Source organism: Ziziphus jujuba, chromosome 2, assembly GCF_031755915.1.
Source record: "Ziziphus jujuba cultivar Dongzao chromosome 2, ASM3175591v1".
NCBI lineage: Eukaryota > Viridiplantae > Streptophyta > Magnoliopsida > Rosales > Rhamnaceae > Ziziphus > Ziziphus jujuba.
In genome coordinates, this window is record NC_083380.1 from 24,783,163 (window position 1) to 24,849,318 (window position 66,156).

Here is a 66,156-nt window from a genome sequence, read left to right on the forward strand (position 1 = left end):
AAGCTGTGAAATAAGCAGCTCCAACATCTGAAACAAGCAAGCTGCGAAGCTGTCCGAGACAAGCAAGCTGTGAAATAACCTTTCTGCCCTTTATGAACTGATGTGGCAGCAAAGTATTGTCGTTTTGGAACCTGGAAATCTCCTCTTCTTTCTTGTCTGACCAGCAGCTTGTAAACACATAGCTGACTAGATTTGAGGATTATTTTACTCATAGATCCATTCTCACATTCCTTTCGCTGAATTTTTGTATATCTTCTTTGCTGGCAGTCTCTGCAATGTGATTGGTAAAATAGAATAAACAGCTAGATGTTAGATAATGCGATTCGTAAAATAGAAAAGGAAAAAGCAAAAAATATTCAGAAAGTAACATGTGTGTGTATATATATATATATGTACCTCCATGGCCTTTGGCCTCTACCAAATCTTCGGTGGCATCATTTGCTCTCTAACTGCATCACAGCTAATCAAGTTGTACCATATTTAGTAAATCCTTAATATGTGTATATATCCTTGACTAGTATAGTATATATGCTATGATAAGTTGGAAGAAAAACTAAAAGATATCTCTAACTGGTAACTAATTTGCATAGTTGTGCTAATTATATACATCTATATAAAACATCCATTGACTCAGATTATTATGGTTATCAAGGGTGAGCTAAGTGATATAAGCACTTTAATAAATGACAAGAATAAGCAGCTGCATGATACATAATGTGATTACCTCTGCCAAATCTTTAGAAAATATACTCGTATATATACCTATGGCCTCTGCCAAAATCTCCTCTGCCAAAATCTTCAGTAGCTTCTTCTCTCTTTCAGTAACTGCATAAAACAAGTTCTACTATTTTATGTCCGTTATATATATAAAATAGTAGTTTACGCAAAACTATTAGCTTTAATAATTAAGCAAAAAGGGAAACAAAATTCAACAGAATGATACCAGACAGCATCAATTCAAACATGCAGGATTTAATCAAGTTGTATTATATAGCAATGAATATTACAGCAAATCATGTTGTCCCATATTTTTCATAAATCAACTTTATATGTATGGCCAAAGGCATATCACTATAAAGTCGAATTTTCTTGGAAAACTGATGAGTAGCCAGGAATATAAAGAAGAATAGTAACTTCTAAATATATACATCTACAATTCATATCTATTCACTATCCAGTACCATATAAAAGAGGTTCAATTTGATGAGACTCAGTCATAGATAGCATATCAACCAATTAACCAAACCAGATCCTAATGAATGAGAACTCAAAATTCAAGATGAAATATATACTTTAGGAGAAAATCATAAAAAACGAAAACTAAACCGGATATATGGAATATTCATTGAAAATGATTAACCTTGAAAGGGCCCTACATGACCATTTACAAACAAATCATGCAATAATTGAAAACAATCTTAGAGATATAATAAACTGTAACAGATTGGTAAAATAAAACAGTAGTGAGGGAAAAGCAACTCTTCATCTTCATAAATGATTCAGACCCAGTGATTAGTTTTCTAAACATAACCAAAATAAATGAGAAAAAACTACAAAAATTATAAACAGGGGACTGAACAAACAAATTGAAAAGCTATGCACCAATGTGTTTTATTTGCAGAGAAAAGTAGGAAATGTACAGACATATTTATAATCTTTCTATTTGGAAAACCAAGGTCCTCAATTTCAACTTGATATCTTCAACTAAGAAACATCGTATTGCCATGAATTAAGAACCCCCAAAACTGCCACCTTAGAGTAACTATGCAAAATATCACAAGGTTTCACGAAGTGCTGTGCCATCAGCTCTGCTTTCGAATTCTGAATCATCATTCCAGTCCCCACCTACTTCTCCTTTCTCATTCAACTCCCTCCTCTCTCTCCCACCCATGCTAACATCAATATTAGCCTCCTGGAATTCAAAGATATAAAGAACCATCACCTACACTATCCATAAGATATAAAGAACAAGCATCACATGGTAACAAACAAGGCCTCTTTAATGGTTGAAAATTTTTATACAATTGAAAAGCCCACAAGTTTTTGAAGAGCTGGATTCCCTTTCTGCAATTTAAAAGCAACGTAGAAGCTTAGGTCAACAAAATTATAAACAAAACAAGATTTTGTATTCCGCAATATACAAAAAAGGTTGAATATATAACAATATAATTAATTGTTGAAGGTTAATTAGTTTTTCCTTTTTGTCATGAATTAATTTAATTATATCAAATGAGCATGGGCAAAATATCTGAATTAATGTGAACAAAACACAAGAGTTATAACATAATCTTTCATGATCAGATCATTTAGCTTTCTTGGTTAATATCAAGAAACTAAATACTACCACTAAATTCTAGTGAAAAGAGGGATTGCAGGGAAGATTTCTTATCTGGGACAGGTTATGCGAGAGAGAGAAAGATAGAGAGAGAGAGAGCTTAAGAACCAGAATATACAGCAACATTTCTTCAGAATATCAATAAAAATGGCCAGGATTATGAATTAGTGCATGTATGAGAGCTTTCCAATTTTTTTGTTGCAAAACAAGGTATGTGGGACAATTTTGCTGAACATGATTATGAATGTCAACAATATCTGGTACGATCTTTTTGTTGATCGTAAAAAGGAAATTCCATGGAATTATAAACAACTAATTATATTTATATATAAATAATTATATATAATTATAAACAACTAATTATATATACTAAATTTTAGGTGTACCTGTGTTACCATGAAGACTAGGAGATGTAGTGGGTGAAACAGATAGAGCGGATGGAGCAGGAAAAGCTAATGGAAGGGATGGAATCGATATGCTTGGATCTGGTATGCTCAGTGTCGAAATGATCGGAGTTGAAAGAACTGCACTGATATCTACTAAATCGCCACAACCACGGCCACAGCCACGACCACCGCCATGCTCATGGGCACCAACTCGAGGACGAACACACCATGACTTAGACATCTATATGTATAAGTACGTTAACATATTAATATAATAATAAATAAATAGTTCATTCAATATTTTCAGGAATGCATTTTAATATATCAATATACAACATAAATATATTCTATCACAAAAACAATAGAACACAAATATATATAACAAATAAAAATTTTATTCAATATTTCCAAGGAATGCATTTTAGAGTTATTTTATTAATCAATCACTATTGTCTGCATCTGTGTTAGTACATGATCTTCACTGTCAGATGCACAATTATCACCACTCATCTCATTTTTACTTCCATCATCTATAAAGTCATCATCATCTAATGTTATAAAATTAGGTTCAACATATTCAACAATGTCTGGTTCAACATCAACTTGTTGAAGATGCAACTCATTTAATTGATCATTAACCCTCCATACAACATCTAATGACTCATCCTCTTGATATGCATCCAGTGATGATATTTCAACTCTATCATTGTAACACCCTGTCCCAAAGTACATCAGAATTTTTCACGTTGACCGAAGGTTGAGTAGGTTTGATCGAGGAGAGTCAAATTTTGACTTTTGATCCAGATGGAATTTTTCATGGATCGAGGCACCATTGTGAATTATGTGACAACCCGAGTTTAAAGACTAGCAGCACGTCGAAATCGGAGCTACGGTTTTCAAGTTACAGGCAAAACAAGATACGGTCTGAACTGTCCAAGGGTGTCAAGTTTGACTTTTTAATCTTGTAATATTTTGGTTTGCCTATTGTGTGTTTGTAAAGTATTCATGAGATGAGTCATAGACTAGCGGCACGCCTAATTTGGACATCTGGTTAAAAAGTTATATACTCGTAAAGTTCTTCGAATACCGTATTATTTTATATTATTTATTGGTGTGTAAAATGTGTGCCACATGTTGAAACTCTCAGCCCGTCCCGTGAGTGCACAGTGGCACCCACTGGTATTTTCTTCTTCATTTTCTTGCCAAAGCTGGATTTTGGAAAAAAGGAAAAGAGAGAGAGAGCGGGGAAGAGAGAGAGAGCAGCCACCACCAACCGGCCACCACCGTTTCTTCCATTTCAACCACCGTTTCTGTACACGTACCAGTCTACCGAATCCCATGGTCAACCGACCGCCGACGCCCCTGAATTGGGGCTTTTTCAGGTGGCGGTGCCAATTCCTTCCAACCCTGATTTCTCCCCCATTCAACCTCCGTTTGCTTCACTGCCGGTCCCATTGGAACACCCATCCTCCGATCTACATTTCCTCCAAAAATCACGGCCAGTGGCCACCGGATGCGCCACCAGTGGTGACGAATTTCGGTGACCATGGTGGCTCGCCCGAAAAACCCAATTTCGGTGAGTTCCCAGTCACACCGCCCACCTCCTCCCACTAATTCCGACCCCCTGAACCCAAATCTGGTGTCCACTTTCCCTAATTCTTAACGGATTGTGAGGATCGATGGCCTAAACTATTTTCGGGTGTTAAATTATAATTATTTTGTGATAAACAAATGTTTGGATTTAATATCCATGTGTTAAATATTTAGTAAATTTGCAATTTGAGTTTTGATGCCAAAATTGAATGAAATTAAATATTTATGCATCATAAAGCATTTTGGTTTTAAGAATTTTATGAATTTGGGATTTTATTTAATAATTATTAATTTTATTGTTGGAATATCTGCATAATTAAATATTTGAAAAATATGTTTTATGTATTTGATATTAAAAGAATTTCTATCTAAATTTATATTGCCAATTTGTGATAATCTTTAATATATGTTTTGGTCCCAAAAATATATTTGAGAAATTAAAGAAATTGTGGTTTTAATTTCTTTTAATTATTGTTGTGTTCATTATTAGAATTATTGTGCATAAATGCATGATTTTAATAATATATAAAATTATGTGATTTAATATTATTTTTGGCATGAATTGGTTGTGTGGATTTGAATGAAATTATTTATTTTAAATTTATTATATATATTTTATTTATTTTAAATTGTGTGGATTTAATATTATTTGAATGAATTATGGGATTTAATTATATATTGATTTTTGGGGAAAATATTGTTTTGAAATATTATGTTCAAAAAATGAAATTATGTACCAAATATTTATGATTTTGGTTTCATTGTGATAAAATTGATGGATTTACATAGATAGATTTATGATGAGGATTTAAAAAGGAATGTGGAAAATTACGAGTTTAAATGGATGGAATAAACATGATGTTTTTATCCAAATATTGATTTTATGATTTTTAAACGCACTCATACAGTACTGGTGTTCTGTACTGTATTTATATGGATATGATTAGCACGCATGATTAGGCCATTGGACTTGAGGGCTGGCAGGGTATAATGCATAGTGAGTATCAACCGCCCCCTCTATGAACAGGATGACTGTTGATAGCATCGGTCCGGTGGGATGCCACAGTGACTGGATGCAGGTTCTTTCTTAACCTCCCTGTCAGGCAGTGTTTTAGGACGCTAGGCACCATCAAACATCACTAGTATATAGTATGGTGCATCAGGATATTCTCTAAATGATGTTCAAGACAAATATGTTAAAATCTTATACAAGTATTTAATGGTGTCTTAAATTAAATTATGTTATATCTTTACCATTTATTTTAAATTGAATTTTAACTATTTCACTTATTATTTAATTGATTTATTTGTGATTTGATTTATTCTATTCATGACATCGTGTTACAATTTTAATAATTGTTATTAAAAATATCTTTTATTATTTCCATTATAAATTTTAAATCTTTAATTTGTTGTATTTTATGTGCAATTTATTTAATTAATTATTTGTGATCCTTTGGGGCATACGATTATTGGTTTTTGTGAAAATATTTTAAAAAGAGGAACATTTCCAATGGACTAAACTGTGAGGGTTTTGAGAGAAAATATTATTTCAAAATACTTAGTATTTGTTCATTAATCAAGATCATTTTATTGTTATATTATTATTATTATTATTATTAGTGTATAGTGTCGGGTCACTCACGAAGATGATTAGCATCTCATGATTTTATTTTTATTTTTAAATTCATTCCTCTAGACCCAGGTTAGTAGATGTGATCGACCGGAGAGAGCTCGAGGTTTTAGTTGATGCTAAATTCCAAGGAGTCCTTTCTTTCTTTCCTTTCTATCTTGTACTACTTCCTTTTATACTTTGTTGTATTAAATTCCATAATTATTTGTAAAGCCTTGATGCTCTGTATACTATATGTATGTATTTATATAATATTGCACTAGTTCCTCGTAAATTTTTGAAGTGCTGAATTTTGTGGTATTGTTAGAAGTGTGTTTTCTGTGCAGGGAATTTGGTGGTAAGTCCAACCTTTAGGGGAGATGCTGCCGAATTTTCCATTGAAGGGTCCAGTAGGGTTTCCCTGTGATCAGGGCTTATCTAGGGTTCCAATAAGGAATTTTGGATGGGTCCTGACAATCACCCTCCTCTACTTCTCAGGAATATCTCACAAATTTTTATGGTATGCCTTTTGAACAACTTTTCAATTGATCCTTAATTTAGGATCATCAATGTAGAAAAACTGTTGAGCTTGACTTGCCAAAATATAAGGATCGGTAGTATACCATTCATGACAAGTATTAATGCTTGTTAAGTGAAAATCCTTTGGCACCCTTTTTTATTTTTTTTTTACTTTTGGGATTTATATCAAACCATGCACATTTGAATACAAATGCAGATTTATCCAACTTATAGTGCACTTTAACAATTGATTCTAAAACTCCATAAAAGTCTCTCTCAGCCTCTTCATGTTCTTTGCATACCATAACACCACTATTGTAACACCTCGTCCCGAAGTACACCGAAAATTTCTCAAGTTGACTGTCGTTGACCGAGAAGGGTCAAACTTTGACTTTTTGACTTGGTAAGAATTTTAGGTTGATCAAGGCATCATTGCGAAGTACGCATCTATCCGAGTTCGTAAACTAGCAGCACGCGCAATTTGGACATGTGGTTGGAAAGTTACGGATTTGTGAAGTTTTTTCCGAGATAGCTGTTACTATTTATCGATCTGTGAGTGTGCGTGAACCGCGACGTCATGTATAATATTATGAAGGGTGCCATGTGTCACGACAAGACAATGCCACATTTCAGACAATTAAATATTATATTATTCTATTATTAATATTTTAATATTATTTTATATATTTATTTATTTCTTTTCTTTTTCTTTTCTTCTTCCCCACGTGGGAAAATACCCACGGGACTCTTTCTTCTTCCTTTCTTCTTATTCTTCTTCTTTCTTCTTCTCTTTTCTCCTCCTCGCTCATTCATGGCAACCATTTTCCATTACCAATTTCCTCTCAATTTTGGACACCCACCAAAAAGTGTTTATACCAACTTGAAACCCACATTCCTAGGAAACCATAGCCATGTTTATCACACCACGAAATGGTCTAGACTCACCGGAAAGCCATGAAAACGGGTGAGGGATGCATTTTTCGATTGCTATCTTCCGATGAGGATGAGGTCGAATGGGTGGTCCCTTCCCACAAATTCAGACCCCCTAAGTCCATTTCCAAGCTTTGATTGGCTCAAAACTCGCTCGTTTAGGAGATATGACAAAACCCATAAGCCATCCCCCTCCATGGTCGGGATGACGATTTAAGCAGCGGCGCTGTCGAGACACTGAAGCGACTGTATGCAAGTTTCTCTCTTTGACATCCAGCCAGACGGTGCTTGGGACGCTGGGTACCGTAGGGCATCACTGGTATATAGTATAGTGCACCAAATATTTATATATATATACATATATAGGTATGTTATATTATATTATATTATATTTGTATATACCACATCGTACAGAGATGACGATCCAATGTGGTCCATGTAGAGTGAGCCTTGTAACTATATTGTCTACGAGTTCAGGGAATCAGATGGCCAATTTAGGCTACCATCCCAGACTGTATTGGTAGCAAGATACGGGCAATAGCTAAAAGCATGGATCGTGCAGCATATTAGGGAGTATCGTTCGTACCTCCAATGAGAGTGTATATTTTATAATATGATTTTAGTTTTAAAATATTATTTTACCTTATATTATCTTATATATTCATAATTGGATTTTCTAATATTATGCTTCATTGCTTTTATTATTATTATTCTGATTAATCTTATTTTTATTGTTATTAATATGGTTATTATTATTATTGTTACTGTAATTGTCATTATTATACATTATGATTATTTTTGGTATTAAATTCATTATTTATTATCATTAGTATTACGATTAATTATCATGGTTACTACTATTTTTATTATTGGTATTTTGTAGTTAGTATTATTATTATTATTATTGTTATTATGGTTATCAATTATTCTTTGTTATTATTATTATTATCATCATTCTTTTTATTGGTATTATTATCATTTGTTGGTACTTATTATTATTATTATTATTGGTATTTTGTAGTTAGTATTATTATTATTATTATTGTTATTATGGTTATCAATTATTCTTTGTTATTATTATTATTATCATCATTCTTTTTATTGGTATTATTATCATTTGTTGGTACTTATTATTATTATTATTATTGGTATTTTGTAGTTAGTATTATTATTATTATTATTGTTATTATGGTTATCAATTATTCTTTGTTATTATTATTATTATCATCATTCTTTTTATTGGTATTATTATCATTTGTTGGTACTTATTATTATTATTATTATTGGTATTATACGTAAGCTTTCGGGCAAGTATATAAGCCTTCGGGCAAATGGGTAAGCTTATGAGCAAGTGTGGAAGCCTACGGGCAAGTTATTGTGTTATGGTTATGAATATTACTATTATAAATATTGTCCTATTTTCTCCTGCTTGCATTATGTATTGGAATGTTTTAAAATGATATTAACATGTAAAATAGTACTAAGTGGGTGGTGTGGGCGGACGTGAACATCTAAAGGTATAATTTTATTCTTTACGTATTAGTTCATTTCTATGGTATATATATTTTTATATAGTTTGATATCGAAGTACTGCAAATTGTAAAAATTATTGTAGTAAGGTGGGAAGGGTAAGGTGATATCATAGAGAAGTATATTTCCGTACAGGTAAATTTTGGAGAATGTTCTACCCTTAGGGGAGATGCTGCTGGATTTTCCATAGGACGGTCTAGTAGGGTTTCCCTGGGATCAGGATTCGTCTAGGGTTCTGGAAAAGGATCCTGGATGGGTCCTGATAACTATTTTAAGTTGTTAGTCGATCATCTCGTGCTTTAACAATAAATCGAACTCCATTGACAATACAAGCAGGATAAATGTTCACTCGACGATCGGTCACACTTGCTAGTGAATATAAATCATCATTTGCATCCGCTGCTACTTTAAAATGTAAAATTTCCATCTACATGACAAAATTCCAAATTTTGGAAAAATAATAATGCCTAAAAAATTGATATAATTAGTCCTATATGACTTGAATTGATACTGAAGTACTTACACGATTTTTGAACCATGCTGGAAACTTTTCTTGTTGGCTTCGGAACATATTGTCACTACTTTCTTTTTCCAATTCAAATAGGCACTCACTAAAATATAGAAATAATTATTTAAATTTATACCACCAAAATTATCATAAAATTGGAATATAAAGATCTAAATATGATATTTGCTTACTCTAAATAATCAGCAATTTCCTCGCACTTAATAATACCAATGTATTTTCTTAATTCCTCTTCCTACAATAGTTTTAGATGAGAAGCACCATATGGTTTTGCTCATTGGTTGAATAAAAAAATACTTCCAACTTCATGAGCAACATCAAAATTTCATTCTGGCATATTAAATTTAGTCTCAATGTCGTGAAAATAGATTGAACAAAATGTCAATGCCTCATTCACATTGTAAGCTTATGCAATGCAACCTTCTGGCTTAGCTTTGTTTTTTGCATAGCCTTTTAGGTTCCTATAACCACTTAAATTCAAAACATTATTACTTGAAAATATAAATTACTCATTGAATAGTTTATCTTTCAATTGGATACATCCATCGAAATCTAACTGGTTCAGCAAGTCATACTTCATGTGATAAATGAACAGCTAAATGAACCATAATATAAAAAAATCCTTGTGGGAATACTTTTTCTATTTTGCATAGTATAAATGCAATCCTATCTTCCAACTTCATCAAATCATTAATGGAAATTGACTTTGCACATCCTTGTTGGAAAAAACTTGATAACTCAACCAAAGGAGTTCAAATATCCCATGATAAAAATTTTCAAATGCCAATAGGAAGAAGACGTTGGAGTAACACATGACAATCATGACTTTTGAGGCCCGTTATCTTACCATCTTTAACATTAACACTTTTTAATTTGTTTGCTGCATATCCATCAGGATATTGTATAGAGGTTAAAAAATGACAAAATTCTACTCTCTCTTGTCTTGTTAATGTGTATTTTGGATGTGGCTTTACGTACCTTTGGTCACCACATTTTATTAAATGCAGCTCTTTCCTTTCCCATATCTTCCAAATCTTTTCAAGCTTTATTAGTATCCTTTGTTTGGTTATTAATGTCCAACAAAGTTCCAACTATATTATCACATATATTTTTCTCAATGTGCATAACATCAAGAGTATGTCTTATTTTCAAAGAGGACCAATATTCTAACTAAAAAAATATACTCCTTTTGGTCCAATTCAACTCTGCTGGTGCACTCTTATGTTTCAGACTTGGATGCTTTCCCAATTTCACCATTTCTACACATTTTAACTACCTCACTATATCCTTGTCAGATCACTTCATCTTCAACGATGGTTAGAAGGTAAATACCGACAATGACCCATGTAACATATTTTACTTCTCAACTTTAATGATGATGTTTCCTTGTTGCACATAGGACAAGCCATATAACCTTTTCTGCTCCAACCTGATAGAAGCCCATATGCTGAAAAATCATTAATAGTCCATAAAACTACAGCATGCATTTGAAAGATTTTACCATTAAAGTAGTCATATGTTGCCACCCCATTCCACAACTCTTTAAGTTCTTCAACCAAAGGTCATAAATACACATCAATTTCTCTACCAGGAGATTTTGAGCCGGGTATCAATAGAGACATCATCAAATATGGTTGTTTCATACATTTCTATGGTGGTAGATTATATGGTGTAATACAATATGAACTATTCATATTTCCAAAAGGATTAACTCATCTGATGCAAAACCCAAATACACATTGCGTGCATCGTTCGAAAACAATGGATACATTCTGTTAAATTCTTTCCAAGCTTCACCATTAGCTGGATGTTGAAGTACACCATCATCAACTCGCCTCTCATTATGTCACCGCATATCCCTTTATGTATGTCTCAATATAAATAATCTTTGCAATCTCAGCTTTAGTGGAAACTATCTAAGTACTTTATGTGGAATATTTTTAACTTTATAACGATACTCATCACATACTAGACATCTTCCTAAATCAGCATTCTCTTTCCAAAACAAAACACAATCATTCCAAAATGCATGAATCTTTTCATGCCTTAATCCAAGTGCACGTAACATCTTCTTCATAGAATATGTATCTTTGGGGATATTTGCACCTTCTGGAAGGCATCACGTAATAATCGAAGCACCATGTTAAGTGATTTATTACTCCAATTGTTGAGAACCTTGAGATGCATTAACTTAACCACAAAAGTTAATATCGAAAGCTTACAATCTGGATATAATTTTCTTCCAGCCTCAACAAAAAGACTGTCAAATCTATAGTTATCATTTCTGATTTCCTCAATAAAAGTATTTGGCTTGAAATTTTCGATATCATCAGCTTCATAAGATTGATAAACATCATTCAAAATGACCAACATATCATCATCATAATATTCATCCATATCTTCTGTTTCTTGCTGTCCAACACTCGAATTATTCGGTCCTGCATTGCTTGTGGATGCCACATCTTCTTCTCCATGAACACCCAATGTACATATGATTTAGAAAACCCATACCTATAAATATGTTTATGTACAACCTCAATAGTTTTCCAATAGGCGTTAAAACAATTTCGGCATGGGCAACGTGTCTTCCCCTCATCATCCAAATGTGTTGTTTAGCAACTTTAATAAATGATGCTACCCCATCAATATATTCTCTAGAAAGTCGATTTGGATGACCAATCCAACTTTTATCCATCTATTTCATAAATCAAAGATAATAAAAAAGTCATCCCATTTAGGCATAGACATAATCACATCTAGCCAATGCATACATATACACATCATCATAAACATCAAATGTATCATATCTTTATATGCAATATCATTCAAGATATGGGTATTTTAAAATTAAGCTTAAACATAGGTATGCTCACTATTATGAGAACATCTTATGGCTCACTAGCATCTTTCTTTTTTTTTTTTTCTCCCTCTAACATGGTATTAAACTTACTTGTGGGGTCTCTCTAACAGAGACCAAATGTCAAATTTATTGGTTCAAGATCCAGTCTCTATAAATGCATTTCTACCTTATATCCTGGTATTAAAATTAAGTGATAAATATATACAATGAATTTCATCCACATATATATATAATATAGGTTCTACTAAATGCACAAAAATTCTTATAACTTATCCTTAAGTATCTTTCCAAAAGTAGTGTTCGATAAGCTACTAGTATATATGAAATATTCACGAAACTTAATTGCAACTTTATTTATTTATTTATTTTATGATTTTTCAGCTTCTAGATCTGCATAATCATGAAATGGCATTTAAATCCATACAAAGTATATAAACATGGTGGAAGACATGGAAGTAGCATAACCACTGCAGAGGAAAAAGCTGCAAAATGGTAATAAGGTTTCAAGACCAAAAACACACCCCACATGCATTAGTGCCACCAATGACTCCACATTGGATTCTCTGGGCAATGGTTGTCCAAGAAGTTACTGCATGGAACAAATCGGAGCAAGGAGACTTATCAAATATATATATAAATATATATATATATATATATATCTTTATTGGGGTAGGAGGGTAAAATCTTGGACAGATTGACATGGAAGCTTGACTCCATGTACTATGAATCTAATATAGAGTGGTCTTACAGTGTTAGCAAGGTTTAAGAGTAATATGCATAAAAAGAAAAGGCTAGAAAGGGTCTTAACATGTTGTAGGTTGTGAGTGGTCCTATTAGGCACCAAGCTAAGAGTGTTGTAGGCATGGAGGTCAAATATCAGTGTGGTCGTGTTATTTCAACCGAAATTGTAGTTTTGACGCGACCTTAGAAAGCTAACATTTTTAATAAACCTCTTCAGCATGCTTCCACCTCTTCAGTTCTCAAATGAATAGTCTAACAAAATATAGTTCAGCTTAGTAAGTCTAATACTATCACTCTCCATCTAATCCGAGACAAACTACTAAGACTAACATTCACATAATAATTTCAACGAACAGTATATGGTCATTAAGTTAAACATCATCAACACCAAGAAAAATCATAGCAAAGACAGAAAACGTGAAGAACATATAAAAGCAACACCAAGTTTCCAAAATTCTCACATTTTGACTAAACAATGCAACATTTCTTTCCAACCACAATGACCAAAACAGAATGCAAAAAATTCAAAGACAGCCAGAGGGAGAATAACAGGAAGGCAAAAAAAAAAAAAAATTAAACCAACCTACAGAATGGGAACAACCAGAACAACAAAAATGTCCAGAATATTGGCTCCCTGTAGAAAAGAGAAAGAAAATCAAAGAGAAATTCGAAGAGAAATGCAAAGAAGAAATTCAAAGAGAGCTGTTGTTTTGACTTACAGTGGAAATAAAGAGAAAGGAGAAGTAGAAAACCCATAATTATTTGGACACCAAGAAAGTCGAAAACCCTAAACTAGTGCAAAAGAAAAATAAAGGGATAAAATAAAGAGATGAAAAATGAAGAGAAAGGAGAAAAATAATTGTATTTTCATTTATTTTCCCATCTGAGGACTGGCAGGACCGTGTGGCGGGATTGGGGGCGCCAAAACTATTGCAAACGAATTTGTTAAAATTCTCCCCAAAAATTTCACTATTTACCTAGGAATTTCATCTTTTTGTTGGTATAGCCTATTTACTGAGGAAATTAATTTCGTCGCCAATAGTAATTTTTCCAATGACAAGCATATTTCATCGGCAAACATAGCCCTTTTTTTTTTTTTTAACTTATGCTCTATATCAATATATATATATATATATATATATATTTTTTTTTTTTCCCCCTTATTGCGTCTCTCTTTGAACCGACAGCATCCTTGTTGGATTTCTCTGTAATAGAAAAACGAGAATAACAATAAAACACATACAAATTTATATGGAAAACCCTTGATGGGGAAAAATCATGGGCAGAGAGAAGCAAAATCTTTATCGAAAAATATTGATATAAGAGGTGAGCGAATAGAGCGGGCCAATTAGAATTTGAGTCATCAACTTTAACAAGGAAGATATTAAATTCTTCTGAAAGGTTATTATATTTATGTACATAGATTTTCCTTTTGTAAATCTTTTCATTTTTCTTATTTTATAAATTTTTTTTGGAGGAAAGAATATATTTTGTCGGTAAAAAGATCATTTTCCAGACAATTAAAAATACATATCAGTTTTTTTTTTTTTTTTTTGAAACAATACATGTCTGTTTTTTATAAATACAAAATAAAAAAGAAATACCCTTTGCCAAGTAAATAAGGTATAAATTTCATCAACAAATGATTACTAGTGTCTTAAAAAATGACATACATACAATGAAACAAATATAGGTGCTCTCCACCATTAGCATGTAACATAGAATGTAACTAACCTGCAAAATTAATTGTAAGCTAAGATAAAAACGTAACTTACAAATATGTTGATTCAATTTAATTTATAGCTTACGAATTCTAAAATAATACTCCTATTAATAATAACGATAATAATACTATATACATAGTTACATATATTATTATGATACTAGCTAATAAGCATTGTATTTAATTTGTTTTAATAAAAATGTACACATATGTTATAAAAATCCTATGGAGAAGATGGACAGATTAAATATATGAGATTTTTCCCCAAACAATACATTTTTTGGAAAAAAAAAAAAAATTCCACAACTTTTGCTGACAAAATTATGAAATTTCGTGGGCAAAAGTCACCTTTGCCAAGGAAATTTATACATTCGTCGGCAAAAGTATTAGGTACAGTAACAAATTAAATTGCAAGTTAGGATACCAAGTTATTTGTATATGTAGCCATTTAATTTAATTTATATCTTACAAATTCTAGAATAATATTATTGCTAATAATAATAATATATATGTGTATTTATATATACATAATTAGCAATGCATCTATTTTCTTTTTTAACATGAAAAATTTACATCTATATGTCACAAAAATCCAAAACAAAGCCATATGGAACACATGTAACACTTTGTCGGAAAATTTTTTTTTTACTACCTCCTTGCCAAAATTTAAAACATAGTATATATTAATTACAAATAAATAAATTACATAGATTCACTAAATAATAATAATTCAAAAATATATATTTTGGGATTTTACCTTTTACCGACAATATTGTGCCATTTATAGGTAAATGTAAACTTTTTGCCAAGATAATTTCGAACCATTGGTAAAAGATATTCCAAAACAAAGCCATATGGAACACATGTAACACTTTGTCGGCAAATTTTTTTTTTACTACCTCCTTGCCAAAATTTAAAACATAGTATATATTAATTACAAATAAATAAATTACATAGATTCACTAAATAATAATAATTCAAAAATATATATTTTGGGATTTTACCTTTTACCGACAATATTGTGCCATTTATAGGTAAATGTAAACTTTTTGCCAAGATAATTTCGAACCATTGGTAAAAGATATTACTTTTGGCAACTAATGGTAATCTGGTTAGTAATTGTTAGCTTTTTACCAACAATATATGATGTTATCAGTAAAGTTTCCACCTTTAACTGATGAAATTTCCATTTCGTTGGTAATTACCAATTTTTTTCCGACAATATTAAAAACTCCTCGGTAAAAGTTATTACAATAGAAGCAAAATTTTTTCATCGTTAAAAATATAACATTTGCCCACTACTTTTATGTTGTGTAGCCACAAGTGTAATTTTTAACAAGAATTTTTTTTTTTTTTTTGTTCGTAAATGTCTCTTTCACGACAATATTAATTTGATCGTTTTCTTGTAGTGTGCCACGTGTCACCAATTGGTAGGTGCCATGTGTCACCAATTGGTGGGTGCCACATGTTGCCATAAAAATATATTTTATTTTTCTTCTTCTTTTTCTTTCTTTTTTTTTCTCTCTTTCCTCCCCCCCTCTCTCTCTCTCTCTCTCTCCCTCTCTCTTTCCTTCTCTCCCTCTCTCTCTCTCTCTCTCTCTCTCTCTCTCGTTGATCGACCAAATTGGCCATCAGGCAATGACATGCACCGGCTAGCATGGAAGCCCATGTTGGGGTGACATTGGCAGCCAAATCCCTAGCCATTGGGCTGATAGATGTGACAAGATTGCATTTGGATGCCAATTGGCGACATCTCCTAGTTCGCTAGCTTTCTAGTGGTTCCCGACCACAAAGTTGGTCCCTTGCTTTAGATTTTGATCCCCTAAATCCAAATATGGCCTTCATTTTTTTCAAATTCCAAGTTGTTTGCGAGATACATTGATTTGAAGTTTGACCAAAACTTTTCAGCCATTTTCTAGCCATCGGCGACGAGTTCGTGGCGTTTAAGCTAAGTATCTCTGATCCTTGTTTTACATGCTTTCATTTTGTATATGATTTGCTAGTTATGATTGAATATTTAAAATTTCACTATTTTTGAGCAAATTTTAAAATTGCTGTAAAAATTGATCTATGTTGAAAGTTTCCCAAAGTAATTCTTAATATATTTATGTCCTTACCAATTAGGGAAAATCAAAAGAATATTTAATTTTATGAAATTGAGTGTAAGTAGAGCAACCCCAATTTTAAGGTAGTAGGCTATTGGGCTTTGTTGCGTAGTTGGCTAACTGTGATTAATTTTTGGACCTTAAACGTGTATTGATAGTCTTGATTACATATATATATATATATATTTTTTTTTTTTTATGGAAGCAGAAATAATGTTTTTGGTATATTGTAGGCATCTGGGATGAGGCGTGTGGCTGACCCATTGGTGAGCAAGGATATGTTAGAGAATCCATGTCCCTGCCCCATAAGCCACAGAATAAAAGCTGGAATACATTAGGGGGAATAAAAAAAAAGTCAGAAATGAAATATTTGTTGTGGAAATATGTTGAAAACGGTACAATTTGGAGTTACAGAGTAACTACCAGAATGAAGCCATTATGAGAATTGGTGGTCTGCAATGCAATTGACCTACGCATTCGAAAATAAATGACTGGCATTAAAAAAAAGGAATTATTTAAAAATTTATGCAGTCAAGCATAATGTAATCCTTATTTTCTTTCTGTATGGTTCTTTAAGCAGCCCTCAGCCAAACAAAACTCAAGAAAATGAGTACATTATTTAATAATGTAATCCTTATTTTCTTTCTGTATGGTTGTTCGAATGTGGTGTAATAAAAAAATAAAAAAAAATAAACTGCTCATCACAAATATGAAAGGTTTGCACTTGCCTTTCCAAATTTGATAAGTGCATGACATATCGGTTATGCCACTGAAGGAGCTTGTGAAATCAATTCAGAGAGTATGGAACTTAGCATATATGCTTATACAGTTGAAGATCAATTCACAGAGTATGGAACTTAGCATATATGCTTATACAGTTGAAGTCACGCACAGACAAAGGAAATACAAAGATAAATAAACAATGGTCCGTTTCAGTCTTCAATTCCTTACGAGCTAGTAAAAGAAATTAGATTTCTCTCACTAGCTTTTTTTTTTTTTTTTTTTTAAATTTTTTCCCTTTGACTCGGGTGGGAGAATCTGAACCGGGATTTTTTTTTTTTTTTTTTCAAAGAATTGACTTTTGAAACTAATCCCTCTCTTAAAAATTAAATATTAGCAAATATTATATAAAAATATAATATATAAAATAAAGCAAGGATACGGAGCATATACAGAAACAAACATTAAGCCTAATTATCAATAAGCCAATAAAAATGAATTATACGGAAAGCTTACAAAAGAAATATAAGAAATTACAAAATAAAACAAGCTATACACACACACACACACACCCAAAGCTTGTAATTGATAATCTGGACAAATAATATACGAAACGTATATATAGATATAAACAAATATAACATAAATAAGAACCCGTTAGGAAATAGGATTGAAGTTTTTGATCTGAGGCCTGTGATCCACACGGTTTTTTTAAGATAGATTACTCTTCACCAGTATTAGGGAATCCAAATGCATCTGTTTCCCAAAATATAACGGACTACAAAAGTTTCAAATGCAGCATCTTTGAGCCTTTGTCGGTGAACTTGAAATTGTTTTTTCTCTACCATACTGAACCCTAAACAATTCTAAAGAAATTTAAGGAGTTAAGAAGAGAGCTGCAGAGCTTCTTCTCTTGTAATCCTCAAATTCTGTCACTTTTCCACACACTAAAAACTGAAGGGAGGCTAGGTGATATATAGGCCTTAAGGATTTAAGGTTTGCCATTAAATTTGCAATTTAATTAGCCATTACAAAATCAAATTCATTCAAATTAGTAACTCCCTCGTTAAAAACTTATTAATCCGGCCAATTAAAATGGCTGTTACACATTCAAGGTTTTTAATATAATTAACAAGCCAATTAACATTGCTGTTACACATTTAATTAACAAGCCATTTAATATGACTGTCACAAAAATTCATTTGGTTTAATAACCAAATTTTTCAAACGTTAAAATCCCATCTAATATTAGTTATGTGTTTTTTTCCTTCCTTTTTTAGTGTACTTTTCCATTTTATTTTTTTATTGATAATTTCTAATAAAATACAAACTGAAACACTTTGTTTTTCCAAGTTATAAAGAATACAAAAAGAAGGTAGAAAATGAGCTTATTACCATCTTGTTGCTCACTTGCTACATGAATATGTTTTAGACAGCTTCTACCATACAAGATTGAAAACACTTAATAAAATTGTCCAACATATATAAAAATAGATAATCGAAAACAAGAACATCCTGCAAATGAAAAATGATTGAGATTTAGATATACACTAGTCTCTTAATGATCCAATTTCTCATGTAAAATAGTGAATTAAGAGGTCATGCAATATTGTTTGATATACATTGTTGGGTTCACTTCTTGCTAGCTTTTGGCATAGATAATGATTTAACAGATACAACTACCAACCACTGCCATTTTTTATATATACATATATTAACGAAACCAAAGGAATTAAAACAAATAAATAAATAAATCAATCTCATGGAAAATGAAGGAGGACAGGATTCCTAATTTTACCTTTACTTAATGCTTGAAAATTTTCGCACAATTGAAGAGCCCACAAGCTTGTTTTGTTCTTCTGCAATATAAGAGCAATTTAGATTTTAAGTAAATCTATATCCGGTAGTGTACAAAAGTAGAATATATAAGAATATTAATTACTGAAGGTTGGTTAATTCTCCCTTTTTGTCATGAACTAATTAGTTGTATTATATCTGATGAACTTGGAAAACATATCTGAATTAATGTGAACAAAAGATAGACAATGCTAATGAATGAAGAACTCAAATATAAAGAGCAAACTACATAAACTACCTATATATGGTCTCATATAATCAGCATTATTATCTGAGTTCTTCATTCTTAAGCACAGTCTTCTTAAGTATTCTTCTATTAACATGTTGGTGAAAGTCAGATTTAACATTGAAATAAAACAAAGAAAGAAAAGAGGAGGATGTGAGTGAGGGGTGAAGGGAGTCAAATATTAAAGCAGCCATGACTATTTGTTTCCACCTTGAAATTCCAAGGCTGATACATTACTTGAAGGAGAATCCATGAAGACCATGGTTAAGAAATTGGTGCTGAACATTCCCTCTTTCATGCATGCTCCCTTTTGCAATCACTTATTCCATGTCCCCCATAAGCCACAGAATAAACCAAAAAAAAAAAAGAAAAAAAAAAAGAAAACGTCAACATATATATTGAATGCAGTACAATTTCTCTCTTAAAAATATATATATATATATATATATAATTATTATCTATGCCAAAGCTATATATTGTAGAAATAATAAATAGAAATTACCTATTTATTGTAGAAATAATATTGAATGCATACAATTTGAAGGTATGAAATCACTCCCAAAATGAAGCCATTATGGGAATTAGTGGTCATCTAAGCATTCAAAAATAAATTATGACATTAAAAAACAGAGTTATTTAAAAGAGTGGTTCTTTTTTTTCATTTTTTATGCACTACTACATAAATATATATAAAATTACTTAATACAATATAATTTATTCTTGAAATATCCTTAATTTATATCATCCCAAAATTATATATCTCTTATAAATAAAATAACTATATACAATCTCTCACTAAAATACTCTTCTTTTCTTCTTTCTTGTTATGAATTAGTGTTAATTTTTTTCTCACTTTTTTAATAACATAAAAAGCTATTTATTTGAAAACAGAAAACCAACAAACAATGGAGAGTAATGGTAATTGGGTGCTTGGTAGTATACTTCTGAACAATTTTGGAAATGTTCAGGCGTATAGTACTAAATGTTTTAAATCAGTTCAGTTATGTATTATTTTTTGAACTTTTTTTTTTTTTGGTATAATGTTTGACCGTAAACTTTTAAACGCCTTTAAGATTCTCAATTTTATATTTTTGAACTTCTTTAAAATTATTGAGTTATATTTATGGTATCTTAAAAGTTGTAATTTATTATTTTCAAATGTTCGATGCTAAATTTCTGTATCAAGATGTTCGATTATGAACTTATGAACATCTTTGGAATATCTAAATTTGTTCAATCCAGTAATTTTGTAATTTTTTTGTAGAGTATATTTTTACATGGTTCGACTATAAACATTTGTTAACTTTGATGTTATTCAATTGTAAGTTTTTCAAGTTATTCGGTTGTAAACTTTTGTACAACTGAAAATGTTTGATTGTAAGCTTCTGAACATATTAAATATCTGTATATAATTTACAATATTTAATCTCTTCATATGCATACAATGTTCGATTAAAAAAAATTAAATATCTTAATAATGTTTAGATGGACGCTTCAAAACAATTAAAAAATGTTTAGTTTTAAACTTTCAAATAAAAGATCAATTTTAATACACTAGATCAAATACAAGCGTGTTGTTCTGATCTGGTCGTTGGTAAGCAATAGAAAAAAAAAATTCAAATTAAAGTAATCATCACAAAATAAAAAAATAAAGAAAAAATTAAATACATCTTACTGTTTCATATTTTTTATCTTCCATAATTTTGAATAATTGTTGTATTTGCAATCTTAATTTTTAATGGAGTATAAGTTAGATGGATATATGTAACGTATTATTTGAGAGGAAAAATGAGACTGTATAAAGAAATTATTTAAGTAGGTCTGGTTAACAAATGTCCTTAATAGTAACTTTAAATGAGGATAAAAATATAAATCAATAATGAAACTATATAGAATTCAAATGATAATGCAACTGGAAATTTCCTATTTAAAAATTTGCACAGTAAAGCATTATGTAATCCTTATTTTCTTTCTTTATTGGCAGTCTCTGGTGTGACAAGAATAAACAGCTGCATGTTTCATACTGTGATTGATAAATCCTCAGAGGCATCATCTGCTTTCTGAATGACTACCTCACAGAATCAATTATCACCATATATGGTATGATAAGTTGGAAGAAAAACTCAAAGATATCTATAACTGGTAACTGATTTCCATAGTTGTACTAATTATATACAGCTATATAACACATCCATTAACTAAGATTATTAGGTTATTAAGGGTGAGCAATATAAGTGACATGAGCATTTATGAATAAATGACAAGAAATAAGCAGCTGCATGATACATAATGTGATTACCTATGCCAATTCTTTAGAAAATGTACACACATATATACATATACCCCTCCCTGGCCCTCTGCTAAAATCTTCAATAGCATCTGCTCTTTCTGAATAACTGTATATAACAAGTTCTATTTTATGTCTGTTGTGTACATAAAAAAGGAGTTAAGTAAGAGGTCAAGGGCAATACTGCAGCAGAATTTTTTTCCCTGTAGAAATTACTATATTTCTTTCACTTTTTTTTTTTTTTGGCGTTCAGCATAGGAGAATTCTAACTCGGGATATATATTTGTTGAAAAAATGACCTTTGAAATTTCTCTTAAAAATCAAAATCCTATCGTAATTTCTATTAATAACTTTCCATATTGATTTTATTGATAACTTTGAACAAAATAAAAACTGAAACCCTTTCTTTTTCCAAATTATAAAGAATACAGAAAGAAGGTAGAAAATGAGATGATACCATTTTGTTGCTCAATTGCTACATGAGTATGTTTTAGATAGCTTTTACCACACAAGATTAGTGAACCAATAATCACTAATCAGCTTCATCCCATTCCCATACAAAATCCTGTAGGGGTGGAAAGTTCATACACAATGATTACCTCTTTATTGTAATAAACAAAAAACCATAACCAAATTTATGGTCTGATGGAAATGGGTATGGAGTCACAAGGAAAAGTAAGAATGTCAGGACCCGTCCAAAATTCCTCACCGATAACCATATACAATAATTTTTCTCGTATCACAAAGTCCATCAAATAATGTTCCACGGGCATAATTATAAAATTTGAAACCACCAATTTAAACCAATATTTTCCTTGAAATATTTAAAATCAAATCATGCCCAAAAATAATATTAAAATCCAAATACAATTAATTAATGAAAACACCTTGCTCATGCGTGATAAATACAATTAAATCATAATAATAATAATAAAAAATCCATTAATAAACCAAATTTTCATTTAGCAGCAATAAACATATACGTACATAAAAAAATAATATTTTTTTTTCTTCCACAATTATATTTAAATTCCACCAAATGAGCATAATTCTAGATATCAAATTAACACAAAATAAACATAATTAATCACCCCAAAATAGATTTAAAGATGGGCCACTCACCTTAAGCACGTGTATCAATCAAGATCCTCCGTAGAATCAACTCCACTACCCAAACGTGCACCTAAAATATCCACAATACACAAACCAATTATTTTAATATTTTAATCGGGTAACAACCAAATGGGTACGTACCCAGGGAGCCAACACAAACGACAACCAAAATTGACGAGTAATATACCAAATCGAAGCTTGAGTGACGAGGATTACGATCCGATCTTACTTCTCGGAGATCGGACCCGAGGTGGCCGGAATCTCGTCGGAAAGCTTTCGGCTTTTAAAGCCTCGATTCTCCCAAACCATCACGAATTGGAGGAAAAGGATCCCGGATTTAAGTTTAGGGGGTTGGAATTAGTGGGGAGGGACCGGCGGTGCAACTGGGTACTCACCGGAACTGAATTTTCCAGCGAGCCGCCGAATCCCACCAGGAACTGTCGCCGCCGGTGGGGCGTCCAGTGGCTGGTGGCCAAGATTTTTGGGGGTTTTGTAGATCAAGGGGAGAGGGTTTCAACGGGACCGGCAGAGAGGCAAACGGAGGCTGGACGGTGAAGAGATCTGGGTTTGAAGATTTTCGGCCCCTCGCTGGAGAATACTCCGATCCCGGTGCGTCGAAGGTCCAGTAGCTGTGAAATTTGGTGGGCTGGTTGGAAATGAGGAGGTGGTGAGGGGTGGCTGGCGCGTGTAGCCTGAAAATGGCCGAAAATGAGTCAAACGGTGGTGGTCGGTGGTGGAGGGGAAAAATGGCTGTCACCGGAAAACACCCCGATCCTGGCACGTTACCGGCCGGTTGGCCGTGAGATTTGGGTGGCTGGTCAGAATTGAGAAGGTGGAGGCAGTGGGGTCGCACGTGTGGCCCTCCGGTGATCGGACGATGGCCAACTGGTAGTGGCCGATTTTTCTCCCCCTCTCTTTCTCTCTCCTCCTTCACTCTCCTCTCCCCCCCCCTCTCTCTCTCCTCTCCCACCTCACCTAAGAAAAACCACGTGGGTGGCATTGTGCACTCACAGGAACAGCTGAGATCGCGACATGTGGTATTTTACTGTTCAACGATTCAAAAATATTAAAATATTACAGTAATTGAAAATTTTCGCATGTCCATAACTTTCAAACCACATGTCCAAATTAGATGTGCCGCTAGTCTATAGACTCGTATCGACGAGTACTTCACAACCATGCATGAGTCAAAACTCAACTTTGCATGAATAAAAAGTCAACTCCAGCACCCCTTGGACAATTTGGACCCCAACTTGTTTTGCTTATAACTTTCAAACCGTAGCTCCGTTTTCAACGTGCTACTAGTCTACGAACTCGTTCCAATGTGTACTTCGTAACGGTACCTTAGTCAACCTAGAATTTCATCCAAGTCAAAAAGTCAACTTTTGACCCATTCGGTCAACGGTCAAGGTCAACCTTGGTGAAAGTTGGAAAATTTCTGTTGTACTTTGGGATGGGGTGTTACAATCTTCTCCCCTTACAAAAATTTTTTCCTCGAAATTTTATACGTCACAAAAACGCATAAGAATATTGGTTGCGGATTTATGCCTCGAGATTCCACGTCGCTTTCTCGACTAGATTAATTCACCACAAGACCTTGACTCGAGAAATAAGTCTTATTGATCCATACGCATTCTTCATGACTTAAAAATCTGCACTGGTCGCTCCTTACATGACAGGTCTTCGATGTCCTTTCGTAGCAACAATACATGAATTACGGTGCATACCCATGTCTGTTTTCCCGAAAATACTAACTTGCATGCCACAAAACCAATTCTTCCAATAACCTCGTAGAAACTAAGGTAACGAGAACTTAGCTCTCTCTGTTAACCAAAGCGTATGACTCTCTCCTACGGAGATAAGCTCAAAAACTTAATCTCGGACTTTGAATTCAACATCTTTTCCACGTACATCGGCTTAACTCATTTGTCGATCTTGAGCGGCTTTCAAACTCTCTCAGATGGCTTTCACCTTATTCATAGTCATCCGTAGGTGTTCGCATCCAATTTAGGTTGGTTGTCATATGGTGCTTCTCCTCACCCACTTCACTTCAACACTGTGGAGTTCCGCGCTGCCTTCCATATAGAATCTTATACGAAGACACTTCGATGCTCGCTTGGTAGCTAATATTACAATGGACCTTATCAACGGCAATTGCTTATTTCCACTTCATTTGATATTACATAATGCATAGTCTCAGCATAACTTCCGAAGTATAAATTCTGCACTTTGCTTGTCCAATGACCTGTGGTGGAAGGCGATGCATTTGTTAAGTCTCGCTCCAAGTGTATCTGTTAACCTTCATTATAGTCTTAAAGTAAAGCTCTAATCTCAAACAGTCGTGATGGCGATTGATGCTCTATGCAGACTCATAATACGCTTTACGAACAGCTTGGCCGACTTGTCTCGGTAAGAACCACTCTTGTACCAGGAAAAAGTGCGCTAACATTTCTACTTCCAGCTTCCGCTTGTTGGCAGCTTACGTACCTTGATTCCAATTCGGCAACTTCCTTTATCGTGCCCATCCACCAATAATACTTAGTGAGCATTCGATATATCCTTATACCTTTGGGGTGTATCACATACATTGAATCATGTGCTTCCTTTAGGATCTCCTTTTTAAACTCAACGATATCCTACTTTTGGATTCTCAATTAACGATACTTAAACCTTAAGTCGATCTTGGAAAAACCATAACATAAAACAAATAATAAAATATATTTTTCAAATATACCACCAACATAAAATATATACAATTTATCAACCCAAATTAAATTTCCAAACTTCTTCAAAAATTGAAATATAATTTATGAAATTTATTTATTAAATCAATGAAATAATAATAATACAAAAATTATTTTAATTAGTTTAAAATACCTTAACTTGCATAGGCAATTGTTAAAACTCCACATTGGAACAATAATAAAAACATGAATAAATGCATAAAATCATATCTTAAAATCCATAGCATAAAATGAAATATGCACGCTCGTAATGGAGGTACGTACGATACCTTCTACATGCTATGTGATCCATGATTCCAGCTGTCGATGGCACTCTGCTACCAATACAAACTAGGGTGGTTGCCTATATTGGCCGTCTGATCCCCTGGACTCCTAAGCAACATGATTATGGGGTTAGCTCTATATGGACTATATTGGTTCGCCGCCTCCGTATGGTGTGGTATATGCAGTATAATATCAAACAATATAACATACAAATACATGTACAAACATAAACAAAAAATACTTGAATAAAATTGTAACATCCCACATCGGTTGGAGAGGGGCACGAAGCGGTCTTTATAAGGCTGTGGATACCTCTCCCTTCAGGACGCGTTTTGTGAGCAAAACCTTGAGGCCAGGGGGGAGAGAGGGTGTGAACCCTGGGCCAAAGAGGACAATATCCTGATGCGGGTGGTCTGGGCTGTTACAGTGGTATCAGAGCCAGGACCCGGATCGGTGTGCCAGCGAGGACGCTGGGCCCCAAGGGGGGAGGATTGTAACATCCCACATCGGTTGGAGAGGGGCACGAAGCGGTCTTTATAAGGCTGTGGATACCTCTCCCTTCAGGACGCGTTTTGTGAGCAAAACCTTGAGGCCAGGGGGGAGAGAGGGTGTGAACCCTGGGCCAAAGAGGACAATATCCTGATGCGGGTGGTCTGGGCTGTTACAAAAATACCTTTAATTTCAAATATCACTTTGAAAAGTATTTAATTTTTGATAATTGATCAGAAAAAATATCTTAACACCTTGAGGTTGATCGACACACATTCATACTCAGCAACGGGTATCAATTATGGGTGGTGACCTTGTTAAGTCGTTGGTAGCCGATACACACCCTTAGGCAATCATCTTTCTTCCCCATGAACGAAACGGATGTCATTCACGATGATAAGCCTGACCTAGTGAAACCTTTATTCACCAAATCTTGCAACTAAGCCTTTCAATCCTTTAACTTTGATGGAGTCGCATGGTATGGCGGTACTGAAATAGATCGATATCCAATGCCAATTCAATGGTGATTTGATATCCTTTCTATGGTCGTAATCCAGATAACTTATTGGGAAAAACGCTTTCGATTTGCTTCCCACTATTAGCGGTTCCAACGCTCACCATCTCACACACTGAGATTATTAGTATCTCATATTTTTAAATTCCATTCCCTTAGGTGCAAGGGGTGGTAGACGTTCTTCCGGAGCGAACCTAATCTCCATCGCTGTCATAGTTCGAGAAGTTACCTTTGTCTTCATTTATTTCAATTGTAATATTTTTTTCATCCTTGTTGTATAATTTCTATACTTAATAGTACTTCATGAAGCTCTGTATACTGTCTTGGACATTTATGTATTAATTATGCACTGAATTACTATTATTCATTTGGAGTGCTGTAAATTTGTGGAATTAAATTGTAGTAATGTGGGAGGAATAAAGGGATGAATATAGAAGTGTGTTTTCAGTGCAGGAAATTTGTGGTAAGTCCAACCCTTAGGGGAGGTTTTGCCGAATTTTCCATTGGAGGGTCTGGTAGGGTTTCCCTGGGATCAGGGCTTTTCTAGGGTTCCGGTGAGGAATTTTGGACGGGTCCTGACAAAGAAAATTACCTACATATCATAAACCAAACTCAATATGCAAACTTCTTCTTCCCAATGGATTGGAATTAATTGTCCGTAAATAGGCTCTTCAATTGGGCAAAAATTTTCAAGCATTATCAATCCATGGGAAAATGAAAAAGGACAGGATTCCTCATTTTGCCTTTACTGGCTAATGCTTGAAAATTTTGCACAGTTGAAGTGCCCGCAAGTTTTGGAAGATATTGATTCCTCTTGTTGTTCTGCTTTGTGTTGTTCTTCTACAATACAAGATCAATTCAGAAGCTTTGGTCAATAGAATTAGAGACAAAATAAAGATTTAGTATTCCATCATATACAAAAGTTGAACATATAAGAATATTAATTGTCGAATGTAGATTAGTTTTTCCTTTTTGTCATCAACTAATAGTAATGTAGATTAAATGAACATGGAAAACATATATGAATTAATGTGAATGAAACACAGAGTTACAACATACCTTTTATCAGCTCCAGCTCTTTGATGTGGGAAATCTTAGGCCAATAGTCACCCATGTTCTCTTGGCATCATTCCATTAAAATGGGACAACCTTCAATATGCAGTGTTTCTAAAGAGGTGAGGCGATCGATTCCTTCAGGTAACGACTTCAAATTAGGCAATTCCTGATGTCTTATTCCTTTAACAATTTAAGGTTGTTAATATTTTTCCTAACTTCCTCTAAATTTTCACATGTAGAAATAAAGATATCTTGGAGGCTAGTAAGTTGTTGAAGCCCATGAGGCAAAGCAACTAATTTTGGGAGTCCCCTTAACCACAACTCAAAGAGGCTTTGCCAATGTTGCCACATAATTGCATCACTAACATCGTTTGGCATCTCTAGCTCCTTACAATCCCTAATAATGTACACATGCAATGAATTAATGAGTTATATATGAATTGCATTGCATATGTAAATTAAAAGAAATAATAACACTTACTAGCATAAAATAAAGGAAAGCCATTGCATATGAATTAATGAGTGTACTAGCATTGCATATGTAAATTATTAATAACTCTTAATTTACCAACCACTGTATATAACTTTTTTTTCAAAAGCTCATATACCATACGTTAATTAATGTACACTTATGCCAGTATCTTTGGAAGGGTTCAAATTAGTTATAATTTGATCCAATTTTAGTCAAACATGATGAATTTACAAATAAAAACGTGCCAAGAAATAAAAAGAGATTAATTTGGCATGAATTATGAGTGATATTAATATTTGGTGATGGATTGGTGAAACATGTAGAATGGATGAGACTTAAAAAGGATAAAGTGAATTTGTGTACATTTTTTTGGGTCTTTTCAATTAAAAAAAAAAAAAAGAACTCTTGATTCGATTCTGTTTGAAATTTTATCTCCTATTCTTCTATAAAAATGGGTAAATAATGAGATATCAAAGTAAAATTAATAATATAGAACCACTTATTATTAATGAATACACATTCTTAAAGTAAAATCTAATCATAAATTTTATATAACAGTGCTTTAGCCGTGATTTTAGTGCCCATAGGGGTCACTTTCAATATTGCCCCCACACTATACTAATGAAATGAGAACAATCAAGGCTAACATAGTACTTTTGTATAAAAGAATTTCCAGACTCAATTTTTACGTTATGACTTATTCGAAGTCTTCTCTCTTTTCTGGCAAATATTTCATTCTCTCTCTCTCTCTCTCTCTCTCTCTCTCTCTCTCTCTCTCTCTCTCTTGGTTTTTTTTTCTTTTTTTGATAAAAGATTTCTTTTTCTCCTGTGAAAAAATTTTAGGTTTCACTTGTATACTATTTTAGAATTTTTATTTTTTTACTATTTTTCCCACTCTCTCAATTACCCCACACTCTTTCTAAAATCCTTGGTCCTCATCGATTTTCCTTTTTCTTTTTTTTCTTTTTTCATGATATCTATGAGAGAGAGAGAGAGAGAGAGAGAGAGAGAGAGAGAGAGAGAGTTGCTTTGATATATTTTTTTGTTACTTTCCTTCTTTATTTTTTAGTTTCAATTTACAAAAAGACAAGTAAAAAAAATCATATCCAAATAAATAAGGTAAAATACACAGAATATTTTGAAAATATATATTATGGCAAATTATTTTGCCCTTTGAATGATTACATCAAATGGTGGATAAATATTGAGAATGATGGTAGTTATTGTTATGATTTATTATGTATAGTTAAATCTAATCAAATCATGGATATGAGTTACAAGATAATATTTGTTAAAAAATTCTTTTCCTTCGTACATGAAACCAATCCCTAATAAAAATTTTAGAGAACCAAGTTTTGGTTAACAAATGATCAATGCGGCCTGATCCTATTGAGTTCACTTTCCATGAATTAGCATATAATTTTTTTTTTTTGGGGGGGGGGGGGGGGGGGGGGGATAATTACACTTTAATACATTCTAAAATCAAATTATTTTGTTTAGGGGTTTGTATTTTTTTTCTTTTTTTAACACCCTGATCCTCTATCTTAAAAATTATTATAAACTGGTACAAATATGTTAAAATTAACAGAAACCATTAAAAAGTGGAATTTTAGATTGTGTATGGTTTGATGGAATACGAGAGAATAGAAAGAAAACAATGCAAATTCTTTGTTTGAATAGTTAAAATAGGGGGAAAGCAAGGAAAATGAAGGAAATAGAAATAATTAATTATTTTATTTTAATCAATTTATTTTCCTCTCAAATTTGATAGGAAATGGATGAAAAGGAAAAAAAAATAATAATCAATTTTTTAATATTCCAAAATTTTCCTTATTATTACCACATGAAAATATTTATTATCTTTTATATCATTTCATTTTCTTTCTATTCATTAAATATCCAAATAATAATTTTTATAAACACTTTTCATTCCATTTTTTTTCCTTTCCTCACTTTAATCCAAACATAGTAGTAACTCGTAAATATTTTTTTTTTCATTTTTTCCAATTTAATTAACAAATAGATTAGTAAACTAAAAAAATTTAAAACCACAGTAAAATAAAATATAAAAAACTCATCATTGAATCCGACCAAACAACACATATGTATTATATATGTATATATATATAATATGTATTTTTTATAAACATTTTACTTTTCCAAAAAAGAAAAATACATTATATTATAAAAATTACTTGATCACTTTTTTTAGATGTCTTTATTTTTTCTTTTTTTTTTTTAATCACTATAATATGTATATATTACTGTTTTTATTTTTTGAAAAAATATATTTGTATTTCTTAATACTTTATTAATTTATTAAAAGAATAATAGCTCTCTTAAATAAGTTTGTAAAATTTTAAGTTTTTTTGTCCCAAAATTTTAATACGAAAAAATGGTATAAACTTTGGAAAGAAACTTAAACTTTTATAAACTTTTTAATAAAAAATACAAATATAATTTTCTAAAAATAAAAATATGTCATATTACAGAGACTTAAAATAATTTTAAAAAAAAAAAAGTGATCAAGACAATTTTATAGTATAGAGTATTTTGTTTTTTTGGAAAAGTAAAATTTTTATAAGAATAATATCATATATATATATATATATATAAATACATATGGGCTGTTTGGTTGGATTAAATGGTGAGTTTTTAGAATTTATTTTGGTTTTAAGTTTTTTTAGTTTACTAATCTATTTTACTGAATTTAATTAAAAAAAAACTAATAGGGTATTAAATTTCAATTTTAGGACAATTTCTGTTAATTTTAAAAGATTTTGGACTAAGGTATGAAAAAAAGAATTTAACATCCCCCCTAAACAAAATAATGTTATTTTAAAGGATACAAAAATGTAATAATCCCTTCTTTTTTTTTTTTTTATGATCTACATATATATATATATATGAATAGTTTTTTGTTAATCAATAATCTAACATCACATCATTTATTAAACAAATATGAAGAAAAAAATTTTAATTATAGCATTACCAAAAATTTTTTAAATTTTGCCCCCCACAAATTAAAATTCCTAGCTCGGCCCTTGTGTGTGGCTAGGGATGACTGTGCACTATCAGGCAAAGAAGGTAATCTATAATCTATGATATTTCCACATTCCACACAAACACATTCGTAGATTTATCTTCTCTGTCTTCAATGTCTTAGGTTAATTTATTCATATGTGTGTGTGAAGTGCCTGTCTATGCATGCAATCCCACTCTGTGTTCCTCATGATTTGCTACTAAATTCTGGGTTAATGTTTCTCAGTTTTAAACATTTTTTCTTATTCATTCATATTACATGCAGCCACAAGTAACTTTTTCCCATTGGTGTTTCCCAGTTAAAAGGCATTTGCTGTTGTTTTGTGCAGGATATTAGAAGCAAGCTTGGTATAATATTAATAATAAGGAATGAAGCAAAAGTGGAGCTTATAACTTTATGCTGTTAAGATGTGAGTGCGTATATAACTTCATTTTTTCTATTAATCAATAGCTTTCTTTTATTTTCTCTTTATATACTCTCTTACTGTTTTAGGGCCCTTTTGTTATTTATTTAATTTCTTACAAAACGCATTTTATGTGTTTCTATAAAAATCTTCATTGTTAATCAAAGCAGATGAACATTAATTATATAATTCATTCAAAAGTCCTGCCAGTTTCAAGAAATTTCTCTGTCGTCTATGGTTAAATTAGCTTAGGATGTTCCATCCTTGAATTTTCTATTTTTGAAAGCATATTTGCTTTGGCACAGCTTGTTTTTCAAGCTTATTTTCACAACTTAGACCCGCATGTTATTGACAGACCATATAACAGACTCATATAGTTTTTTTTTTTTTTTTTTTTTTTTTTTTTGTGATGAAACAGACTCATATAGTTAATGTGCACATTTTTGTTGGATAGGCACTTGAAAGTGTTTACTATTATGTTCAAGGAAGAAGAATTGCTACAGGGACTTTATTTGGAAGGTGAGCTCCTCTTGTGATATTTTTCATGTTCCATTTGTTATGTAAATTATAATCCTTGTTTTGAATTTTATCTTCGCATTTGGTTTGGTTTCTGGTTATTTATGTTACTGGTCACTAGCTCTCTGCTTGTCCTGTCATGATGCTTTGTTCTGTCTTTGGCAATTTTGATGGCACACTAATGCTCACTAACATAAATTGCCCATTTTTGCTACTAATGCTTATCTGCTTTGTCATGAAAAATTCCAAAATGAGAGTTTTTCCTGGGCATGTCATATTTTGAAATATATAACGAGTGGAAGGAGAATCACTTCAATTGGCCACTGGTATCTTGACCAATTAATTTTTGAATGAAGAATTTTGAGAAGTTGCTCTAAATTTTGAGTCCATTGTGTTTTATGATCATGCAATATTTTGTTTTTAGTTGTTAGACTTATTTTTCAGTTTTTGAACCAGCTATTCTTATATTCAATGGTTCATCGATTTAATTAGTGCAATGCATGCATATCTTTAAAACATCTCAATTAGTACTCCATCTACTTCATTTTATTTTTATTTTTTAATTTTATTTTCCTAATATTTAAAAATTTTGCTCTGTCATTTTCTAAAGAAATGTGTATTTAGAAAAATATTGAATACCAGTTATGAATCAAAAACTTTCAATGCTTTGCTATTATGATAGATTATCGACCGGTTGATTTATTTTAGAAAACAATGAACAGAAGTTCATGTTTTAAATTGAAAAAGAAACAAGGAAAGAATTGCATAGATAATAAAAAGATTAAAACAAAATTATTTTTTCTAAATTTTTAGCTTTTACAAAAGTATATGTGCCGTTTTTTTAATGTTTTATTTTTTCATGGAATTCAAATTTGCAAGAATTTCGATAGAAAAATTGTCCCAAAAAATGAACAGTTATTTTGGGCAAAGGAATGAAATCCTAACGGCGAGAATTTTAGAGGCATTATTAGTGATATGCATAGAGCTCCTTTATAATCCAGAAATGAGAAGATTCATATTCGGCAACAACCTTAATGAACAACCGAATAACATAAAACAAATATAAGAAATAACTTTCTTCCTTCTCATGTTGAAACTTTAAAAATCTAAACTCATTAAGACTATATTCTGTTTTAGAGCATAGCAAAAGTGATTGGGAAAAGGTGATAATGAAGAATTTGAACATATATGCCTAACTCCTTGATATATATATAGCAATGCAGATGAAGAATAGCCCTTCTATACTCATTGTAATCATGCATTAAATAGTCTGCAGGCAAGGGCCTAACAGCAGTATTAAGACCTGGTGCCTGCATGCCTAGTATACCCGCTCTTCCTCCCATGCCTCCACACCTGCACCAGCACCGCTTATCATTGATCTGGTGTCAGATGTCTCGGCTCCAAAAGATAAGCTTGGAAAGGCAGCAACATTAGCATAATATTCAGGGGGAACTGCCAAAAAACAGAACAAAATTCAATTAGAAAGCTTATTCCAACGAGAAAATAGGAATAACAATAAATTTAGGCCAGTCTTGAGAAGCCACAACCTGTACTGCAAACACAAGTTTATACCAAGTTAAAACACAAGAGTTTGAACATACAGCTAAAGAAGAAGAAATACTCATATTCAAGCAAAAAGCAAGATTGGGTATCCCATAACAGACAGAAGCAACTGTCTTGCACATTTGGAGAGAAATTAATGCAGAACCAGTTATTTACTGTCCTACCATTCACCATTTTCTACAAAAAATTTCCTACCAAGAGACACTAACATATAGCAACTTGAGAAAACATAAAAGACAGCCAATAAGCAACACAAGTAGAGATACTTAACTCCAACTCTATGGCATAATGGTGCACAAAGAATGAGCTTCAACCAAAGCAAGCTTTTCACTGATTTTAATTCCAACTCTGTGGCATAATGGTGTTCATGGTAAGCATTGTGATGAACAGTCTGTACAGGAAACAGTTCAATTGAGTACACCAGAAGAAGGTTAAACTTTTAAGTGCAAGAAATAGGCTCCTGCAATATTGTACATCAAACTCTGTTTTATTCACCTGTATAACAATCTGTTTCTCGTTCAGCCTCTTAGAGTACCTCTGACACTCAACAATTTTGTTCCCATGAATTCAGAGTCCTCCCCATAATAGAAACATATCAAAACTCCCTCTGTCTCCCAACCATGCATTCTAACATCAGTATTAGCCTCCTAGAATTCAAAGATATGAACAACATCATCTACACAATCAATAAACTGTTGCCTTGTCTACAATTCATTACCATGTATAATGTATATCCACTAAGAACAAACAAAAAATAAAACATTAAACCAGCCACCTGGTTCTCCCTATTTCATAATTCAAGTTGATAGGTGTGGCTCGAGAGCATATCCATGTAAAAAGTGAGAATTTCTTGTCAAACTAATTGGTAGTCAATATATATACATATAACTTGAGTCTAGTAATATCCATGCTATATCCAAGTTACTAAGTAGCCAGGGCTACAAAGAAGAACAACTAAAAGAGCAGAATATTGCATTGCAATATTCTATCTATAAACACCATAGTAGATAAATTCATAGCAAAATATTTAAGACAATGCTAATGAATGAAGGACTCAAAGATAAAGAATAAACCACATAAACTACCTCTACTCTCATATAATTACCATTATTATCTTCAAGTTCTTCATTCATTAGCATGGTCTTCTTAAATATTCTTCTACTACTATGGTTGCTCGATTGCCGCTGAAATTCTACAATGGTTGCTTGATGGTGATTGTGGATCTACATTGAAACAAAACAGAGTACAAAAGAGAAGGTACAGAGTCATACGCGCTTCCTTCTGCAATAACATATTTTGACAAATGCCAAAGAATCCATGTCCCCCAGAAGCCAAAGGACAAACCTGAAATACATTAAAAAGAATAATAAAACAAAATAAATCAGAAATGAATTATTTATTGTAGAAATAATATTGAATACGGTACAGTGTGAAGGTACAGAGTCACTTCTAGAATGAAGCCATTAAGGGAATCAATGATTTGCAATGCGACTGATCTAAGCATTAGAAAATAAAATGACTGACACTAAAAAAAGGAGTTATTTAAAAATTTGCGTAGTAAAGCATAATGGAATCCTTATTTTCTTTCTATATGGCTGTTAGCTTGTGGTGTAGTAAACGAATAAAAAATAAACAGCTCATCACGAACGTGAAAGGGCTTTCAAAATTTGGGAAGTGCATGGCATTTCAGCTGAATTCACACCAGAAAAAGAAAATAAATAAAAAAATAAATAATAAAGGGCTTTCATAAGTTTATTTCAATCTTCATTGTGCTGCTTTGGATACAGAAAGAGTGTAAACTCAACAGGTTTTACATTTATTCAAATAAAAAAGCTAAAACAAATAATCATAGATTAGAGTTCACCAAAAAGTAATAAAAGCAAGTATCCATTCTCACATTCCTTTTGCTGAATTTTTGTATATCTTCTTTCCTGGAAGTCTCTGTAATGACAAGAATAACAACTAGATGTTACATAATGTGAGTGGTAAAATAGAAAAGGAAAAAGCAACATATACATATATATATATATATATATATATATGTGCAAGTATATATATACCTCCATGGCCTCTGGCCTCTACCAAATCTTCAGTGCTATCATCTGCTCTGAGTAACTGCATCATAGTAAATCAAGTTGCACCATATTTAGTAAATCCTTAGTTTGTGTGGCCCAAAGCATATATATCCTTGACTAGTATAGTATATACACTACAATAAGTTGGAAGAAAAAAATCCAAAGATATTTTTGACTGGTAATTAATTTGCTTAGGTGTACAAATTACATACATCTATATAAAAATCCTTTAACTGAGATTATTATGCTTATTAAGGGTGAGCAATGCAAGTGACACAAGCTCTTTATAAATAAGTGACAAGAATAAGCAGCGTAATGATACATAATGTGATTACCTCTGCCATGTCATCAGAAAATACACGCATATATATAAAGTATATATAACAAGTTCAATTTTTTATCTGTTGTATATATAAAAATTGTAGTTTATACGCAAAACTATTAGCTTCAATAATTAAGAGGAAGTTAATGTAGTCTAAAAGAGAAACAAGATTAAACAGAATGATACCAAAAAGCATCCAATTCAAACATGCAGGACTTAATTAAGTTGTAACATATAACAATGAAAAAAGAAAAATAAATAAATAAATTACCGCAAATCAAGTTGTCCTTACTTTTCAATAAAGTCAAATTTTTTGAGAAAACTGATGAGCAGCCAGGAGTACAAAGAAAGAAGAGTAACTACTAATTATATACACTCATATCTATTTACTAACCAGTACAATATACAACGGATTAAATTTGATGAGACTCAATCATAGATGGCATATCAAACAATAAGGCAAACCAGATCCTAATGAATGAAGAACAAAGATCACAATGAAATATATACTTTAGGAGAAAATCATAAAAATAAAATAAAAAGAAAACAAAACCAGATCACTAATAGATGGAACAGTCATTAAAAACTAATCTATGGAATAGTCACCTTTTGCAACCAATTTGTGCAATAATTGAAAACAATCTAAGAGATCCAATAAACTGTAACACCTTGGCAAAATAAAGAGTAGTAATGAGTGAGAAGCAACTCCGCATCATAAATGATTTAGATCCAGTTATTAGTTTTCTGAACATAACCAAAATAAATGAAAGAAAACTGCAAAAATTATGAACAGTACACTGAACAAACAAATTGCAAAAGTATGCACAAAATTATGTTATTTGCAGAGAAAATCAGGAAATTTCATCACCTCTTTATTATTTGGAAAACCAAGGTCCTCAGTTTCAACTTGATATCTTTAACTATGAAACATTGTGTTGCTGCGAATTCAGTACCCCCAAAACCGGAACCTTAAAGAGTAACTATGCAAAATATCAAAAGTTTATGCAAAGTGTCGCACCATCAGCTCTCCTCTCTTACTCTGAATCATCATTCAAGTCCCCACCTACTTCTGCTCCCTCATTCAAATCCCTCCTCTCTCCCACCCATTCTAACATCGATATTAGCCTCCTGGAATTCACAGATATAAAGAACCATCATCTACACTAGCCATAAGCTGTTGCCTTGTCTTCACAATGCTGTTGTACTGTATTTCAACAAATTCCACATACCCAACATACATAACCATTAAGAAAAAAGGAAAACAAAAAAATAGTAAATCAAGTTCTCCCTATTTCATAAATCAAGTTGAAATTTTCAACAATTTCAATAGAAAAATTGTCCCCAAAAAATGAGCAGTTTTTTCAGGCAAATGAATTAAATCCTATAGGTGAGAATTTTTAGATGTATTATTAGTAATATGCATAGAGCTCCTTTATAATCCAGAAATGAGAAAATTCATATTTGGCAAAAACTTAATAGAAAAACACGAAAACATAAAAATAAAGATACAAATAAAATAAGAAATTTATAACTTTCTTCCTTCTCAAGTTGAAACTTTAAAAATCTAACCTCATAAGACTAAACTCGTGAGAAGTTGTGCAGAATTTGAATGTATATGTCTAACTCCTTGATATATAGCAATGCAGATGCATACTAACCATTTTGTAATCATTGCAATCATGCACAGCTTAGTATGCAGGCAGGCAAGGGGCTAACAGCAGCATTCAGACCTGGTGCCTGCATGCTTCATCTACCTGCTCGTTCTCCCGTGCCTCCACAATCCACAGAAGCACCGTTGGTCATTGATCCAGTGTCAGAAGTCTCCACTCCAATAAAAGTAAGCTTGGAAGGGCAGCAGCATGAGCATATATGCAGGGGGAACTGCCAAATAACAGAAGAAAATTCAATAAGAAAGCATATCCCATTGAGAAAATAGGAATATAACAACAGATTTAAATTTGAACCAGCATACTTTAACTTCAGGCCAGTTTTGAGAAGCCACAACCTTATTGCAAACACAAGTTTAAACCAAGATAAAGAAGAAACACACATATTCAAGCCAAAAGCAAAGTTGGGCATCTCATAACATACAGAAGCAATCGTCTTGCATATTTGGAGAGAAATTAATGCAGAACCAGTTATTTACTATTCTACCATTCACCATTTTCTACAACACTTTTCCCACCAAGAAACAGCAACACATAACATCTCGAGAAAACATAAGGACAGCCAATTAGAAACATATGTAGAGATACTTACCGATGGTGCACAAAGAATGCGAGTTTCAACCCAAGCAAGCTTTTCACTGATTTTAATTCCAACTCTGGCAATAATGGTCTTCATGGTAAGCATTGTGATGAATGGTCCGTTTAGGTAACACTTCAATGAGTACACCAGACGAAGGTTAATCTTCAAGTGCAAAAAGTAAGCACCCATCATATTCTACATCAACTCTATTATATTCACCTGCATAATGATCTGTTTCTTATTCAGCCTCTTATTGCACCTCTGACCCTCAACAATTTTGTCCCCATGAATTCAGTCCTCCCCAATAATAGAAACATATCAAAACTCCTAGAATTCAAAGATATTAACAACCATCACCGACACTGTCCATAAGCTGTTGCCTTGTCTACATTTCATTACAGTGTACCATATACAACCATTAAGAACAAATTAAAAAATAAAACAATAACCCAGCTACCAGGTTGTCGCTAGTTCATAAATCAAGTTGATAGGTATGGTTCAAGGAGCATATCCATGCAAAAAGTGAGAATTTCTTTACAAACTAATGAGTAGTCAATATATATAACTGTATCTAAAGATGTCCATGTTATATCCATTTTAATAAGTAGCCAGGGTTACAAAGAAGAACCACTAAAAGAGGATAATATCACTATAAAAATAATGTATATATATTATAAGCATCATACCAGATAAATTCACAGGAAAATATTTAAGAGAACAATGCTATTGAATGGAGAACTCAAAGATAAAGAACAAACTGCATAAACTACCTCTGCTCTCATATAATTAGCATAATTATCTTTGAGTTCTTCATTCATTAGCACGGTCTTCTTAAATATTCTTCTACTAACATCTTGCTGAAAATCAATGATGGTTGTTTAATGGTGATTGTAGATCTAACATTGATATTAACCCAAAAAAAAAAAAAAAAAAGGTAAAAAAGGGGAGAACAAAAGAGAAGGTGCAGAGTCATACATGCTCCCTTTTGCCAAAAATTATTTCAACAAATGTTAGAGAATCTATGTCCCCCATAAGCCACAGGATAAACCTGAAATTCATTAATAACTAAATAAATAAATAAGAAATGAATTATTTATTATAAAAATAAATATTGAATACGGTACAATTTGAAGGTACAGAGCCATTCCCAGAATGAAGCCATTATGGGAATTACTGATCTGCAATGCAAGTGATCAAAGCATTCCAAGATAAATGACTTGAGATTAAAAAATGGAGTTATTTGCATAATGATGATTGTGTAAACAGGCATTCTGGCTTTTTGCTTGTGCTGTAGTAAAGAAATAAAAATAAACAGCTCATCACAAACATGAAAGGTTTATTTCAAAATTTGAGAAGTGCATGACATTTCAGTCGAAGTCACACCAGAAATAAAAAAATAAAAAATAAAAAAGGGCTTGCAAAAGTCTGTTTCAGCATTCATTGTGCTGCTTTGGTCACTGAAAGAGGGCAAAGTCAACAGGTTTTTACATTTATTTTAATAAAAAAAGCTAAAACAAATAATCATAGATTAGAGTTAATCAGAAAGCAATAAAATCAAAGATCCATTCTCACATTCCTTTTGCTGAATTTTTGTATATCTTCTTTATTGGCAGTCTCTGCAATGTAATTGGTAAAATAGAATAAACAGCTAGATGTTACACAATGTGATTGGTGAAATAGAAAAGGAAAAAGCAACAAATATTCAGAAAGCAACATGTGTGTGTGTGTGTGTATGTGTGTGTGTACCTCCATGGGCTCTGGCCTCTACCAAATCTTCAGTGGCATCATTTGCTCTCTAACTGCATCACAGCTAATCAAGTTGTACCATATTTAAATCCTTAATATGTGTATATATCCTTGACTTGTATAGTATATATGCTATGATAATAGTATATATGCTATGATAAGTTGGAAGAAAAAGATATCTCTGACTGGTAACTAATTTGCTTAGTTGAACTAAGTACATACATCTATATAAAACATCCATTGACTGAGATTATTATGGTTGTCAAGGAGCTAAATGATATAAGCACTTTATAAATAAATGACAAGAATAAGCAGCCGCATGATGCATTATGTGATTACCTCTGCCAAATCTTCAGAATATATAAATACACCTCCACAGCCTCTACCAAAATCTTCAGTAGCATCTGCTCTCTCTGAGTAACTGCATAAAACGAGTTCAATTTTCTGTCTGTTGTATACATAGTTTATGCACAAAACTACTAGCTTTAATAATTAAGAGGAAGTTATTGTACTATAAAAGAGAAAAAAAAATTAAAAAGAATGATACCAGACAGCATCCAATTCAAACAAGCAGTATTTAATCAAGTGACAGCAAATCATGTTGTTCCATCCTTCATAAATCAACTTAATATGTGCGGCTAAAGGCTTATCACTGTAAAGTTGAATTCTCTTCAAAAGCGGACGAGCAGCCAAAGATATAAAGAAGAAGAGTAACTTCTAATTATATACATCCACAATTCATATCTATTTACTAACCTGTACCATATAAAAGACGTTAAATTTGATGAGACTCAACCATAGAGAGCAAATAAACCAATAAACTCAACCAGATCCTAATGCGTGAAGAACTCAAAGAATAAGATGAAATACGTACCCTAGGAGAAAATTGTTAAAAAATAAATAAAAAAATAAAAAATAAAATAAAAGAACAAACAAACAAACAAAAAAACAAGCAAGCAAGCTAGATCAGTAATATATGGAACGGTCATTAAAGACTAATATATGGAAGTCATCTTTTACAACCAAATCATGCTACAATTGAAAACAATCAAAGAGATCCAATAAACTGTAAAACCTTGTTAAAGTAAAGAGCAATAGTGAACAAGAAGCAACTCTGCATCATAAATGATTTGGATCCATAGTTTTCTAAGCATAACCAAACTAAATGAAAGAAAACTATAAAAATAATAAACAGTAGGAAATGTACAGACGTATTTATCACCTCTTTATTTTTAGTAAATCCTTAATATGTGTATGTATCCTTGACTAGCACAGTATATATGCTATGATAAGCAGGAAGAAAAACTCCAAAGATATCTCTGACTGGTAACTAATTTGCTTAGTTCTTCTAATTATATAAATCCATATAAAACATCCATTAACTGAAATTGAGGGTAAGCAATGTAAGTGATATAAGCACTTTATAAATAAATAACAAGAATAAGCAGCTGCATGATACATAATGTGATTACCCCTGCCAAATATTCAGAAAATATACTCATATATATACCTATGGTCTCTGCCAAAATCTTCAGTAGCATCTTCTATCTTTCAGTAACTGCATATAACAAGTTCTCCCATTTTATGTCTGTTGCATATATAAAATAGTTTACACACAAAACTATTAGCTTTAATAATTACGAGGAAGTTATTGGAGTCGAAAAGGGAAACAAAATTCAACAGAATGATACCAGACAGCATCAATTCAAACATGCAGGATTTAATCAAGTTGTATTATATAACAATGAATATTACAGCAAATCATGTTGTCCCATATCTTTTGTAAATCAACTTTATATGTATGGCCAAAGGCATATCACTACAAAGTCAAATTATCGTGGAAAACTGATGAGTAGCCAGGAATATAAAGAAGAATATTTACTATATACTTTAGGAGAAAATCATAAAAAGCGAAAACTTTATTTTTATATATTCACTAGTTACTATATACTAATTATATACATCTACAATTAACCAAACCAGATCCTAATGAATGAAGAACCCAAAAATCAAGATGAAATATATACTCTAGGAGAAAATCATAAAAAAGGAAGACTAAACCAGATCACTAAAATATGGTTTATCCATTGAAAATGATTAACCTTGAAAGCGTCCTAGATGACCTTGTACAAACAAATCATGAAATAATTGAAAACAATCTAAGAGATCTAATAAACTGTAACACATTGGTAAAATAAAGAGCCGTAGTGATGGAAAGAAACTCTGCATCATAAATGATTCAGACCCAGTGATAAGTTTTCTAAACATAACCAAAATAAATGAGAAAAACTACAAAAATTATAAACAGGGGACTGAACAAACAAATTGCAAAGGTATGCACAAATGCATGTTATTGGCAGAGAAAAGTAGGAAATGTACAGACATATTTATCACCTCTTTATTTGGAAAATCAAGGTCCTCAATTTCAACTTGATATCTTCAACTAAGAAACATTGTATTGCCACAAATTTAGAACCCCAAAAACTGCCACCTTAGAGTTAGTTATTTTCTATTCTACCATTCACCATTTTCCACAAAATTTTTCCTACCAAGAAACAGCAACACATAACACCTTGAGAAAAAATAAAGACAGCCAATTAGCAACACAAGTAGAGATACTTACCCATGGTGCACAAAGAATGCAAGTTTCAACCCTAGCAAGCATTTCACTGATTTTAAGTCCAACTCTCTGGCAATAATGGTCTTCATGGCAAGCACTGTGATGAACGGTCTCTTTAGGTAACACTTCAATAAGTACACCAGACAAAATTTAATCTTTTAAGTGCAAAAAGTAAGCACCCATCATATTATACATCAACTCTGTCATATTCACCTGCATAATGATCTGTTTCTTATTCAGCCTCTTATAGTACCTCTGACCCTCAAAAATCTTTTCCCCATGAATTCAAAGTCCTCCCCACTAATAGAAACATATCAAAACTCATAGAATTCAAAGATATTAACAACCACCACCAACACTGTCGATAAGCTGTTGCCTTATATAACAAAAAGGGAAACAAAATTCAACAGAATGATACCAGACAGCATCAATTCAAACATGCAGGATTTAATCAAGTTGTATTATATAACAACGAATAATACAGCAAACCATGTTGTCCCATATTTTTTCTAAATCAACTTTATATATATGGCCAAAGAATATCACTATAAAGTCGAATGTTCTTGGAAAACGGATGAGTAGCCAGGAATACAAAGAAAATAGTAACTACTAATTATATATATCTACAACTAATATCTATTTGCTAACCAGTACCATATAAAAGAGATTGAATTTGATGAGACTCAATCATAGATAGCATATCAACCAATTAACCAAACCAGATCCAAATGAATGAAGAACTCAAAAATAAAGATGAAATATACACTTTAGGAGAAAATCATAAAAAATGAAAACTAAACCAGATAGCTAATATGTGGAATATTCATTAAAAACGATTAACCCTGAAAGTGTCCTAGATGACCTTATACAAACAAATCATGCAATAATTGAAAACAATCTAAGAGATCTAATAAACTGCACGAAATTGGTAAAATAAAGAGCCGTAGTGAAGGAAAAGCAACTCTGCATCATAAATGATTCAGACCCAGTGACTAGTTTTCTAAACATAACCAAAATAAATTAGAGAAAACTACAAAAATTATAAACAGGGCACTTAACAAACAAATTGCAAAGGTATGCACAAATGCATGTTCTTGGCAGAGAAAAGTAGGAAATGTACAGACATATTTATCACCTCTTTATTTGGAAAACCAAGGTCCTCAATTTCAACTTGATATCTTCAACTAAGAAACATTGTATTGCCACGAATTCAGAACCCCAAAAACTGCCACCTCACAGTAACTGCAACCTTGTTTGTTTTGCAAAGTGCAGTGCCATCAGCTCTGCTTTCTCATTCTGAACCATCACTCCAGTCCCCACTTACTTCTCCTCTCTCACCCACCCATGCTAACATCAATATTAGCCTCCTGGAATACAAAGATATAAAGAACCATCACCTACACAATCCATAAGATATAAAGAACCACCATCTACACTATCCATGAGCATCACAAGATAACAAAAAAGGCCATGATTATTCATTTACCTTCTCTTTAATGCTTGAAAATTTTTGCACAATTGAAAAGCCCACAGGTTTTTGAAGAGCTGGATTCCCATTCTGCAATATAAGAGCAATTTAGAAGCTCAGGTCGACAAAATTATAAACAAAACAAAGATTTTGTATTCCGTCACGTACAAAGAAGTTGAATACATAAGAACATAATTAATTGTTGAAGGTTAATTAGTTTACTCAATGCTTGAAAATTTTCGCAAAATTGAAGAGCCCACGAGTTTTGGAAGAGCTGGATTCCTCTTGCGGATCAATTTTTTGTTGTTCTTCTGCAGTGAACGTATATTCCGTCATATACAAAAAAGTTGGATACATAAGAATATAATTAATTGTTGAAGGTTAATTAGTTTTTCTATTTTTCATGAACTAATTTAATTAGTAGTATTATATCAAATGAACATGGAAAACATATCTGACTTAATGTGAACAAAACACTGAGTTTTAACATACATACCTTTTATCGGCTCCAGCTCCAGCTGTTTGATGTGGGAAATCTTAGGCCAATAGTCGCCCTTATCCTCTCTGCATCTTTCCAATAAAATGGGACAACGTTCAATTATCAGTGTTTCTAAAGAGGTGAGGCAATCGATTCCTTCAGGCAGCGACTTCAACTTTGGGCAATTCTCAATAACTAATTTCTTCAGAGATTTGAGGTTGCTGATATTTTCCAGAACAGCCTCCAAATTTTCACATTCAGAAATATTGATTTGTTGGAGAGTAGTAAGTTGTTGAAGCCCTTGAGGCAGAGCAACTAGTTTTGGAAGTCCCCACAACGTCAACACAGAGAGGCTTTGAAGGTGTTGCCACATAATTGCATCACTACCATCATCATTTGGCATCATCTCTACCTCCTCACAATCAAAAATGTACAATTGTTTAAGTGACGTGAGATGGTAAAGACCTGGAGATAAAGATTGCAACTTTGAACAATCTTCAATCATCAGATACTCAAGAGAAGTGAGTCTTTTCAACCCATCCGGTAGATGCTGCAGATCCTCAATACGACTGAAAGTTAGATCTTTCAATTTGGATAAATGGTCGAAGAAGGATTCGCTATTCGTTGGAATCGATTCTTCGAATAGAATAACCTTTTCTCCCCGACTATGCTCCTCTGGAAATAGTGAAAATACGTTTTATTTAGATTAGTCAGTTGATATAACCCACGTGGCATAAAACGTTGAGATTAATTGCACTTATTAATTGTCTTTCTTCTTTTTTTTTTTTTTTTTGGTTGAAACAAATTGAGGAAGGGAAATTGTTTCCCTTCTGTATCATGAATTAATTAATTATATCTACAGAAATAAAAGATATGTATAATAAACAACGTAAACCAAATCCCAAAAAATAAAAATAAAAATAAATAAATAAATAAAAGAAAAGCTTATTTAAAAACGAACACACCTTCTGTTTTTAACCGAAGACAAAATCAGAGTAGAAAACAGAGCTTATTTAGAAACAAGCATACCTTCTTCTTCAACTGGAGACAAAATCAGCTGATTGATGTTGCAAATCAAAGGCCAATAATCCCCAATATCATCTCGGCATCTTTCCAACAAGATGGGATCACATCTTCTGATTTCCAGTGTCTCTAGGGAACCGATCCCTTCAGGCAGCGACTTCAATTTGGGGCAATAAACAACAGATAATTTTTTCAGGTTGATGACATATTCCAAAAGAAACTCCAAGTTTTTACATTTGAAAATTTCAATTTCTTGGAGGGTAGTAAGTTGTTGAAGCCCCTCAGGGAGAGCAACTAGTTTTGGAAGGCCATACAAACTCAAAACAGAAAGGCTTTGAAAGCGTTGCCATGGAATTGTTGCATCACTACCACCATTTGACATCTCTAAATTGTCGCAAAACCGAATTTCCAATCGTTGAAGTGATGTGAGATGGTTAAGACCAGGAGATAAAGATTCCAACTTTGAACATCTTGAAATTCTCAGCTTCTGGAGACAAGTGAAGCTTTTCAACCCATCTGGTAAATGTTGCAGATCATCAATATCAATCATATCTAGAGTTTTCAAATTGGATATATGATGCAGGAAAAAGGATTCGTTATTCTGTTGTTTCCTTAAACTCCCTTGTGGAAGTAATGACAACCTTTGTAGATTAGTCAGTTGATCTAGCCCACCTGGCATACCATGTAAAGTGTTATCAGAATCACTTTCAATATGAAGATGTCGAAGGTTGAACATTTTTGTAATGCCACTTGGTATTTCTTGAAGATTCTCACAATAGGACACATTTAGTGTTTGCAAATTTTGCAACCTTGTAATAGAATTGGGCAATGCCTTCATGAAATTCCTTGAAAGGTCAAGATACCTGAGATGCTTTAGCTTGCCAATAACATCAGGTATTATCTTAAGACGTGAACGCTGAAGATTCAAAGTCCGCAGAAACTTGCATTTTAGAATTGATTTCTCCAACATCCCTGTTTCATAATATCCACCGTAAAAAATTGTTCGAATCTTTTTTGCATTCACCAATAAAGCTTGAACTTGCAGTGGCTCCAAAGTAAAACAAAGTGATACATGACGAGTTCTTTTATCAATTTTTTCATCTTTCGGACTTAATATGAGACCTTTCGTTCCTATCACTGATGTTGCAAGGTCATGCATACAATCATGCATCTTACATTCTGTTACCTTCGAAGAATCATCATCAATTTCAACTACTTCAAAAAATGATCTATAAAGTAAATCTTGAAAATATTGATAACCCATGTCCTCGAAACATTGGTTATGATCATTTGATAATTTAATAAATCCTTGAGACATCCAAAGATTTATTAGCCTTCCCACACTAAAAACATAATTTTTAGGAAAAAGGCTACAATAGCCAAAACAATGTTTCAATTGTGCTGGGAGATGATCATAGCTCAATTTAAGTATGGGTATAACATTTTCATAATAAGCTGATACCATTGATAGTTCCTTTTCTTTGAAAGATGACCACTTTTCATGATTTATAGAATATAACATACTTGCAATTGTTCTTATAACAAGAGGAATTCCTCCACATTTGTTCATAATCTCCTTTCCAATGTCCACAAGGTTGCGATCGTTTGGCTCTTGCCCTTGCATAAATGCCAATTTTTTAAACAAAGACCATGACTTCTCTTCATCTAAGGTCCCTAAAAAATGAGCTAATCCCTCTGGGCCATTAATAATGTGTGCAATCTTTTCATCACGGGTGGTTACTATTATTCTACTTCCACTGGCACCATCCCTTAACAAGGTTTCCAACTCCAACCATTTTTCTCGATTTTCAATACCCCACACATCATCAAGGACAAGGAGGTATTGCTTTCCTTTTATTTTTTCTTCAAGATCATTTTGCAATTGATGCATTTTCCTCTCATCTTTAACTCCAGGGTTAATAATTTCCTTGACAACTGACTCCACGTGAAAAACCTTAGGTACATCTACCCACATTATGGGCTCAAAATGGTCTTTAACCTTTGAATCTTTGATAACTTGTTGTGCAAGTGTTGTTTTTCCCAGGCCTCCAACACCAACTATAGGAATTATACCTATATTTTTCTCAGTTTCCATTTCAAACAAAAGTTTTATGATTTTCATTTTGTCATCATCTCTTCCAACAACATCTTCTTCCCTAACAGTGGGAGTCACTATGTGAATGTCTTGAAGATCTACATCTAAGCTGAAGTCATGCCTATTTTTTGAAGTCATGCCTTCCAGAAAGCATCATCAATAAAGATGAGGAAATACATGTTGCCAACTAGTAACTGCACCTCCAAAGGACCACAAACATCAAAATGCACTCAACTAAGCAACTTTGATCTCCTCATTGAAGATAACTTTAATGAAATTCTATGTTATTTACCATACAAATAATGATTGTGAGGATCTGGCATAGCATTCTTAGAAACAGTGATAAGCTTCTTCATCATCAAGGTGGACAATTCTTTTTCATTCATGTGATTGACATTCTACGGCCACAAATTTCAAAACATCTTAACTTCTATAATGTTGAGGCCATTTACATATATCTTCATATAAGTCATGTAAAGTGTTCCACAAATATGTTCTCATATGACAACCATGGCACCTTTTATTATTTTCCATGTGTCATTCCTAAAGTAGTTCCAATAATCTTTGTGAAACTAGTATTTCCATCTTCACTATACCAAATTCTCTTGCTTTGTATATTTTGAAAAATATCTTTATGCAGAGTGATATGGTAGGACATTGTAGATTTGACTACCTACCTGACATATTGGCTCGATATGTGAAGACATTTTTTTTTTTTTTTTTTTTGGTTTGTGGAACAGTATGCCTATTCTCATTTACTAGTGATTAGTGCCTTCTCATCATTTTTTGGCTGATTGCATTCTTGTCCCTGTTGTTTTAGCATCTTCTTATAGTACTTTTTCAAATGACCCTTGAGCCACAATAATTACACTTATATGTTTGCCTCTTTTCATCTTTTGATCAGCCTTTACTTTAGCTTCTACCTTTTCCCCTGTCTTGACAACCTTCTATATGTCTTCCATGTTTTTTGTGATGAGGGCATGTGTTTAGTCATTGCTTATGTTCTATTCTTCTAAACTCCTAATTGAATAGGGCATCCATTATCAGAGCCATAGTAAGTCTGCCATTTGGGGCCGAATTGTTAAGAGAAACTAACAGTGTCTCTCAATTATCTAGAAGAGAGCTAAGAAGCAGGAGTGCATGTTCCTTATCCTCTAGTTATAACTCCATTGTAGATAACTTCACCAAGCTTTGGAAATCATTGGTGTACTTCACCAAGCTTTGGAAATCATTGATGTACTCAACTATAGAAGTTCCACTCTTCAACTTCAAATTCACCAATCACCATATCAACAGGGCTTCGGCTTTGGCTTGGTACATGTCCTCCAACTTTTTCCAAAAGGCATATGCATCTATTTTCTATACAACATGATATAAAAGAGTAGGATTGATCCACTGTCGGATTTAACCAGTCATTTTCCTATTCACTTTTTTCCATTCTATTTTTCTGTTGGGATCAGATTTCTTTACATTGCCATCCAAAGGATTAAACAAATCCTTGCAATCAAGGAGATCTTCTATATGAGGTCTTCAAATTGTATAGTTTATGTCTTTAAGCTTAATCATAGTTCTTGATGATGATTCCTTTATTAGCATCTTGCTCTACAATGGCTTAATGAAAAAATCAAGCTAAATTTAGCAAAAGGAATTTCACCATTGCATTTGGAATGGTAAAAAAAAAAAAAAAAACATTCGATTTGACTCTTTTGGTGTCAAAATCCAAATATAAAAAACTTAAAACAAAACTGTAATTTCAAAAAGTTTTAGCCAAATTGGAAATACCAAAAGTCCAGGGGTAATCATGTAAATGCTAGAAACTACAATGGTAAATTTACAATTTTTGAAAAAAAATTTGGGACATTTAGTGACGTGGCAAATGGTTTGGCAAATTGTCTGACTTGATAATGATAGGGTGCCACGTGGTAGATGACATTTCTAATGACATGGCATGGCTGATGTGGCACCTTCTCTATACGACACGGCTTGGTGGCTTGGCTCTTATAGCTAGCATATGTAGAGGCATGGAAGGCACATGAGTTTGACTAATGGCACAAGGCGGTGCATGTTACCCATAGGAAATTTTGACCGACATGTGGTGGCACTTCTGGCAATGTATGGAGGTCTGATTGGGCTCATTCTCTTCATATCAATGAGATATATTACTACACATGCGAGAATTTGAGCTTGTTTGCAATGAACACTATCTCTAAACTTGGAGCTTTGATACCATTTGCTGTGATTCTTTTATCATAGATAACACAGAATTTAAGATACTCCAAGTTTGAGTTGGATACTTATTACCATTTTCAAAAATAAGTATTTTGTTTACCATATAGATATATACATATATGATGCTTGCCATTTACCAAACTTAATTTTAACATTTTCATTCTAACAAAACATTTTTGAATGTATTACCAAACATGTTTTCAGATTCTAAAATACCAAATCAAATTTACCCTTTTCATTTTCACAAGATTGATTTACAAAAATTGGTTTTGAAAATGTTACTAAACGGATCAGATCCTTTGTTTCCACTTTTTTTTTTTTAACACTTTTTCTTTTTCTTTTTTTTTCTTTTTTTCTTCTTTTTTTTTTTTCTAATTTCTTATAAATTCATTTTAACTCTTTTTTTTTTCTTAGAAAAAAAAATAACTTAATCACTAAAAAAAATGATGAAAGATGTAAACACTTTATGGTGCCTAAACGCACCTTAGGCAGTTAGGAAGAAAAATTAATTGTTGTGTGAGGAGAACACCTGATGGGAGAAGTACTCCATGTTGACTCATCAACAGCAACCAGGTGAGAAGAAGTGAGGTGTTTATATGGAAAGATAGACTCCACAAAGGTAACATGGCAAGGGATAATAAAATTACACACTGAAAAATCATAACATTTATAAGCACTTTGATTTTTTTGGTATCCTAGAAACAAACATGGTGTTGATGTAGGTTCTAGTTTATGATTAGAATAAGGTTTAATCCAAGGATAACAAAGGCAGCAAAATATTTTCAAATGGTGATAATTTGGCAATTTTTGAAAAATAATTTCGTAAGGAGATTTTAAACCAAGAGTTTTAGTTTGCAATCTATTTATCAAATAGACAGCTACATTAAAAATATAGGTCCAATATTTTAATGGAAAACCTACTTGAGACAGTAAAGCTAAACCAGTCCCCCTAATGTGTCGATGACGTCTTTCTGCGTACTCATTGTGTTTTGGGGAGGAGGAGTTAAAAGGTGAGTTATCCCAATTGATTCAAAATAAGATTTAAGTTATCAGAATAAAAGGAGATGATTTGTTTTTGAAAAAAAATTTTAACATTATTTTTAAGTTTGAGAAAAATGGAGTAAACATCAAATTTTTGCTTCATTGGAAACCACCAGACATACTTGGTAGAATGCTCAACAAATATCACATAATATTTGTACCCATCAGTGGACAATATGGGTGTAGGTTCCCAAACATCCAAGTAGATTAGTTGTGGGGGTTGTGAACTACTCATAGAAGAAACATGAAGGGGAAACTTATGAACTTTATTGCATTTGCTGGGATTATAATTAAAGAATTGAAAGAAGAAATTGGTAATGAAAAAGTAGAAACTAAATGATCTAAAATTTTATTTGAAGGATGTCCTAAACGACTATGTCAATTCTGACTAGGAGTCTTGACACTGGAGAATCAAACTAGCTGTGAAGCAAAAGATGCTTCAGAAGAAAGCCACTCATATATCCCTCCATTATTTGGTCCTTGAAGTAGAGTCACCCCGTTGAGGTATCCTTCACAACAAAATCATGTGGTGAGAACTCTATGTTTGCATTATTTTGTTGGCAAAATTTTGAAATAGAAATTAAGTTCCTTGTCATGTTCGAAACACATAGCACACCATTTAAAAGAAATGAATGATTAGAAGTAGGAAGATAAGTTGAGCCAACATGAGTTGTGTTTAAACCATTACCATTAACAATCGTGATCTCATCGGTACCGTCATAATCAGAGTGAGAAGACAAGTTATGTAGATCATTGGTGACATGTTGTGAAGCTCCAGAATCAAGCAACCAAGATGATTGAGAAGAAATTGGAGAGGGAGATGTAGAAGCTAGCAATGCCGAATAAAAAGCATGAGGCCTCGGACCAGATTTTGGAGTGGGAAGCAAACCTTGTTGATGCATGGGAGTCCATTGTTGTTTCAGTTGAGGGCAAAACTTTGCAGAATGACCAAGCTTGTCACATAACTGACATTTTCCACGGTAGTTTCTAGAAGAGACCAAAGATTGGTTACTGTGAGAATAATCGTAAGATGATTGAAATGACTTGGTAGCTAGTTTCTTGTAAAAATTACAATCAAAACCAGAAGAGGTGCTGCTTCAGTCTGCAACATGAGCAACAGCAAAGGAATCATCATTGAGCTGAGAATCTCCTTTGTGAAGGTATGCCTCATATTCCAACAGCCTTTCATGTAAATCTTCAAAGGAATTTCAATATCCCTTGAACAAATATCAACAGAAATTTCTTTTAGATCAGAATTTAGACCATTGATAACATAAATGGTAATTTCCTCATCTTTGAGTGGTGCGTTAAGCAAGGCAAGCTCATCTGCTGCCCCTTTAATATGAAACATGTAGGTTGTGAGATTCCAAGATCCTTAAGGTTTAACAAGCGCTTTTGGAGCCGGGGATAATGCGTGCCCTTAATGGCTTAGCATAGGTGACAGAGAGTTTTTTCCATAGTTCACGGGAAGTCTTGGTAAAAGCAACCATGGGAGCAAGCTCATGAGACAAAGAAGCTAATGAGGAGCCATACACAAGCTGATCTTGACGGGTCCAACACATATATTCTAGATGAGAGGAGGAGAGAGGACACACTAAAGAACCATCAACATAACCGATGAGTGCATATCCATAAAGAAGAGCACCCCATTAAGCTTTCCACATGAAAAAATTGTCAAAGGTAAGGCAAATAGGTGTTTGAGTAGCAACGTCTATAAAAACTAAATTGGCAAAATCAAAAGTCTAGGTATCCATTACAGAGGTAGAGGATGAAGCAACCATGATAGCAAAAGAAAAAAAGAATAAGCAAAAGACAATTTTAGAGCAAAATACATAATCGTAAATTAACTCTTCGTAGCAAGAGTTCTGATACCATAAAGAAGTTGTGAAGTTGATGAAGGAAAGCTTGCTTACATTATTGAAAAGAAGTCTTTAAATACACGTTACAATATAAGAGAGTTTGTTAAAGATAAGCAACTAGTAACTAAACCTATGTACACGTGTGATATTCAAAATACAAACAAAAAAATAGATAAAAATATAAAACAGAAGCTGCTTTATCCCTATTAAGCACATTGTACTTTGCCGTACAGGTGGCATTATCTCCAAGCCCAGCACCTAGGCAGCGCCTTTTGGAACACTGCTCATTTTATATAAAAAGGCCATACAAATAAGAACCAGATTTTCAAAAAGATATGTATAAATATTACAAAAGAATTGATGTTTATCTCTCCCCTTTTTTTTTAAGGATTTTTTGCACATATCCTCGAACTTTAAATTGTTTTGTAATTTGCCACATAAAATTTGTATTTGTCATCTATTCTCTCAAACCTATTAAAAACTTTAAAGCCACAATTCTATATTTGGGGGAATATGTGCAAATTTCTGTGAAGTTTAAAGTTATAGATGAAAATGCAAAATTCAAAGCGCATATTACAAATTGATGCAAAGGAGCATGGATGTAATAAGTACTTTTTTTTATTTTTCTTTTTTTTTTAAATCATGATTATAATAAATTTTAAACTAAAGAAGGAAGAGCGTGTGTCTCAGACTACCTCAAAGAGGGTGTGATTCTTGTGAGGAGTATATCATTGGATCAACTTCATGCTTCTGGTGCTATTTTTATTTATTTTTTCTTTTGTTTTTCTTTTACTTATTATGTTTTGACAATACTCTTCCCGGTGCTTCTTGGTAGAGGTGAAACTATCACCAAACTCTTATGGCCAAATAAGAAAGATACCTTCTTTTTTAATTCTGTTTTACATTGTTCTCCAGCATATATACAATCATATATAAATATTCGAAATTAAATGGCCATTTATTATTATTATTATTATTGTTGTTGTTGTTAAAATAAGTCAATTTTTTTAGATATATAGATTTGTAAACAAGTATATATCTCAGGAGAATCTGAAAATATGGACGGGAAAGCAGCGAAAGCCATATTTAGGAAGTCCTTTCAACAACCATCCCTATACTTAATATCCTTCTATCACATATATATTTTGGCTGCTACACAAAGATAGCTAATGAGTTAAACTTATACGGTAGGAAATCAAAACAGCAAAAACCTTCAATTTTTCTATTCCTAGCACTTTGGAAATGCTTAACACTCCCTCAAACACTGCTACGTTGAAACCAATTAAACAAACTGACAATTACCACTAATTACTCCCACATATATATGTATATATATATATATATATGTATTTATGTATATCTCGCCACTACTCTAAATTTCACAATCTGAAAATATATCAAAGACCTTCATCTCCTTGATCTTTGTGATTTCGGAAGTTGCAAAAACCAAAATCTTTGAAATGAGTACTTTACAATATAACATCACCATTGCTCGGAAGCTGGTCCTTCTCATTGTTCTTCTCTGTGCTCCAAAACCCAGTTTAGCACATCAAACAAAAGTTAATGGGTGGAAGAGCAACGTGATTGATCATTGCTGGAGATTGAACCCTGATTGGAGAAGGAACCGCCAGCAACTTGCAACATGCTCTGTGGGTTTTGCCGGGAAGATGACCAGCAACATGGGAAAAGGCCTCACATACTATAAAGTCACAGATCCTAGTGATAATGCAGTTGATCCAAAACCAGGGACTTTGAGATATGGAGCAGCTTTAATTAAAGGGAAAGTTTGGATCACTTTCCAAAGGGACATGAACATCAAGCTTGAGAAACCACTTCTTATTAGTAGCTTCACTGCCATTGATGGAAGAGGTGTTAACGTTCACATTGCTAATAATGCATGCTTGTTGATCTTTAAGGTAATTTATATATACATATATATATATATATATATACACCTCTCCAAACTACTTAATCTTTTTATTAATTTGTAAATAGTCTCCATGAAATTTGGTTAATTTCCAAAAGTTTATTTGGTCAAGCATTTCTGTGTATTATCAGGCAAGCAACATTATCATCCATGGTCTTCAAATCCACCACTGCAAATCTCAAGGACCAAGCTCAGTTATGGGACCAGATGGAAAGGTAATTCCACTAGGTCAAGTAGATGGGGATGCAATCAGATTGGTCACTGCATCAAAGGTTTGGATTGACCATAATACACTCTATCAATGCCAAGATGGTCTCCTCGATGTCACACGTGGCTCTACCGATATCACAGTCTCAAATAACTGGTTCAGAGACCAAGACAAGGTAATGCTTCTTGGTCATGACGATGGTTACTTGCGCGACAAGAACATGAGGGTGACTGTCATGTATAATCATTTTGGACCCAACTGCAACCAAAGAATGCCAAGGTAATCTATTATAAATGTAAAATTATTTTAGAAAATATAGAAAGTATAACAACTATATATTTGTGTATGCATTAACTTAAATTCTGCAGAGTTCGCTTTGGATTTGCACATGTTGTGAACAACTTGTACCAAGGATGGACACAGTATGCTATTGGAGGAAGCATGAAACCTAGTGTAAAGAGTGAAGCCAATCTCTTCATAGCTAACAGATCAGGGAACAAAGAGGTAATTTACTCCCATAATGCTTCGATTAAGTTTATACTATGATTAGTATCGTAGATATCCACAAAGACATAAAAATTTGCCAAACTGTAGCTTGATTTTGGATCAAGATTTAAAATTTAGAAAGCAGAATGTATTTAAAGCATATACATATACATATATATATATATATATATATATATATAAGTGATTTAAGCACATTCGTATGCTACAAAACAGCGACAAATAGTTTATTAAACTCTAATTGTTATATGACATTGTTGATATTGCCACAGGTGACTTGGAGAAGGGACAGTGTTGGGGATAAGAACTCATGGAAATTTTACTCAGTGAGGGATGTTTTCGAAAATGGAGCTTCTTTCCTCCAAACAGGTTTTCAAGGAGCAAAACCAAACTATAACCGGCAGCAAAATTTCCAAGTTATAGATGCAAAATATTTAAGGTCATTGACAAGATCAGCTGGTGCTTTACGATGCACCAGAAAATTAAGATGCTAAAATCAATTTCAAGCCAGCCAAACAGAATCAGATCACAAAATAAAATTTTAAATCCCCAGCTTCTCTACTTGTATTTTTTTTTTAATTGAATTCTTCTTTTGGTTTACATTTTATTCACCAAAACTGGCTTTGTCTACAAAGCAAGAGAATACTTGTAGTGAAAAACGAAACGTTTATAAGATCGTTCTGATTGAGTATTTATGCTGGGGATTTTAACAGGATATTCCGTATTGCTCTGATATTGTTGTTTGGGGTTTAATTTTGACAATCTCTTTCATTTAATTCAATCTTCATGCCTATAGAAAAGATAAATAAATAAATAAATATTACAGAATAGCTAAATGATTTCTTGCCTTCTCTTAGAAGGTACGGGCTAGTACAATGTGTAATATATTCTTGCTAATGAAGACAAATCTTTTATATTAATGGATTTTACTACAAACTTTTACCCTTTAGCTTGTCAATAATCTACAAAGAATGGTTTGGTTAGTGACATTTTAGGTATTTGTTTATTTTCAAGGTAGTAGAATAGACTATTCAAAGCCTACTAAGCAATGATATTTCCTGTTTCCAATTAATTTACATATGAATTTGTTGTATTTGTCAAGTACTAATTTATCAAATTAAATTACATAATTAAATACAATGTAACAATTTCACAAAAAGTAATAAAGAGAACAGAGTACTACTACTCACAATGTTACATCAACGTATATATACAGTCATTCTTTCGTCCAAGAGAAACTTGTTTTGGATCATCCAAAACAATGTCATGCAACATATTGCATGAGATTGTTTTGTTATGCAACATTTTGCATGATATTATCCTAGAAGATCGTTAACAAATTTCTTGGATGGGAGAAAACTTATATAATTTTTATATATACAAATTATATTTATGCTTTTGTTTGTAAGTTATTTCACTTAATTAAGAGTAGTAAATGGTTCAATCATATGAGAGAGAACTTATTTTGTTTTCTATGGAAAAGGACAATAAATCCCACAAATACATCAACAATAATCTAAATCTATTTATTCGCTCATGAATAACCAAATTTAGCAGAATAACAAGAAATTGATAAAATTAAGACATAACTCAAATATTATTGTTCATTGATAATTGCACTTTAACAGTCACCAAAAGCAGGTATATATAGGCAACATAAAAGCACAAAAAGAAATAAATTAAAAATAATAAAAGAGGAAAAAATATCCCAATTTCCTAATCTCCTATTTCCTAATTAGACTAGCCACCAATAAATTAAAATAAATGAGATTAAATATAATATCTCTTTATTTCATGATTAAAACTAATTCAAATCTAAATCCAACAAATAATATTTTACTATAAATAAAATAAATCATATTTTCCTACACATCATTACTGCTGCAGCATGGAAGCGTGAAAAAGATAATAAATCACACAAATATATTAACAATAATCTAAAATCTGTCGATTTATTCACGAATAATCCAGATTTATATATCAAAATCTTGTTGACTCTACAAAATACAAAGAAATTGATAAATTTGAGAAATAACTGAAATATTATTATTCACAGATTATAAAATCACCAAAGGCATCTATATATAGGCAACATTAAAGCATAAAAAAATAATTGAAAAATAATTAAAAAGGAAAAGATCTCCCAATTTCCTAATTTCCTAATCTCCTAATTAGACTAGCGATTAATAAATTAAAATAAATGAGATTAAGTATAATATCTCTTTATTTTCTAATCAAAATTAATTCAAATTTAAGACTATGATACTCGCCCATACAGACGAATACAATAAGTATGCAGTTGATAGCAATAATTGTCAGGGCTCTTCCAAGATTCTTTACCGGAATATTAAACAAGGCTTGATTCCAGAGAAATCCTACTGAATTTTATAATGGAAAATCTGGTAGAATCTCCCATAAGGGTTGGATTTACCTTAAAATTTCGTACATAGAAAATACACTTCTAAAAAATTCCCTTATTCCTCCCACTTTACTACAATTTGTATCCACATAAGAGTTATTAAGTAGTATTATATAAATAAATCCAGCATAGTATACAGAGCATTTATGGAATTATTAAGTATAAGAGTTATTACAACATAAGGTAGAAATAGATATTACAAGATAAAAAATACAAAAAGGAAGACTTCTTAAACTTTCAGCAATGAAAAAAGACGTCGAGCTTGCCCCGGATGATCAACGTCTACTATTCTGAGCTTAGGGGAACGGATTTAAAAACAGTGAGATGCTAATCATCTCAGTGAATAACTCAATCTACTATATAATAATAGTAGTAATAACCATAATAATATAATAATAAAATAAACTTAATCAATTAATAATAAGTAAATAAATAATTACTAAGTATTTGAAAATAATGTTTTCACTCAAAACCCTCACAATACACTCAATTGGAAATGTTTCCTTTCTAAAAACAATTTTCACAAAATCCAATATTTTGTACCCCAAAATCAATGAAATAAATAATAAATAAAATACAAATAATTTAAATCTTACGTTATGACCTTGAAAATAATTTAATCACAAATCATTGAATTTATAATGAAATATCATAAGATAAAATAAACTCACAAATAAATAATAAAATTTTTATTGGAAGAATTTTATACAAAAGCGAATTAACCAAACAAAATTAAACTCAATATAATTTATAAAATTTTCTAATTTAATCAATGAAATAATAAATAATAAAAGAATTATTTTAATCAGTTTAAAATACCTTAACTTGCATAGGCGATAAAACAAAATAAATTTCATGCTAAAATTCCATATTGAAACAATAATAAGATAGGAATAGATACATTTTAATAATTATTTTAAAATAAGCATATTGAATCAATTAAATAATAAAAGAAATATTCAACTCAATTTCAAACATCTATTTAAAATAAGAGTAAAAATATAATAAAATCCATTTTAAATCATCCAATCAATTTAAATAATGAAATCATAATAAAATGCATTTTTTAAACATTAATTGGATAAATGATAAAATCCAATTTAAAGCATCAATTGAAATAATGATAGAACACAATTAATCACATTTTAAAGATAAATAAAATGTTAAAACATTTATTTGAAATGAATGGTAAAAATATAAATAAAATCCATTTTAATTCATTAAACCCATTTAAATATAAAATCATGGTAAAATACATTTTTAAAACATTAATTTGAATAATGATGAAAACATAATTAAATACATTTTAATTTTAAATACTTTTTAAAAACATTATTATTTTGGAAAATGTATTAAGAAAGCATTTAATGGACCAAACTATATACCAATGGCACCCAACAGTAACCAGCGTGCCAAGCACCGTCTGATAGGAAGGTTAAAGAGAGAACTGGCATACGATCGTGTGGCGCCCTCAATGCTACTGCTATCAATAATCCCGGCTATGGAGGGAGGTTGACGCTCACCATGCATTATACGTGCCAACCCTCAAATCCACAACATCCCATGGGACAACTTTATATACCTGCGTGCTAATCATATCCATATATACAGTACAGAGCACCAGTACTATATGGTGCATCTAAAATCATAAAACAATATTTGTATAAAATCATCGGATTTATTCCATCCATTTAAATCCATAATTTTCTACATTCCTTTTTAAATCATCATCATAAATCCATCATTTAAAATCCATCAATATAAATCCATAAATCTCAATCCATCAATTTAAATCCATCAGTATAAATACGCCAAATTTCCAATGGCATAAAACCAAACCTTAATATTTAAATGCATAAATATATTTTTGAAACATAATAATTTAAAACAATATTTTTCTCAAACCCTCAAAATCAATTTGAATAAAATATATCATTAAAACCACATAAATTTCATACATAATTAAATTCCAAAAATTTTTCAATACTATAAAATAAATTCCACAATTACTCCAATGCATAATAAATTTAAATGGATATTTTCCTTTAAATCAATGAAATCAATCCATACCAAAAATAATATTAAAATCACATAAAATCATATAAATACATTTATATGCATCACAAATTCAACACTAAACTTAACAATAATTTATTAAAAACTTTAAACCCATGAAATTGATTTATACCAAAACAGTATTAAGGATGCATAAAAATTCATATATATTTAAAACTCACATATGTGCCTTATTTATGCATCGAAATTTCAATATTTAACTCAACAATAATTTTATCAAAAATTAAATCATAAATTCATAAAAATCAAATTGCATAAAAATTGATTTTTCATAATTTATCAAAAATCAAAGCATGCCTTAATGAACGTATATACTTCAATTTATTCCAGTTTTGGCATCAAAATTTCAAATAGAAATTTACTAAACATTTAACACATTAAATATAATTTCCAATATATAATCAACACAAAATATATACAATTTATCAAACCCAAAATAATTTTGAAGGTGGGTCACTCACCTTGAGCACGCTTATCAACCAAGATCAACCACGGGATCATTTCCACAACTAATGAATGCTCCAAAAATATCAATATTACGCAAAACCGATTAAATTAATATTTTAATCGGGTAAATTATACACGGTCATCCGGGGGCTAACACAAATGGTATCCAAAATTTACAAAAAATATATTGAAACGAAGCTTATGAAACAAGGATCACGGGTTAAATCTTACCTCCTAAAGATCGGACCCTTGGTGGTCGGAATCTCGTCGGAAATGTCTTGGACTTAATGGCCACAAATCTCATGATCCGTTGAGAATTGAGGGAAAAGGACCTCGACTTTGGATTCATGGGGGTCGAATTAGGTGGAAATGATAGCTGGGGTGATTGGGAACTCGTTGGAACCAAGTTTTTCGGCGAGCCACCATGGTCACCAGAATCTGCCTTCACCAGCGGTGTGTCCGGTGGTCACTGGCCATAAAATTTGGTCGGGAGATAAATCGGAGGATGATAAGCCAATGAGATCGACAATGAGGCAAACGGAGGTCTGGTTTGGGGGAAATCAAAGGTGGAAGGAAATGAGGCTGTCGCCTAAAAAGACCTCAATCCGGGCGCGCTACCTACGATCTGGCCATGAAATTTGGGTGGCCGGCTGGTTTTCAGGTGGGCTTCAAGGTGGTCAGGCTTGTGTGGCTGGGTGGTGGTCGAAAAAGTGTCGTTCGACGGTGGCCGATTTATTGGGTTCTCTCACCTCTCTCTCTCTTTCCCTTTTCGCTCTCCTCTTTCCTCTCTCTCTACCACCTTTTCACCCAATTAAAACAACACCCGTGGGTGCCACTGTTTACCCATAGGTTGGCCCAGCAAATGACAAGTGGTGGCACTGTTCACACACACATATTGATGAATAGTAAATGTTGTCTCGGAAAAATTTCACAAATCCGTAACTTTCAAACCACATATCCAAATTAGAAGTGCTACTAGTCTATGAACTCGTATCGATGAGTACTTCACAACATACATGAGTCAAAGCTAATTTTTACAAGAATAAAAAGTCAACTTCGGCACCCTCGAACAGTTCGGATCTCAACTTGTTTTACTTATAACTTTCAAACCATAGTTCTGTTTTTGACGTGCTACTAGTCTATGAACTTAGGTCAATGTGTACTTCACAACGGTGCCTTATTCAACCTAGAATTCTATCCGAATCAAAAAGTCAAAATTTGACCCCTCTCGATCAATGACGGTCAAAACCGATCGACGTTTGTCAACTTAAGAAAATTCCGGTGTACTTCAGGATGAGGTGTTACAATAATAACATAAATAATAATAATATTTAACAATAACAATAATCACAAGTAATAATAGTAACAATAATGATAATAATATCAAGTAGTAGTAGTAGTAGTAATAATAATAATAATGGTAATAGTAATAACAACAACAACAATAATTATAATAATAATAATAATAATAATGTAATGATGATAATAATAATAATAACAACAACAAATAATAATAAAAATAACAATTAATAATAGTAACAATAATAATAAATAATAATAATAATACTAAATAATGATAACAATAACACTAATAAATAATAATAATAAATAACAATAATCACAAATAATAATAATAAAAATAACAACAACAAGTAATAATGGTAATAATAATAATAACAACTGTTTTAATAACAGTAATAATAATCATAATGAATAATAATAACAAATTCAATACAACTTAGCAATAATAACAGTGATAAATAATAATAAGAATAACAACAAATAATAATAGTAATAATAATATTAATAATGACAATAACAAAAAATAATAATAATAATAACAATAACAATAACAGTCATAATAATAACAACAAATAATAGTAATAATACTGATAACAATTAATAATAATAATAATAATTACACCAATGAATAATGATAATAATAAAAAATCATAATCATAAATAGATAGAATAAAATAAAATAAAATTTTAAAATTTATAAATATACTATGTAACTAGCACACTTGTAGAGAAAGGTACGTCTGAGGTACCGTATAGCATGCTAATGCATGGTCTCCTGATTTCACCTATCGCAAGGACACTGCTATCAATACAGTTAGGGGTGGTTGTCTATAGTGACCGTTCGACCCACTGGTCTTGTAGGTAGCAGAGATATGAAACTAAGCTATTCATGAGCCGAATCATGTCGTTGCTCCTATACAGTGTGGTACACGCAGGCATAACATAATGTATATATGCATAAATGAAAAGGACACCCGATGCACCAAATGATATACCATTGGTGTCAGACAGTAGTAGGCATCCCAAACACTACTCCGACAGGAAGGTTAAAGAGAAAAACCTGCAATCGGTAACCTTGGAGTCCCGAGGCACCGGTTGCTAATAACTTGTCATGGCTAAACCAGTTATCATTCAACCAAGGGAAGGGCGACTAATGCTATCATTGCAAAATACATGCCTATTATCTCTTGCCACAGCTCACAAAGGACAACCATATATATAACTTGCATGCTAATCCATAACATAATAACCAGTCCTCTTATAGCTAAAGAGGGGCAGTTGATGCTCAGTGTACAAAATACTTACTAATTCTCAAGCCTATAGCTCCCACAAGATGACCATATATGTATATATATATATATATATATACTAAACATAAATATAATATAAAACACCAGTATCATACAGTGCATCTATAGACTACTAACCACCCGTAAAATAAATAAATAAAATTTCTATATATATATATAGTTATCAAAAGTGTCAACTCCTCATAATTATACTTTTAAAGCCATAATTTAATTGTTTTAAACAAATAAAGAAATGGATAAATAATTAAATAAATCAATAAAAAAGATAAATAAATAAACAAATAAATATATAAATTAACCACATAATTAAGTAAGCAAACAAACACAATATTAATTTATTCTTAATTCAACATAAACATCTAAATGCATAAGTTCCTCAATTTCCCAAACTAGATTTTTAAAATCCATCATATCTTATTAAATTAATTATTTTTGGTAAGTATTTTTTACACAAAATCTTTATACACATAAATATATTTTATGCGTAATGATTTAATGCAAACATTTTTCTTAAATTCTCAAAATTATGCAAAAATTTTATCAAATCACATGAAACTCACACATAAATATATTTTATCATGCATAATAAATTTAACAATAAATTCAATAATAAATTTAACACAATAATTTTTTTAAACCATAAAATCAATTTCTTACAACAATATATTTAAATCTATGTAAATTGGCACAACAAAATTAAATAATAATTTTTCTAAAATTTAAACACATTCAAAAATTTTGGAATATGTAAACAACACAAACAAATAATTATATATCTATCCAAAAATAGATTTTGAAAATGGACCACGCACTCTAATGATATTGTTCATTCTTGCTCTATTGCAAGTCCCACCGATATCTAACATACACCAAAAACATTACCCAATTAACAGCTATGATACTAGAATATTCTAAATACTTTAAAACTCACTCTCACTAACTCAAGTTTTCAATGTTGGACTCTAAACGAGTTCGGCTATACAATAATCCCCAATCGACCTATCATCTAAAATTCAAGGTTTCCCTAGTTACAACCAATTTTTATAAGATTAACTATTCCATTAGTTTTTATTACCCATTGTAACTTTTTATAAGATTAACTACATGTGACAATTTTTCTTAGAGACGATTTCCAATATAGTCCAATTTTTACAGCAATTTCTAATTTATCTTAAAAATAGTAAAATATTAAATACGCAACCATAATTAGCAAATCATATATCAAATGAAAGCTTGAAAGACGAGGATCAAAGATACTTAGCTCAAATACCCCAATCATGTTGTCAATGCTTGAAAAACTTTGGCCAAATTTTAATTCAGTGTATCCTTCCAACGGCTTGGAATCTGGAGAAATGGAGGTGATATTTGAGATCACGGGGTCCAAAAGAGAGGGGTCAGGTATGAAAATGGACTGGGTCCATTGGAGAATGGCGAAATTGCCAGAAACAATGGGGGCCGCCCCCACTAGTTTCATCAGACCGATCTGGGCACATTCGATGGTGACTGGCCAAGAATTTTTAGTGCCAATGCTACCATAAGGTGGGCTTCCCTCATGGCCAGTCCATGTGGCCCATGGTTGCCAAGACGGTGGCAAGCCGACTGAAGTTGAGAGGGAGAGGGAAAAGTGAGAAAGAGAAAGAAAAGAGAAAAGAAAAAGAAAAAGAAAAAGAAAAGGAAAAAAATAGTAGTGATACATGGCCCTCTTTGATAGTGACACATGGTACCTTCCAATTGGTGACACGTGGCATCTGTTAAGGATCTTTGTAAATATCCATCTACAAAGTAAAGTCTTTTTAGGAAAATATAAGCACGACTTTACAGGCCCATAACTTTTCAACCATAGGTCCAAATTAAGCGTGTCACTAGTCTATGAACTCGTATCAACAATTACTATTACATAGTACATGAGTCAAAATCAAAATTTATATAAATAAAAAGTCAAACTCAAGCTTGCCAATCAATCTGAACCACACCTCTTTTTGACCATAACTGTCTAATCTCAACTTCGATTTGGCATACTACTAGTTTATGAACTCGCATCAATGAGTAATTTACCATAGTAACTTAATCAATGAAAAATTTATCTCGTAGTTCAAAGTCAACCATAGGATCCATTTGGGTCAACCTCGATCAAACTTGGTCAAAAATTCAAATTCAAATAATTTTCTCGGATTGAGGTTATAACTGCTTCTGTTTTATGCTTTGGTTTTCATGTCTTTACATTTCAACAAGAACGAATCCATTCTTCAGATGTTCTTATTAATGTAGATCAGGCTATTAAAGATGGTATTAATGTAATTAATATGCAATTTGGTAATCCAAAAATCAAATCTTTTGAAGAGTCAAGGTTGCTATCCTACATGAGAATTCTTTAGCTGTTGCTTCATTTCCAGCTATGGAGAAAGGAATACTCGTTGTCTGTTTCGCAAGAAATAAAGGCCCTCGATTTGGGAATATAGATAATGGATTCCCATGGGCTTAATTGTTGTAGCTAGCATAACAAATTGCTGGTTTACCTAAGTTTTAACTTGAGGAAATGGAATAAACATTGCAGGATAGTCATTGTTCCATGGAAATACCCCATTACAAAACTCACCCCTAGTGTTAGACTATGAATTCCGATGCTACAAGTA

General features: G+C 32.2%; 2 protein-coding genes across 2 annotated transcripts; one reads left to right on the forward strand and one right to left on the reverse strand.

Annotated features, from left to right (window-relative positions):
* Positions 1–33,528: 33,528 nt before the first annotated feature.
* Positions 33,529–48,339, reverse strand: LOC107419163 (disease resistance protein RGA2). Its single transcript, XM_060815022.1, has 20 exons — positions 46,113–48,339; positions 45,102–45,758; positions 44,774–44,916; positions 44,624–44,695; positions 44,273–44,504; positions 43,141–43,362; positions 42,028–42,105; positions 40,857–40,938; positions 40,518–40,581; positions 40,344–40,387; positions 39,747–39,819; positions 38,784–39,098; positions 38,183–38,405; positions 37,393–37,728; positions 36,188–36,242; positions 36,025–36,068; positions 35,233–35,471; positions 34,623–34,774; positions 34,399–34,518; positions 33,529–34,016 (listed from the first exon to the last, which is right to left on the reverse strand). Exons 1-3 carry the CDS (start codon positions 48,337–48,339, stop codon positions 44,828–44,830), a joined length of 2,973 nt encoding a protein of 990 aa, XP_060671005.1. The 3' UTR covers positions 33,529–34,016; positions 34,399–34,518; positions 34,623–34,774; positions 35,233–35,471; positions 36,025–36,068; positions 36,188–36,242; positions 37,393–37,728; positions 38,183–38,405; positions 38,784–39,098; positions 39,747–39,819; positions 40,344–40,387; positions 40,518–40,581; positions 40,857–40,938; positions 42,028–42,105; positions 43,141–43,362; positions 44,273–44,504; positions 44,624–44,695; positions 44,774–44,827.
* Positions 48,340–54,862: 6,523 nt separating this feature from the next.
* Positions 54,863–56,463, forward strand: LOC107419134 (probable pectate lyase 16). Its single transcript, XM_016027877.3, has 4 exons — positions 54,863–55,246; positions 55,389–55,744; positions 55,834–55,969; positions 56,242–56,463. Exons 1-4 carry the CDS (start codon positions 54,998–55,000, stop codon positions 56,461–56,463), a joined length of 963 nt encoding a protein of 320 aa, XP_015883363.2. The 5' UTR covers positions 54,863–54,997.
* The last annotated feature ends 9,693 nt before the right edge of the window (positions 56,464–66,156 follow it).

Coding starts and splice junctions, on each gene's coding strand:
- LOC107419163 (XM_060815022.1), bottom strand. CDS start 48,339: ATGACTTCAAAAAATAGGCATGACTTCAGCTTAGATGTAGATCTTCAA. Junction 45,759..46,112: donor GTCTCCAGTTGAAGAAGAAG/GTATGCTTGTTT, acceptor CACTATTTCCAG/AGGAGCATAGTCGGGGAGAA. Junction 44,917..45,101: donor GGAGCTGGAGCCGATAAAAG/GTATGTATGTTA, acceptor CGTTCACTGCAG/AAGAACAACAAAAAATTGAT.
- LOC107419134 (XM_016027877.3), top strand. CDS start 54,998: ATGACCAGCAACATGGGAAAAGGCCTCACATACTATAAAGTCACAGAT. Junction 55,745..55,833: donor TGCAACCAAAGAATGCCAAG/GTAATCTATTAT, acceptor TAAATTCTGCAG/AGTTCGCTTTGGATTTGCAC. Junction 55,970..56,241: donor ACAGATCAGGGAACAAAGAG/GTAATTTACTCC, acceptor ATATTGCCACAG/GTGACTTGGAGAAGGGACAG.